This window comes from Perognathus longimembris, chromosome 14 (genome assembly GCF_023159225.1).
Source record: "Perognathus longimembris pacificus isolate PPM17 chromosome 14, ASM2315922v1, whole genome shotgun sequence".
Taxonomy (NCBI): Eukaryota; Metazoa; Chordata; class Mammalia; order Rodentia; family Heteromyidae; genus Perognathus; species Perognathus longimembris.
Genome location: NC_063174.1, coordinates 825,644 through 893,463, shown reverse-complemented (window position 1 = coordinate 893,463; position 67,820 = coordinate 825,644). Strand labels below are relative to the sequence as shown.

The 67,820-nt window shown below is 49.4% G+C and overlaps 4 protein-coding genes and 1 non-coding gene across 8 annotated transcripts in view; 4 read left to right on the top strand and 1 right to left on the bottom strand.

Annotated features, from left to right (window-relative positions):
* Ajuba (ajuba LIM protein) overlaps positions 1-1,535 on the top strand; it is a 10,625-nt gene extending 9,090 nt beyond the window's left edge. The window contains exon 8 of the mRNA XM_048362742.1: positions 300-1,535. Coding sequence (XP_048218699.1) covers positions 300-425 — 126 coding nt within the window. The 3' untranslated portion in view covers positions 426-1,535. The remainder of the gene's footprint in view (positions 1-299) is intronic.
* A 12,873-nt stretch (positions 1,536-14,408) lies between these two features.
* Positions 14,409-23,325, top strand: Haus4 (HAUS augmin like complex subunit 4). The gene is made up of 11 exons (XM_048362756.1): positions 14,409-14,567; positions 15,641-15,692; positions 16,128-16,206; positions 16,922-17,064; positions 17,151-17,282; positions 17,597-17,731; positions 19,445-19,541; positions 21,303-21,448; positions 21,543-21,673; positions 22,422-22,490; positions 22,875-23,325. Exons 3-11 carry the CDS (start codon positions 16,152-16,154, stop codon positions 23,056-23,058), a joined length of 1,092 nt encoding a protein of 363 aa, XP_048218713.1. The 5' UTR covers positions 14,409-14,567; positions 15,641-15,692; positions 16,128-16,151; the 3' UTR covers positions 23,059-23,325.
* A 10,581-nt stretch (positions 23,326-33,906) lies between these two features.
* On the bottom strand, positions 33,907-33,979 carry Trnar-acg. The gene has a single exon. It is a non-coding gene; the product is annotated as a tRNA-Arg (tRNA).
* A 326-nt stretch (positions 33,980-34,305) lies between these two features.
* Positions 34,306-44,059, top strand: Prmt5 (protein arginine methyltransferase 5). The gene is made up of 17 exons (XM_048362730.1): positions 34,306-34,438; positions 35,022-35,140; positions 35,453-35,538; positions 36,302-36,436; positions 36,952-37,064; positions 37,205-37,254; positions 38,761-38,924; positions 39,356-39,517; positions 39,687-39,764; positions 39,854-39,912; positions 40,226-40,348; positions 40,431-40,606; positions 41,470-41,579; positions 41,785-41,878; positions 41,986-42,102; positions 42,288-42,352; positions 43,512-44,059. Exons 1-17 carry the CDS (start codon positions 34,329-34,331, stop codon positions 43,662-43,664), a joined length of 1,914 nt encoding a protein of 637 aa, XP_048218687.1. The 5' UTR covers positions 34,306-34,328; the 3' UTR covers positions 43,665-44,059.
* Positions 44,060-45,293: 1,234 nt separating this feature from the next.
* Rbm23 (RNA binding motif protein 23) lies at positions 45,294-59,817 on the top strand. Of its 4 annotated transcripts, XM_048362748.1 has the most exons (14): positions 45,294-45,433; positions 50,578-50,653; positions 51,208-51,320; positions 51,786-51,833; positions 52,056-52,229; positions 53,194-53,247; positions 54,085-54,202; positions 54,291-54,443; positions 54,529-54,666; positions 56,124-56,189; positions 57,750-57,945; positions 58,024-58,146; positions 58,227-58,311; positions 58,562-59,817. In XM_048362748.1, the coding sequence occupies exons 2-14, from the start codon at positions 50,588-50,590 to the stop codon at positions 58,563-58,565; spliced, it is 1,338 nt and encodes a 445-aa protein (XP_048218705.1). In that variant the 5' UTR covers positions 45,294-45,433; positions 50,578-50,587; the 3' UTR covers positions 58,566-59,817. The 4 variants fall into 4 exon arrangements, with proteins under 4 accessions (XP_048218705.1, XP_048218707.1, XP_048218706.1 ...); XM_048362750.1 differs by lacking the exon at positions 53,194-53,247; XM_048362749.1 differs by lacking the exon at positions 58,562-59,817 and having other exon boundaries at positions 58,227-58,315.
* The last annotated feature ends 8,003 nt before the right edge of the window (positions 59,818-67,820 follow it).

Genomic DNA, 67,820 nt, shown 5'->3' with positions numbered 1-67,820 from the left:
TCCCACCCAGGCCCTAGCAACCTTTTTTATTTATTTATTTATTTATTTATTTATTTATTGGCCGGTCCTGGGCCTTGGACTCAGGGCCTGAGCACTATCCCTGGCTTCTTTGTGCTCAAGGCTAGCACTCTGCCACTCGAGCCCCAGCGCCACTTCTGGCCTTTTCTCTGTATGTGGTGCTGGGGAACCGAACCCAGGGCTTCCTGCGTGCAAGGCGAGCCCTCTAGCGCCGAGCCAGGCGCCCAGCCCCTGGCAGCCCTTTCCCGAGTGTGGGAGTCACCGGACGCCTCCTTGCCTAGGACTGCCGGATGCAGCTCAGCGGCGAGGAGGGCTGCTGCTGCTTCCCTTTGGACGGGCACTTGCTCTGCCACGCGTGTCACCTGCAGCGGCTCAGTGCGCGACAGCCGGCTGCCAACTACGTCTGAGCCGCGCTCACGGCTGCCATGCTCACCGCCGAGGACGGAGGCCCGCCCGCGGCGCGGGGCGTGCGCCCTGCCGTCCAGCGGCGTCCTTTGGGGAGGCCCGGGGGCCGAAACCCAAAGATCCTGACATTCCACAGGGACCGGAGAGACCCGGGACCGAGGCTCCGGCGCGCGCGCTGGCTCCCGCGCTTTCTAAGCGTCTGGTCTTTATCTGCAGCGGGTGCTCGTGCGTCAGTCGGGCAGTGATCTGGCTCGCGCCACAGAAGAGGACGTGGTGGAAGCGCCCACGTCCTGTTGTCCCCCACGCCCGGTGTCACGTGTGAACTCAGCTAGGCGTTCACCAGTGTCCTGTTTCTATCTGAAAACCCTCGACTTGAGAAACGAGTCGTCCCTTAGCCTTGTAAGAGCGGCCCGGCCCTGGCGAGGCCTGTGTCTCAGGGAGGCCTCCTGCTGCTCTGCTCAGCGCTGGGGGTCACGGGGGGGGGGGGTGTCTCGGGGCGTAGAGCTCGGTGCCTGGGATGTCTAGGGAGCTGCAAGCTAGCCTTATTCCCTGCTGTAGGTGCGCTGAGCCCTACGGCCCGATACAGGTGTCCGTGGTACATCCGTGTGCGTGTGCACACTCACGCCTGCCTTCTCAGGTCAGTCTTGCACTCGGCTCCCTGCTTCCGGGGCGCGCAGCGTTGCCCCCGCCACGGCCCCAGGACACCGGCTGAACCGGCCCCACGCGGGACGCCTCGCACGCAGCAGCTCCCGGAAACCTGTGTGCTTACGAGGTTTAGCGCTCTAAATGACCAATTTGCCAAAAGCTTCCTTCTCTTTGGGGGGTATTTTTATATCCACTTGGGCATTCTGTTCTCTGTTTTAAGGATTTTTATCTACATATCCAAGAGTACCTCCAAGTGAGTTTCTGGCACCATAAATTTATCAAATTTGCAGCACTTTGTAAATGAGATTGTTTCCTTCCTTCATGGGTGTCTTTCTTATGTCATCTACTTTTAAAACACTTTTTTAAAGGAGTTTTAAGTTTCTAGCAATAAATATCGTTGGTACAAACGTTTTGTGTGTCTTATGTTTTGGGCTTTGTGGGCATCTTTTGGTGGCACTGGGGTTTGATTCAAGGTGCCTCGCCTGCTAGGCGGGGGCTCCTATCATCTGAGCCCCTTGCAGTGCTACGTTTTTCGTATGTTGAGAGAGGGCCTTGTTTTTCTGTAGGCTAGCTTGGGCTACGGCCCTTCCTCACTGGGGCTCCTCACATGGCTGGGGTAACGGATGCCCACCATCATGCCCAGCTTGTTTCTGTTGATCAGATCTAACTTCGCTGGGGTTGGCCTGCAATCGCTAGGACTAAAGACATGAGCTACCACATCTGGACGGTTTTTCTCTTTTGCGTATGTGTGCATGCTCACGCATGCTGTTCCTGGGGCTTGAACTTGGGACCTAGTGCTATTCCTAAGTTTGTGTGCTCACGGCTAACACAAATATTTTGAGCCATACTCTGGCTTTTTGCTAGGTAACAGGAGAGAAGAGTCTCGAGAGTTGTCCTGCTGGGGCTGCTGTGGACTATGATCAGATCTCAGCCTCCTGAGTAGCTCGGATCACAGGCACACGCCACTGGCACTTAGCATGCTTTGTAATGGAGTAATGACCTTGATGCTTTAGTCTGGTATATAATACATTCATATTGTAAAGATAACCACTGTATCATAAACAAGTGCACAGGCACGAGGGTGTACTCAGTTGACTAGCAACAAAAAGCTACACATATAACAGCAACAATAAGTAAGGGTGAATCTGCTAAACCTTTTGAAATGCTGGAGGTGTTTAAGAAAACTGGCTCTAGGGCTGGGGATATGGCCTCGTGGCAAGAGTGCTTGCCTCCTATACTTGAAGCCCTGGGTTCAATTCCTCAGCACCACATAGATAGAAAATGGCCAGAAGTGGCGCTGTGGCTCAAGTTGGCAGAGTGCTAGCCTTGAGCAAGAAGAAGCCAGGGACAGTGCTCAGGCCCTGAGTCCAAGGCCCAGGACTGGCAAAAGAAAAAGAAAACTGGCTCTAAGCTGGGCAGCAGTAGCTCAAGCCTGTAATCCTAGCTACTGAGGAGGCTGAGATCTGAGGACCAAGGTTTGAAGCCAGTCTGGGAAGGAAAGTCTTTCCAACTTTTATCTCCAATTAAGCACCAAAAAAGCCACAAGTGGAGCCGTGGCTCGAATGGTAGAGCACTAGATTTGAACAAATAAAGCTCATGGGCAGTACCCAGGCCCTAAGTTTCAATCTCCAGGACTGGCACAAACAAAAACCAATAAGCAGAAAACCGGCTCTCAGTGAATTTAGTCTGGTAAATTTTTGATCCTTAAGTCTAGTTCACTATCACTTAGTTTCATTCTGGAAATAACTTCTGAGGACACAGATTACGCCTTTGGGGGTATTCTAAGGTGACCACACCAGCCAACTATAGTATTCTGTAGAAGAGGCTTCTGAGAGGAAGAATTTAGATTCATAAATTGACTGTCAGAGGGAGAAATGTACTTTTTTTTTTTTTGAAAGGTAAATGTCCTGAAACTGAATTACTTGTACTAAACATAAGATTGCTTCTTCAGGGGTGGGAATATGGCCTAGTGGTAGAATGCTTGCCTAGCAGGCATGAAGCCCTGGGTTTGATTCCCCAGCACCACATATATAGAAAAAGCCAGAGGTGGCACTGTGGCTCAAGTGGCAGAGTGCTAGCCTTGAGCACAAAGAAGCCAGGGACAGTGCTCAGGCCCTGAGTTCAAGCCCCAGGACTGGCAGGAAAAAAAAAGATTTGCTTCTTTTGAACTGTTATTAAATTAATGAATACAAAGACCAGGAAAGCTTGTCACCAGGCTGCTGCAGGTCTGTGAAAACCAGACAAACGCGTAGCTTTACATCCATGCCCTGAGTCCTTTTACTCTGGGGATATTGATCTACCTGTGTGTGCATGTGTGTGTGTGTGTGTGCGCGTGCGCGCACCCTAGTACTAGGGCTTGAACTGAGGGCCTAGATTCTGTCTCTTAGCCTTTTTTCTCAAGGCTGGTGCTCTACACTTGAGCCACACCTCCACTTCTGGCTTTTTAGTGGTTAGCTGGAGATGAGAGTCTCTTGGACTTCCCTGCCCTGAAATGACTTCAAACTGTGAACCTTGGACCTCAGCCTCTTGGGTAATAGCTAGGATTGCAGGCAGGAGCCACCAGCGCCCGCCCTGCCTTTTGTTTCTTTCTCTGATTTTGGCCTGCCCCTGTTCCTAATATTGGGTCATTCTTTTTTCCATCTGTGCTGATCTGTCCAGCCCTGTGGTTCCTCAAGACTTCCTGCAAATGTTCTCTTCTACTTCTTTTTTTTTTTGGCCAGTCCTGGGCCTTGGACTCAGGGCCTGAGCACTGTCCCTGGCTTCTTCCCGCTCAAGGCTAGCACTCTGCCACTTGAGCCACAGCGCCACTTCTGGCTGTTTTCTATATATGTGGTGCCGGGGAATTGAACCCAGGGCTTCATGTATATGAGGCAAGCACTCTTGCCACTAGGCCATATCTCCAGCCCCCTCTTCTACTTCTTTTAAGGGGAAAATAGTGAAAATGACTTAGAAGAACAGCTTGTGGCTAAGAGCAGTCCCAGCCACCAGCCCCATATCAGTGGCTGGCCCCAAGTACACGCTGCATCAGAACATGCGCACACACGCACACACACACACGCACGCACACACACACACACACACACACACACACACACACACTTGGCCAATCCTGGGGCTTGAACTCAGGGCCTGAGCACTGTCCCTGGCTTCTTTTTACTCAAGGCTAGCACTCTGCCACTTGAGCCACAGCGCCACTTCTGGCTTTTCCTGTGTATGTGGTGCTGAGGAATCGAACCCAGGGCTTCATGCATGCTAGGCAAGCGCTCTACCCCTAAGCCACATTCCTAGCCCCACGAATAAGGGTTTCTCTGCCGTTTTCCTTAATAGTCTTGATCATCTGTCCTCCAGTATCTGAAGTCCTTGAAGTCAGAAATGGTAAGGTTCCATTTCTAATCAGGCTGGAGATGGCTCTCCTTTACCATGAGGTGAAGAGCCAGTTGCACAAAGTACTTCAGAGTGTACCTACAAAAAATAAAAGTAAAGCAATAGGAGTCAAATAAATGGATTGGAAAACAAGTGAGCTAATGCATTTTTATTTAGTTTAATGTTCTGGAAGCACCCAAACGCTAGCGCTGGCCTGAGCCCTTCAGAGCCTTACAGTGGAGCGTCCAGGTCTAATCAATCTCAGTACGTTCTGTCCTTGTCAGTCCCGCTCTCTGCGGGACCAGCCGTGGGCCCCGGGAAAAGCTGTCCTCAGCTTCACTTGTAAAGGACGAACGGCTGACCCTTTTGCTCTGAGTGTGCGTGTCAGTCGTAGGGCTTGCATTGAGGGCCTAGTGCTGTCTCTGAGCTTTTCTGCTCCAGGCTAGAGTTCTACCACTTTAATATCACAGCTCCACTTCTGGTTTTTTTGTTTTGTTTTTTTGCCAGTCCTGGGCCTTGGACTCAGGGCCTGAGCACTGTCCCTGGCTTCTTTTTGCTCAAGGCTAGCACTACTACTTGAGCCACAGCGCCACTTCTGGCCATTTTCTGTATATGTGGTGCTGGGGAATCGAACCGAGGTCTTCATGTATACGAGGCAAGCGCTCTTGCCACCAGGCCATATCCCCGGCCCCCCAGTTCTGGTTTTTGATAGTTAATTGGAGATAAAGAGTCTAATGGACTGTCCTGCCAGGTCTGGCTTTCAGTTGGTATCCTCAGATCTCAGCCTCCTGGGTCGCTTGGATTGCAGGCGGGAGCCACCAGTGCCCAGCTTCCTGGTTATTTTGAAGATGGAATCTACTTTTATATCTGGGCTGTCCTCAAACTGATCTTCCAGACCTCAGGCACCTGAGTAGCTAGGATTACTGGCATGAGCCAGACACTCATTTATTTTTTGGCCAGTCCTGGGCCTTGAACTCAGGGCCTGGGCACTATCCATGAGCTTCAAGGCTAGCACTCTACCCCTTGGGTCAGAGTGTCACTTCTGGATTTTTCTGTGTATGTGGTGCTGAGGAAGGAACCCACGGTTTCATGTATGCTAGGCAAGCACTCTACCACTAGGCCACATTCCCAGCCCTCAGGTATTTTTGTGGTTGGTGATGGTTGTGGTCATGGGGCTTGAACTCATCCTGGGCACTGTCCCTGAGCTCTTCAGCTCAAGGCTAGTGCTCTTCCACTTGAGCCACAGCGCCACTTCCAGCTTTTCCAGTAGTTAATTAGAGATAAGAGTCTCGTGGACTTTCCTACTCCCACTGGCTTTGAACCTTGATCCTCAGATCTCAGCCTCCTGAGTAGCTAGGATTATAGGTGTGAGCACCAGCACCCAGCTTCAGGTATTTTTTTAAATGCTTGCTTTGTTGTTAAGTAGCACTAATTGTAGCCAAAGTACTTGTAGAACTGGTCATCCTATGTATTGGACTATAACTTTGAGGCCAGTGTATGCAACTCCAGTGAGACTCTGTCTCAAAGTAAAAGAGGGGTAGGGATATAGCTCAGTAGTAGAGCACTTGCCTAACACAAAGCACCTGGGTCCAATCCCCAGCTGCATGTACATGCACACACACACACACACACACACACTATTGAAGCACACAGTGAGACGCAAAGGCAATGCACTGCAAGAGTCCCTGCCCTTGAAGAGGTCACAGTCTGTCCAGGGAGCCAAACTTGACACATCAAATGACTTGAGAAGAGTGTAAGCAACATGTTAACAAGTGCAAAGTAATTGATGGTTACACACAGAAGAGCTCATGCAGCGGGGTGCGGAGTGCTGATGAGGGAGGGAGCCGAGGCTTGATTTCCACCCAGAGGGTCAGGGAGCACTGCGGCCCGCGCCCACAGGCACGGACGGAGAGCTCGAGCACCGCTGGGTGCTGGGGATAAACCCAAGGGCTTGTGCACACCATGTGCACACTTTACCACTGAGCTGCACCCTCAGCGTCCTCACACACACGCGTGTGCACACACACATGCAGAGCCCTAGTTGAGAAGGAAAAGATGCCAGCTGATAAACGTGAAAAGAATGATCAGAATTGACTCTAATAGGTTCTGGCAAACATTATTAGTTGGTATTAAAAACAACCAGGAATGTGTCTAGTGCTAGAGTGCTTGCCCAGCACACATGAAGCCCTTGGTTCGATTCCTCAGCACCACATAAACTGAAAAAGCCAGAAGTGGCGCTGTGACTCAGGTGGCAGAGTGCTAGCCTTGAGCAAAAAGAAGCCAGGGAGAGTGCTCAGGCCCTGAGTTCAAGCCCCAGGACTAGAAAAACACAAAACAAAGCAAACCAAAAACCACAACTCTTCAAGTTATCTGCCTAGGCTGGCTTTGAACTGAGAATTTCAGATTTCAGCCTCTTGAGTAGCTAGAATTACAGAAGTGAGCCACCAGTGGCAGGCTTTAATTTGTTGATAATTATAAAGGGGATTCTGGGGCTTGTAGGGCGTAAAGTCAGGGCCTAGGTACCATCCTTGAGGTCTTTTGCTCAAGGCCTAGCGCTGCTCTGTCACTTTGAGCGGTAGCTCTACTTCCCATTTTCTGGCGGTTAACTGGAGGTAAGAGTCTCAGACTTTCCTGCCCTGACTGGCTTTGAACTATGATCCTCTGATTTCAGCCTCCTGAGTAGCTAGGATTACACACCTGTGCCACAGGTGCCTGGCTCTTACATAATTTTTTTTTTGGCAGTCCTGGGCTTGAACCCAGGGCCTGAGCACTGTCTCTGGCTTCCTTTTGCTCAAGACTAGCACTCTGCCACTAGAGCCACAGCGCCACTTCTGGCCGTTTTCTGTATATGTGGTGCTGGGGAATCGAACCCAGGGCCTCATGTATACAAGGCAAGCACTCTACCACTAGGCCATATCCCCAGCCCCACGTTTGTTTGTTTGTTTGTTTTTAACCCAGGTCCTGGGCGCTGTCCCTGAGCCTCTCTGTGCTCAAGGCTAGCATTCTACCACTTGAGCTACAGGGCCAATGTGGTGCTGAAAAATCAAACCCAAGGCTTCATGAATACTAGGCAAGCACTCTACCGCTAGGCCACATTCCCTGCCCTCTTGGGCAACTTTTTAAAGGAGAAAAATCTCTTTCAGATGTAGTGGCTAGGATCACAATCAGTAGAAGGCTGTCACTGTCCGTTTAAAATCCAAGGAAATACTTTTTTTTTTATCAGCTTGCATGTGCTTTCCAGTTATAGCAACACAACTCAATCGTTCTAAAAAGGACTGTACACTTTGTGCTCCGTGTCTATCTAGCTTTCCAAAACGATCTTAGCCTTTCTCCTCTGAATCAGTTTCCTTTACAGTCTCATATTCCTTTGGTAAAAATTGTTTCAATCTGTCTCATTTTTTTGGAGCCAAATTTCTCAGCTTTTCTTTGAGGTCTAAAATTTCCTACCAGATCTAGTTTATATACTCATTCTCAATCAGGTCTCCAAGTAAAAACAGGCTCATTCCAGTTTGTGTAACAAGTTTGTGTGGCAGACAGACAACCCTTGAAGTGGTAAGGGGCAGGATTTGAAACCCCTTTGGAAGTGCTAAGCAATTGCAAAAATGGCACATTATGAACATTTGTTCTGAAATTTCCATCTGATGTCATAGGTTGATTACATATTTTCTTTATCTTCTTATTTTCTTCTCAAATCATGTACTTACAATGGGCACAAAATTTTCTACCTTAATCATCAATCGTCCTCTGAATACCTTCATTTTCTGGTGAACAGCCTTGAGAATAATTCTAAAATATCTAACTACAGGCAAAACTTTTTAGCCCTGGAACAACTTTCTCAGTCTATAATATCATAAAATATACAAATACTTTCAAAGTGGTATGATTTCCTTTTTAAGATTTTCTAAATGATTGGTCAGTGACGTGTGATTCTAAATTCCAAACGCTGTTTGAATGTCCCAGCTTTGCAACTAGTTATTTAAAGCCCCCTTTCTTTAGTGTGAGAACAAATTCTATCAAAAGTTCCCATTGGTTTCATAAATAGAATACTACAGACTCACCCGGCGTCTCTCTTTGGGGCACCATTTTGTTGCCTGACTTGAGCGTGTGGGAGGCAAAGTCCCTGCAAATTCTTGTAAATTTCCATTCACTATCTAATAACACAACTGCAGGAAAACATTGTCCAAGCCTGAAAGGTTACAATTCCTCTTCCCCTCAAACTCCATTTCATAATTATCAACAAATTAAAGCCTGGCACTGGTGGCTCACTTCTGTAATTCTAGCAATGCAAGAGGCTGAGATCTGAAGATCTCAGTTCAAAGCCAGCCTAGGCAGATACATTGAAGAGCTGGTTTTTGTTGTTATGGCTGGTGTTTTGGTCGATCAGGGGCTTGAAAGTGGGGCCTGGGCACTTTCTCTGAGCTTCTTTTTAGCTCAAGACTAGCGCTGTACCACTTGGAGCCACAGTGCCACTTCCAATTTCCAGGTGGTTAATTGGAGATAAGAGTCTCTGGGATGGGGCTGGGAACATGGCCTAGTGGCAAGAGTGCTTGCCTTGTATACATGAAGCCTTGGGTTCGATTCCCTAGCACCACATATATTGAAAATGGCCAGAAGTGGCACTGTGGCTCAAGTGGCAGAGTGCTAGCCTTGAGCACAAAGAAGCCAGGGACAGTGCTCAGGCCCTGAGTCCAAGGCCCAGGACTGGAAAAAAAAAAAAAAAAAAAAGAGTCTTTGGGATGCTGGGGCTTGTGGCTCACGCCTCTATTCTCCAATTAATCACCAGAAAACCTGAAGTGGCTCAAGTGGTAGAGTGCTGGACTTGAGCTGAAGAGCCTAGGGACAGTGTCCAGGTCCAGAGTTCAAGCCCCATGACCTACAAAAAAAAAGAAAAAAAAAGACTCTCCCTAGGCTGGCTTTGAACTGTGATCCTCGAACTCAGCCTCTTGAGTAGCTAGGATTACCAATGACAAGAGCCACTCATACCCTGCTTCCAAAAGATTGCTATCTCCAATTAACTAGCAAAATACCACAAGTGGAGGTGTGGCTCAAGTGGTAGATCCAACCTTTGGGCAGAAAAAGCTAAGTGAAATTGTGAGGCCCTGAGTTCAAGCCCTCCTCCACCCCCCAAAAAAGCAGGAGCCAGCCAAGCAAGTAAACCCAGCAGGGTGGGGTCTTGGATTTCAACTGTGTATTGAAACAACAACAAAAACCAACCACCAATTTAGGATATTAGGTTGTGTCTGCGTTGGGGATGTGGTTGGTTAAAAACTCGTTCAACACATAGTGCTCTGGTAGCTCACGCACTGGGAGGGGAGCCTTGGGTTATGGAGGGACACTTCCTTGAGTAAGAGTGAGCATTAGCTGACTAAAGGTGGTAGGAGCTACAGGAATTAACAAAGGAGCCCCCAAAATATCCATCTGCTATCTATCTATTAATCATCTATCTATCATTGGTATACTACCTCTCAACTCTTAATTTTTATTAGTTTACATAAATAGTACAAAGAGCCTCCTGTTGACAATTCTATATACACTGTATATTTTGAACAAGTTCACCCCTCTGATATTCCTTTAGTCTTCTCTTTTTTGGACTCAGGGCCTGAGCACTATCCCTGGCTTCTTTTTGCTCAAGGCTAGCACTCTACCACTTGAACCACAGCACCACTTCTGGCCTTTTCTCTACATGTGAGGCTGGGGAATCGAACCCAGGGTTTCATGTGAGGCAAGCACTCTACCACTAGGCCATATTCCCAGCCCCTTTAATTTCTTTTCAAAGCAGTATTTGGTTTCACTAGTGCTATTGTCATACATGTGTAATGAGCTTCCACCCTCTGCCCCTCCCCACCAGCTGCCTGCTCCTCTTTCCCCTCCCCACCCTGGTGGTTTCCCTCTCTCTACCCCTGCACTAAGTTTGCCTTTCATACATATGTCTCATTAATATCATTGTGCGTATGAGCAAAAATGGGTAACATTTGGGGTTTTGAACATTTGGGGTTTATCTTGCCCAACTCGATGATCTCTATAGTTTTACCCATTTTCCTGCAGATGACAGTTTCATTTCATTTGTAGCTGAACATCTATCACAGTTTCCCCATCTATTCGCCCACTGAGGGATGCCTGGGCCACTGTGAACAGTGCCATGATCCACATCCATGTGCATATGTGTACTGACGTGTGCATTTCCAGATATATGCCCAAGAGTTGGATAGCAGCATCAGAACATAGGTCTACGTTTAGTTGAGCTTTTCCTTTCCTTTTATGTGTGTGTACTGGTCCCGGGGCTTCAAGTCAGGTACTGTAAGTTCTTCCTGAGCTTTCTTTGCTCAAGGCTGGTGCTCTACTTGAGCCACAGCCCCACTTCCAGCTTTTTTGATGCTTAATTGAAGATAAGAATCTCATGAACTCTTGCCTGAGCTGGCTTTGAACTGTGATCTTCTCATCTCAGCTTCCCGAGTAGCTAGGATTACAGGTGAGAGCCACTAGCAACTGGCAAAGCCACGCTTTTAGTTTTTGTTTTTTAACCTCCCTATACAGGTTGTATTAGTTTACATTTGTACCAACAGTGTATGAATGTTCTTTTCCTTCTTTTATCATCTCAATTCTCACCAGCATTTGTTGCTGGTTTTCTTGATCATAGCCATTTTGACAGGTGAGATGGAATCCTGGTGTGGTTTTCCTTTATGGAAGATTGTTGAACATCTGCTTATGTATATATCAGCCATTTGAACTTCTTCTTGTGAGAGGTGTCCAATTTATTAATCCATTTATTGATTGGGTTATTTCTTCATTTGGTATTTAATTTTTGAGCTATGTGTACATTAATCCCTTTTTTAAAAATTGATTAATTTGGCTGGGAATGTGGCTTAGCGGTATAGTGCTTGCCTAGCATGCATGAAGCCCTGGATTCGATTCCTCAGCACCACATACATAGAAAAAGCTGGAAGTGGCTCTGTAGAGTGCTAGCCTTGAGCAAAAGAAGCTCAGGGACAGTGCTCAGGCCCTGAGTTCAAGCCCCATGACCAACAAAAAATAAAAAAGTGAGGTGCCGGGAGAGGGAGAAAATTCTTGGACCTCTTTTGTGACTTTTTGTTTTTGCTTGCTCAAGAATGCCAGATGGGGGCTGGGGATATGGCCTAGTGGCAAGAGAGCTTGCCTCATATACATGAGGCCCTGGGTTCGATTCCCCAGCACCACATATACAGAAAATGGCCAGAAGTGGCGCTGTGGCTCAAGTGGCAGAGTGCTAGCCTTGAGTGGGAAGAAGCCAGGGACAGTGCTCAGGCCCTGAGTCCAAGGCCCAGGACTGGCCCCCCTCCCCCCCCAAAAAAAAAGAATGCCAGATGGGGCTGGGATGTAGCTCAGTGGCAAAGCGCTTGCCTAGCAAGTGCAACGTCCTGGGTTCGATCTCCAGTACCAAAACAAAACAAAAACAAAAACAAGAATGCCAGATGGTATCTGATTTTAATACTTTTCTCAGTACTCAGATGCCTTTTTTTTTTGGCCAGTCCTGGGCCTTGAACTCAGGGCCTGAGCACTGTCCCTGGCTTCCTTTGCTGTTTATGTGTCGCCAAGGAGTTGAACCCAGGGCTTCAACCATGCAAGGCAAGCACTCTACTGCTAAACCACATTCCCAGCTCCCTCAGATGTATTTTTAACTATAAGCTCAGCTTTGTGGCCTAACAGAAATATGATACAAAATCTCTTCATTCAGATGGGTCCTATTTCCTCTTAGACCTAGAATGCAGCTGATTCCCCCATCTCTGCCTCCCTTGCTAGGATGTTTCTTCTATTCTAAATGATTCAAAGTTTCTATCTCCTTCCAGGCCCAGTGAAAAGTAAGATTTATTTCACAGTCTTTCCTTTCTATTTCTGCAGAAAAAGCTCTGTATCCTCTCCAAGCTCCTCTAGTATATTTATAATCTAAGTTGCTCTTTTGACAGTTATGTGCTGTCTTGTATCACTGGCTTTTCATGTGCATAGGACAAGGACTAGGTCATATTTATTTATGTGTCTCTCCCAAGTCACTTAATAAATGCTTAATAAGTGTCAATTTAAGAGATCTCGCTTTTACAGTCTTCCAATGCACTCTCTCAGCCATTATCTCATTTGCGCATTACATCAACACTTACTATGAGATTGGAGGAGCTAGAAATACGTTATTACCTCCTTTTGACAGATGAGGAAACTTGAAGTCCAAGGTCATAGGACTTGTTCGAGAGACAAACAGCAAACAGGTAATTGCATATGAAGGCCTAGTTTAATATAGGGCTTCCCACCACTACCTCCTCCATCCTGTCTCCTGAAAACAGGCCTCTGAACCCTTCACCTCCTCAGTCCATAGTTACTTTGGAGCCCTTTGGCAAAGCTTTTTTTTTTCTTGGCTTGGGGCTTGAACTCTGAGCCTGGCACTGTCCCTGAGCTCTTCAGCTCAAGGCTAGCGCTCTACCACTTGAGCCACCCACCACTTCCAGTTTTCCGGTGGTTAATTGGAGATAGGAGTCTCGCGCACTTTCCTGTCCCTGATGGCTTTGAATGTGATCCTGAGATCTCAGCCTCCTGAGTAGCTAGGACTACAGGCCTCAGCCACCAGCGGGGCGCTTAGCCAAAGCTTTGTAGTCCCATATTTGAGAACCTGACAAGTCTGGTTGATGGAATTTCAGTAGATGTCTGATTAGCTCTGAATCACCAAAGCATGCTTGCCTTTTTGTTCTAAGGGCTATTTGTTAGGGACATTATGCCTGAAGAAGCATAAATGATTTTTAAAAGCATAAATGCTTTTTAAAAGCCTCTGGAAAAAGGACAGCACTCTAGTATTAAACATGAAAGGTGGCAGTTGAAGAGCTGACCAGGGATCTGAACTTGTGTGCTGGACCATGCCATTCCTCCATGTGTGCTTACATAGCATTCTCCGGTGGGTTCTAAGAGTCGTGAAAATCCAAATCCAAGCGCGTCTTGCCCACCTCAAGCTACCCAATTTTTCTCTGATGCATGAAATTTCATAACCTTGGTTCCTCCAGAGCAGCTTACAGTACAGGCGCATGCTGCCACATGCATGCTTTGGTTTTGCTTCTGCCAGTCCACGGTCCCAGAGCCTCTCTGTGCTCAAGGCTGGCACTCTGCCACTTGAGCCACAGCACCACTTCTGGCCTTTTCTGTGTCTGTGGTGCCGAGGAACCGAACCCAGGGCTTCGTGCGCGCCAGGCAAGCCCTCTGCCACTAAGCCACCTTCCCAGCCCACTTTTGTTTTTGTTTGAGGAGTAGTTCACCTAGTCCAGGCGCTGGAGGCTCACCTCTGTAATCCCAGCTATTTAGGAGTCGGAGACAGGAGGGCTGTGGTTTGAATCCAGCCCGGGAAGAGGAGTCCGCGAGACTCCGGTCTCCAATGGGCTCCCGAGGTGGGGCTCAGGGGCTGGAGCCAAAGGCTGAGGGCAGCACCGGGCCTGAGTTCAGGCCTCGGCGGGGCGCAGGCCCAGGGGCTGGGTTGGAGATGAAGAGGGGTGACTGGGGCGGTGGGGCAGGAGCCTGGGGTGGGAAACTCACACCTCCGCCGCGGGGAGCCGCGGGGGGCCGCGGGGGCCCGCGGGGCCTCGACCTTGAGCTTAACCTTAGCTTGGAGGAGTTCCGCCTAAGACTCCTTCAGAACGAAGCGGGGTCCGGCCCGGGACGCCGGCGTCCTCAGGAGGGGGTGGCCCGAGTGGCCCGCGGGGAAGCGCGTCCGCAAGCGCCGGCCATCCCCACGGGGTCCGGAGCCGAGGCGAGGCCCACGAGGGTTCGCGACGCCGTGGGGGGGGCGGGGGCGGGGGACGCCGCCCAGCGGGCCGTTAGGGGGCGGGGCCGGGCGAAGGGGCGTGGCTCTGGCGACGCGGGGCGGGGCCCGGGCGAGGGGCGGGGCCCTGGCGACGCGGGGCGGGACTCCGGGCGGGGCGGGGCGCCCGGCGAGGGGCGGAGCCAGGTTGAGGCGGGAACGGCAGGCCCCGCGCCGGCCGCCCGCTCTCCCGGGCACGGCCGGTGCGTTTTCCGCCCGGCGTCGGGCCTTGCCGCGCGGTGCTCCCGGGCCTGGTCCCCCAGGCTCCGCGCCAGGCCCGCGTGAGCGGCTCCGGAGCCGGGGCGCGGCGGGGGCGGCCCCAGGAGTGCAGGTTGGCTTCGGCGAGGCGGGGGGCGCGGGGCGCGGGGCGCGGGGCGCGGGGCGGAGGGCGGCGGCCGAACCCTGGCACCCCGGAGGGAGCCGCGGCTGGCCGAGCCCGGCTCCGTGCGCGTGCGAGGGGGCTGTCGGCAGAACTTTTCCCCGGCGGTCCGGGCCTGGGACTCAGGGCCTGAGCACTGTCCCTGGCTTCTTCCCGCTCAAGGCTAGCACTCTGCCACTGAGCCACAGCGCCACTTCTGGCCGTTTTCTGTATATGTGGTGCTGGGGAATCGAACCCAGGGCCTCATGTATATGAGGCGAGCGCTCTTGCCACTAGGCCACATTCCCAGCCCCCCCTTGAGACCCTTATCCCCTATGGGCCACCAAAAAGCTGAAAGTGGAGCTGTGGCTCCAGGGGTAGAGCGCCCGCCTTGAGCAGAAAGCTAAAGAAAAGCGCCCTGAGTTCAAGCCCCCGTGCAAACACAGAAAATTAAAAAACAACAACACATATTTCAGGGCTGGGAGTGTGGCCTGGTGGCAGAGTGCTAGCCTTGACCAACAAGAAGCCAGGGACAGTGCTCAGGCCCTGAGTTCAAGCTCCAGGACTGGCAAAAAAAAAAAAAACCCCACAAAACCCAAAAAACAAATACATAGTTCAGATGTAGAAAAAAATTCTCACTACCTAAGTATGATGACTAGAGTTAATGATCATAAAATTTAGTGGGGGAGAAACTGGGAGAGGATGAGGGAGGGGCTGACACTGCTGACTGCAACCCCTCTGTACACAACCTTCTCAATAAAATTAAATAAAAGTAAAGGAGCAACAAGGATGCTTAAACAAACAAAAAAAAAAAGCTACCAGTAGACTAATAAAAGACAAAAAAAATAGCACCAAGAAAATCTCCAAATAAGACCTAGTGGAATTTGATGTCTGAGCTCTTTGAATAGGAGAAAAAGCAAGACCTTGATGTCCGCATCCTTTCTTCAGTTTATCTTATCATGAAACTAATAGCTTAGCCTTAATAGTTCGGTGGTAGGGGGAATCCTGATGAGCCCCTAGTAAGATGACGTTTTTTTTCTTTTTAGAAAGAGACTGCTTTTGGACATCTTGGAACAAGTGGAAACCTTTAGGTGCTTGGTATGCAAAATATTTTGGTACTGGCAAGGGGCTGGTGGCTCATGTCTATAATCCTAGCTACTCAGGAAGCCAAGATTGGAGATTCTTGGTTGAGAGCCAGCCAGAGTAGGCAAATCTGAAAGATTCTTATCTCCAGTTGACTAGCCACAAGTGTGGAGGTCCTCCAAAGTGGAGATGTGGCCCACGTGGAATAGCATCCGCCTGAATGAAAAAGCCCAGTGAGAGCACTAGGCTCTGGGTTTGAGCCCAAATACATTGAAAAACAAAACAAAAACAACCCCTTGTCTAACAGCTTTAGAGGCCAAGGTGTGTGATACTCTTCTCTGAAAGAGTTATCCCTGAGGTCCCCTCCTAGACGGTGGACAACAGAAACCCCAACCCAAGATAGTTTCATCTGTTATTTTATCGTTCATGTTCTTCCATTTGGTTCCGCAGAGATAAGATTCCCAAGGAAATAAAATGGCATCCGGAGATTTCTGCTCCCCTGGAGAGGGGATGGAAATATTACAACAAGGTATGGGTAGAATTTGCAAAAGGGTTGATGACTTGGTTAGTTTTTGTTGGTCATGGGGCTTGCTTGAACTCTCTAGGTCTGGGCTCTGTTCCTGAGCTCTTCAGCTCAAGGCTACCACTGGAGCCACAGTACTACTTCTGGTTTTCTGGTGGTTAATTGGAGATAGGAGTCTCACAGACTTTCTTTCTTTTTTTTTTTTCCAGTCCTGGGGCTTGGACTCAGGGCCTGAGCACTGTCCCTGGCTTCCTTTGCCACTTGAGCCATAGCGCCACTTCTGGCCGTTTTCTATATATGTGGTGCTGGGGAATCGAACCCAGGGCTTCATGTATACGAGGCAAGCTATCTTGCCACTAGGCCATATTCCCAGCCCCTCACAGACTTTCTTGACCGAGCTGGCTTTGAACCAGGATCCTCAGATGTCAGCCTCCTGAGTAGCTAGGATTACAGGTGTGAGCCAGGGCTGATGACTTATTTAGAGAGGTCTTATTTGTTCTTGCCTTCTGTAATAAAAAGGATCAATAATATCCACTAGAATAGTTTTTTCTCATAGAAGCCTATGTTTCATGGGGCTTCTTGAACACTCTTTTATTGGGAAACAGATTATATGGATTCCTGTTAGTGTTGATTCAAAATCTACTTGTGCTGTAGACTGAAAACAGGTGTGAGCCACCAGGGCCCCGCACCTTTTTGCTTTTTTTGTCCCTATGCTCTGAAGTATGCGGCAAACAGTTTCCTCCTTGTAACCTGAGTGAAGAAGACCTGTTACAGCACCCCTACTTCAGCAAGCTCCTGCTGAGTCTCTCCCAGCATGTGGATGAGAGCGGTTTAAGCCTCACCCTGGCAACGGAACAGGCTCAGGTAAGGGCCTTGCCAATAGGGAGCCAGGAGGAACAGAAAATCCTTCTGAGGGAAAGGTTCCTAGCTAGAAACTCTTGGTTTTCTAGGCATGGAAGGAAGTTCGACTCCATAAGACAGCATGGTTGAGGTCTGAGATTTTACAGCGAGTCATTCAAGAGCTGCTTGTGGACTACTATGTGAAGACACAGGGCACAAATTTAACTTCGGAGGACAAAAAGGTGAGGCTAAAGAGATGGGGTCAGTGTCGGTTACCAACCACGAGTGTGACCAGGCCAGCCAAGGTGTGGCAGTACACATCCGAAGTCTCAGCCCTGAGGCAGGAGGACCAAGCTGCAGCAATTTGAAAGTGAGACTTCACTTGGGAAGGAGGGAGAGAAGGAAGAAGGAAAAGGAAAGGAGGGGGAGGGGAGACAAGGGCCATGCATGTGAAGTTATCTGAAGGAGGGGACAGGTTTGATGACCTGTGCGGGTGGCCGGCGCAGAGTGGGAAGAGTTCTATTGTCACTGTGTCTGTTGTTAATGTCTCCCTCAGTTTCATGAGACCCTTGAACAACGGCTGCTTGTGACTGAATTGACCCAGCTTTTGGGTCCCAGCCAGGAGAGAGAGACGCCTTCGCTGCTCGGGTTGGAGAAGGCAGATCTGCTCGAGCTCATGCCACCCTCCGAGGTAGGGATGGGGTCAAGAGGGAAATGGCTTCATTTTCTTGTTAATAATTACTGTTTGGGGGCTAGGAATACAGCCTAGTGGCAGAGTGCTCGCCGCGCATACATGAAGCCCTGGGTTCGATTCCCCAGCACCACATATACAGAAAATGGCCAGAAGCGGCGCTGTGGCTCAAGTGGCAGAGTGCTAGCCTTGAGCAAAAAGAAGCCAGGGACAGTGCTCAGGCCCTGAGTCCAAGGCCCAGGACTGGCAAAAACAAAACAACAACAAAAAATTACTGTTTTGGGCAGAGAGTGTGGCCTAGTGGTAGAGTGCTTGCCTAGCATGCACAAAACCCCAGGTTCAATTCCTCAGTACCATATACACAGAAAAGTGGTGCTGTAGCTCAAATGGTAGAGCACTAGCCTTGAGCAAGACAAACAAACAAAAAACAAAGCTCAAGGACAGTTACCAGACCCTGAATTCAAGCCCCCGGGACTGGCAAAAAAAAGAATATATATATGTAATTGTTATTATTATTGTTTTGTAAAAATGGTATACATCTATTGTGATTAAGCTCATATAAGGAAAACATTTCATAGAAAGAAAGCTGGAATACTCCTCTAGGAATACAGTATTACGTAGCTGGGTGCTGGGGGCTCACGCCTGTAATCCTTGCACCGGCGAGCATCAGTACTGGAGCTTCAACTCAGTTTCATGCTCTAATTTGCTTTTGTACTCAAGGCTAGCACTGTCACTTGAGCTCCACTTCCGGCTTTCTGGTGGTTAATTGGAGATAAGAGTCGCATAGACTTTGCTGCCTGTGCTGGCTTTGAACCTTGATCTTCAGGATTAGAGATATAAGAGTGCCTGGCTTGTTATGTTTTGTTTTGTTTTTTTGCCAGTCCTGGGGCTTGGACTCAGGGCCTGGGCACTGTCCCTGGCTTCTTCTTGCTCGAGGCTAGCACTCTGCCACGTGAGCCACAGCGCCACTTCGGCTTTTTCTATGTATGTGGTGTTGAAGAATCGAACCCAGGGCTTCATGTACACGAGGCGAGCACTCTACCTCTAAGCCATGTTCCCAGCCCAGCATAGTCTGTTTTGATGTAATGTGTTTTTAATAGACTTTTCCAACTCCACACATAGATGTAAGTAAGATGACACCCCCGGTGTCAGTGCCTAGGCACCTGATCACCAGCGTCCTTATATATCCTGCGTTTAAATCACCGCTAGGACTCCGTTGAGTGGATATCACGTAATTTGCTTAACCTCATCAATGGATATTAAAGTTACTCTCACGTTTCTCTATGAGAAACCACACGGAGATGACCATGGTGGTCCACCGTGCCTTTGCCTTTGTACAATTACTTCCCTCGTGCTGGTGCCCAGAGTGGGCTTTCTGGGTGGCACGTACCCCACGGGGCACCTGGGTCAGACTGCCCTACTGCCCTCCAGAAAGGGGCTGCCAGTGCTCCTGTGGCCCTGCCTTTCTACCATCGTGGGATCTTGCCAGGTGTTTTACTTTTTGCTGATTTTCTTCTTTTATCGTGGTGCTGGGGATCCGATTCAGGGCACAAGGTAGGCAAGCGCTCTGCTGCCGAGCTGAGCCCGCACTCCCTCATTTGCTAATTGTGTAGGCTGCGCGCACGCCTCCTCCTGGTGATCAGTGAGGCTCTGGGCACGTGTTCGCTGGCAAGTCTTCTAGCTGACACAGTCTGTTTGCTGTTGTGGCTGCAGGACTTTGCGTGGATGAGAGCTCGGCTCCAGCTGGAAGTGGAAGAGCAGCTCAAGAGGAAATGCTTCACTCTGCTGTGCTACCATGATCCCAGCTCAGGTGCGTGGGCCTCTTCTGCTCGCCCACAGGTCACTTCCAGGTTCCCAGGCTTTTTTTTTTTTTTTTTTTGGTCATGGGGCTTGAATTCCCTGGGCCTGGGCGCTGTCCCTGAGCTCTTTTGTTCAAGGCTAGCGCTCTACCACGTTGAACCACAGCGCCACTTCCGATTTTCAGAGTGTTAATTGGAGGTAAGAGTCTCGTGGACTTTCCTTCCTTGGCCTGGCTTCAAACTATGACCCCAGATCTCATCCTCCTGAGTTCCTAGGATTACAGGTGTGAGCCACCGATACCCAGTTGCTCTCTTGACAATAAAATATTTGAACTTTGGAGTCAGAAATGCTTGGACTAGGGCTGGGGATATGGCCTAGTGACAAGAGTTGCTTGCCTCATATACATGAAGCCCTGGGTTCGATTCCCCAGCACCACACATATAGAAAATGGCCAGAAGTCGCACTGTGGCTCAAGTGGCAGAGTGCTAGCCTTGAGCAAAAAGAAGCCAGGGACAGTGCTCAGGCCCTGAGTCCAAGGCCCCGGACTGACCAAAAACAAAAACAAACAAACAAAAAAAGAAATGCTTGGACTAGGAACATAATGATAGAGTGTGAGGCCTTGAATTCAAACTCTACGACTGTTGAAAAAAGAAAAAAGGGGAGGGGAGGGGAAGGAAAAACAAGCAGTGCTTATTTGTTTATATCCTTGGTGGTAAAATAAATTATCTTTTGCAAGGGCTCCTTTTATTTGGCACGGTGCTGAGCAGAGAGTCCCCAGGAGGGTCAAAATGGCAGAGGGAAGAAAGTTTACTTGTAAGTCAGTCATGGGGCTTGAACTCTGGGCCTGGGTGCTGTCCCTGAGCTCTTTTGCTCAGTGTTCCTGCTCTACCGCTTTGAGCTACCACTTCTGATTTTCTAGTGGTTAACTGGAGATAAGAGTCTTACAGACTTTCCTGTTCAGGATGGCTTTGAACCACAATCCTCAGATCTCAGTCTCCTGAGGATTACAGGTGTGGGCCATCAGTGCTAGGCTCTTAGAGACTTTTTTTTCTTTGTCCATTGTGGGGCTTGAACTCTGGGCCTGGGCCCTGTCCCTGAGCTCTTTCTACTCAAGGCTAGCACTCTACCACTTGAGCCACGACACCACTTCTGGCTTTTTCTATTTATGTGATGCTAAAGAATCGAACCTAGGGCTTCATGCATGCGAGGCAAGCACTCTACCACTGGACCATATTCCCAGCCTCTCTGAGAGATTGTCCTGGGGCTTCGACTCAGGGCCTGAGCACTGTCCCTGGCTTCTTCTTGCTCAAGGCTAGCACTCTGCCACTTGAGCCACAGCCCACTTCTGGCCATTTTCTGTATATGTGGTGCTGGGGAATTGAACCCAGGGCCTCATGTATACGAGGCAAGCACTCTTGCCACTAGGCCATATCCCCAGCCCCTCTGAGAGACTTTTATATCCAGTTAACTAGCAAAACAAGCTAGAGTAGAGGTTTGATTCAAGTGGTATATAGCACCAGCCTTGAGCATAAGAAGCTAAGTGAGCGTGGGGCCTTGAGTTTAAGCCTCAGTACTGGCACAAAAACAAAAAAAGAAAATTCAGGGCCAAATCAGAAATCAAACATGAGACTGAACCTAATTATGAGAGGCAGACATCAGAAAAACCTAGAAGGCAGACGTTGGAGGCCTGGCTGTAGGAGTGAGGTACAGAGATCGTTCCAGGGCCGTAGCCGTTGGGGTTTTCCTGTCAGGCCCCCGTGTCGTTGCCCAGATGCTGACAGTGAAAACCTGAAGGCCGCAAAGGTGTGGAAACTGGCAGAGGCCCTGGCGGATGAGAAGCAGCAGTGCCAGGACGCCAAGACCCAGCAGGAGGAGCAGCTGGTGCTGCTGGAGAAGAAGAGCGCCACCTACTCCCAGGTTCCGCCCCCTTCCTCGGCCCCCAGGGCCTCCTGAGGGAAGCCGAGGGGTCTGATGGGCTCTCCTTCCTCCCGTGTCTGCCTCTGGGGATCAGGTCCTTCTGCGCTGCCTGGCCTTGCTGCAGCGGCTTCTGCAGGAGCACCGGCTGAAGACGCAGTCCGAGCTCCACCGCACCAATGCCCAGTACTTGGAAGTCAAGTGCAGCGCCATGATCCTCAAGATGAGGTGAGCCGCGAGCCCCGTGCAGCAGACAGATGGCCTCACCCTTCCCACCATGATACTCAGTGAATGTCACACAGTGTTAGCCTTTACATTACCCGGAAGCTTTCAGCATTCTTTTTTTTTCAGCATTCTTGAGTCTTTTCGATTCTGCTTTCTGTTTTGTTTTTGTTTTTGGCCAGTCCTGGGCCTTGCACTCGGGGCCTGAGCACTGTCCCTGGCTTCTTTTTGCTCAAGGCTAGCACTCTGCCACTTGAGCCACAGCGCCACTTCCGGCTTTTTCTCTATATGTGGTGCTGAGGAATCGAACCCAGGGCTTCGTGTATACGAGGCGAACACTCTACCACTAGGTCGTATTCCCAGCCCAAGTTTCTGCTTTCTGAAATAGTATTTATTTGGTGTTTTTGTGCGTGTGCCGATCCGGGGTTTGAACTCAGTGCCAGGGCGCTGTCCCTGAGCTTTTGTGCTCAGGCTAGAGCTCTACCACCTGGACCACAGTACCACTTCCAGCTTTCTGTAGTTAATTGGAGATAAGAGTTTCACGTGTGAGCTGGCTTGGAATCCCCATCCTCAGATTCCGCCTCCAGGCTGTGGGTGTGGGCACAGTCCTGAAGCGGGTGGTTTCCTGGAGATCCATGGCTCCGGGATTCGGCGTGACCTTGACTGTCTGATCCCTAAAGAGTCCACACCTTTGCCCACTGACGGGTACTGAGTGTGTTCCGTTCACGTGGCCCTTGTTTCTTCCCTCTGCCAGGATGGAGGAGCTAAAGATTCTGTCTGATACTTACACTGCTGAGAAGGTGGAAGCTCACCGTCTCATCAGGTGAGCCCCCCCAGAGCCGGTGCAGCTGTCCTGGCTGGCTCCCACTCCCTCCAGACTTGGTCATCTTACTGCGTTCCCATTCTGCTTATTTCCTCAGGGCCTTTATTTATTTGTTTGCTTATTTAATGTGCCAGGACTGGGGCTTGAACTCAGGGCCTCGATGCTGTCCTTTAGTATTGTTGTTTTTTCTCAAGACTGGTTCTCTTAAGCCACAGTTTCACGTCTGGCTTTTTAGTGATTAATTGAAAATAAGAGTCTCGTGGACTCCTCTTGCTTGGACAGGCTTCAGACCTCCATCCTCAGATCTCACCTTCCCGAGTAGCTGGGAATACAGGCATGCTTACCTAGTATCTTACCTTGAGCCTTCTTTTCCTGGGCTTCTAGAGACCGTTTAGAGGGAGCCATTCGCTTACAAGAACAGGACATGGAGAAGTCACAACAGGTCCTGAACACCTATGAGGTCCTTGGGGAGGAATTTGACAGGCTGGTAAAAGAGTACACCCAGCTCAAACAGGCAACGGAGAACAAGCGCTGGGCCCTCCAAGAATTCAGCAGAGCCTACCGCTGAGCAGAGCGGAGCCGGGATGCGTGGCTCCTGCAGTCACTGCTGCCTTCTCCGTGCGACGACCACCACACCGAGGCTGCCTCCACTACAACTCGGGGGAGAGCGCCTGCCTACAACACTGCTCTCACTTAGACGCCCGCTTGGTTTCTCTCCCTGGTTACAGTGACTGGATCTCCTGGAAATGTAGTTATCAGCATACTATAGCTGTTTATCCATGTCAGTCCTGTATTGTATTTGATTATCTCCTAAATAAAGTGATGATATTATGTCTTAGGATTTGAGTCATTTTCTTGGGCAATGATGGAAATAGAACATCAAAGTCTTTGTGACTGATGGTTGAGGAGGGAGAACTCGGAAATAAAGACCGAGCGGAGTGCTGGCGGCTCACACCCGCAATCCCAGCTCCTCAGGAGACTGAGCCCTGAGATCGTGGTTCAAAGCCAGCCCGGACAGGAAAGTCTGTGAGACACTTATCTCCAGTTAACCACCGGAAAACAGCTGGAAGTGGTGCTGTGGCTCAAGTGGTAGAGCGCTAGCCTTGAAGTGAAGCGCTCAGGGACAGCGCCTAGTCCCAGAGTTCAAGCCTCATGACTGACAAAAAGAAAATTGGTATATTTTTTTTGTGCCAGTCCTGGGCCTTGAACTCCGGGCCTGAGCACTGTCCCTGGCATCTTCTTGCTCAAGGCTAGCACTCTGCCACTTGAGCCACAGCGCCACTTCTGGCCATTTTCTGTATATGTGGTGCTGGGGAATCGAACCCAGGGCCTCATGTATACGAGGCAAGCGCTCTCACCACTAGGCCATATCCCCAGCCCTGAAAATTGGTATCTTTATAGGATTCATTTTTTTTTCTAAGACTATATACCTTGTGTCTCCAATTTTCAAGACTTCTATTACATGTTTCAGCAACATTTTGCAATTCATTTTATATAGCCTCTTACATTTTTCTTTTCTTTTTTTTTTTTTTGGCCAGTCCTGGGCCTTGAACTCTGGGCCTGAGCACTGTCCCTGGCATCTTCTTGCTCAAGGCTAGCACTCTGCCACTTGAGCCACAGCTCCACTTCTGGCCATTTTCTGTATATGTGGTGCTGGGGAATCGAACCTAGGGCCTCGTGTATACGAGGCAAGCACTCTAGCCACTAGGCCATATCCCCAGCCAATACTGGGGCTTGAACTAGAATATTTCTGTTTTTTTTTTTCTGGTTCCTGCCTCCTTCCCTCCATCTCTCCCTCCCTCTCTCTATTTTTTTTTTTGCCAGTCCTGGGGCGTGAACTCAGGGCCTGAGCACTGTCCCTGGATTCTTTTTGCTCAAGGCTAACACTCTACCACTTGAGCCACAGCACCACTTCCGGCCGTTTTCTATATATGTGTTGCTGAGGAATTGAACCCAGGGCTTCACGTGTACAAGGCGAGCACTGTTGCCACTAGGCCATATTCCCAGCCCTCTTTCTTTTTTTTTCACCTCAGAGATGCTTTGAACTTTATTGGCTGTGCTCTTCTGATGATATTTAATCTGCACATTTACTTTAGTCTTTCAGTTGTGTGATTTAGGAGTTTATGCTCCGCGTTCTATATGTACATATTTAAGCGACATCATAAAAATAAGTTAAACCCTGGTGGCCTGTGAGCTTTCTTCCCCTAGGCAGATGCGACCACACTTATGTTTTCATTCTCTCCCCTTCCTCCTCCTTTCTTCCTCTTCCTTGTCTGCTCCACCTCTCTCCTTCCATCCTCCCACTCCCCTTCATCTCCTTCCCTCTTCCTCTCTCCCTTTGTCCCCTCCCATCTTCTCCCCTCTGCCCTTTCCCCTCCTCTCCTCTCCTCCCCCCCTCCTGGCCAGCCTCCTGCCCACCTGCCCCACTCCCTCAAGTTGGCTGGAGTGAGAGGCTGATGGAGACCAGAGTGTGTCCAGTCAGAAAGCACCCATGGGCCTCCAGGCCCGCCCAGCATGTCTGGCTGCTGTGCACTACCCCACACCCTCCTTCCACTACGGCTTTGGTCACTGTCCAATGAGTGCATTAATAGGGAGCCGGGCGAAGTGGCCTCAGCCGGCAGCTCTTTTTTAATATTAGTTTTTGTTATTATAGAGGTGATGTACCAACAGCTAACAGTTACATAAGACAGGTAATGAGTACATTTCGTTTCTTTGTTCCGGTTTGTTTTTTTTTTCCGGTCAGTCGTCGGGCTTGAGCTCTGGGCCTGGGCGCTGTTCCTGAGCTCTGCAGCTCAAGGCTGGCGTTCTACCACTTGAGCCAAGCGCCCCTTCCGGTTTCCTGGTGGTTAATTGAAGGTAAGAGTCTCACGGACTTTCCTGCGCTCCTCAGACCTCAGCCTCGTTTGTGGCTAGGACGACAGCGAGGATTACCAGCGCCCGGCTTGTGAGTGCATTTCTTTTCGTCCAGTGTCACACCTTGCCCTTGCTCTCTCCCAGTTTTTCCCTCCCATCTCACAAGCTGTCTAATTCATTTTCAGCATAGTGTCTAGTGAGCACTACTGCATGTGCCCCTTTGTCCCTCTATTTCTGTGCCCCTTCTTTCTTTTTCCAGTACTAGGAACTCAGGGCCTTGACCATGGTTGACACTGTACCACTTGAGCCACACTTCCAGACTGTCGGCTTTTTTTTTTTTTTTTTTTTTTTTTTGCTGGCAATTAGAGGTAAAATTTGAGATGTTTGAAAGACTTTTCAATCTGGAGTGGCTTCAAATTGACATCTTCCAGGCCCCAGCCTCCTGAGTAGCTAGGATTATACGTGTGAGCCCTCAGTGCCTGACTTTATTTTCTCACAATACTGGGGATCGACCCCAGGACCTTGTCTATACTAGCCAATCACTGCACCCACTGAGCTACATCCCCAAACGGGGCATTAAAAAACATTATGTTTTGTAATTGCTTCTTACTATATAAGAAAGCTTATAGATTTGTATTTGTCTTCTATCTCTGCATTCTGTTATTGTCATCATTTTAAAATCAATTCTCTTGGGTTTACTATGTATTTAATCATGTCATCTACAAACTATGATAAATTTGCCTCTCCAAAAAAGTTATAATCTCTTTTTTCTATTGTCTCATATTGGGTTTTTCAGAGTCATATTAAATCACTCAGTGATGAGACTACACATTCTTTTTCTCTTTCTTCCCTTCTTCCTTTCTTTTCCTCCCTCCCTCCCTCCCTTTCTTCTTTCTTTCTTAGTATTAAGGACTGAACCCAGGGCCTTGGGCATGCCCAACAAGTGCTCTGGTCTACAGCTCTAATCTCTTATATTAACATTTGAGATTGGATTTCTGTAAGTTTCCCAGGCTGGCCTGGAACTAAAGATCTTGCCTTGGCTTCCTAAGTAGCTGGGATTCCAGGTAGGCACCACTACTTCTGACCTTATTCCATGTCTTTACGTTGTTGATTTCATGCATATATATATATACATATATATGAATTTATATATGAATATATATTATATATGAATATATATACATACATATATATGAATTTATATATGAATACTTTTAAGACATTTAAGAAAGCTTAAGGGCTGGGGATGTGGCCTAGTGGTAGAGTGCTTGCCTCATATACATGAACCCTTGAGTTCGATTCCTCAGCACCACATATATAGAAAAGGCCAGAAGTGGCGCTGTGGCTCAAGTGGTAGAGTGCTAGCCTTGAGCAAAAAGAAGCCAGAAAGTTTAAAAAATAAAATTGACTTAACATGTCTTCTTCTCTTTTTCCTTCTCCTCTCCTTCTGTCCTGGGGCTTGATCTCAGGGCTTGAGCACTGTTTCTTTTGCTCAAGGCTAGCACTCTACCCTTTGAGCCACAGTGCCACTTCTGGCTTTTTCTGTGTATGTGGTGCTGAGGCATGGAATCCAGGGCTTCATGCACGGTAGGCAAGCACTCTACCACCAAGCCACGTTCCCCCCCTTTTTGTTTTTTAGCCCATGTCTCACTATAAAGCCCAGGCTAGCCTTGAACTTTTGATTCTTCTGCCTCAGTATCTTAAATGCTGGGATTGTGATCATGTGCCACCATATCTGGCCATATTAGATTCTTCGTTAAAAGTGTGTGTGTGTGCGTGCACACGCGCACATGTATCTATGTATGTTTTTCTGAGTCAGGGTGCTACTATGTCCCGGCTGTCCTAGAACTTGCTATGTAGCCTGTGCTGCCCTCAAACTCATGATCCTCCTGCCCCAGTCTCTTGAGAACTAGAATTAAGAGTACGTATTCGGCTGGGAATGGGACTCAGTGGTGGAATGCTTGCCTAGTATGCACGAAGCCCTGAGTTCTATTCCTCAGAACCACATATGCAGAAAAAGCCGGAAGTGGTGCTGTGGCTCAAGTGGTAGAGTGCTAACCTTGAGCAAAAAGAAGCCAGGGACAGTGCTCAGGCCCTGAGTTCAAGCCCTAGGACTGGCGAAAAAAAAAAAAAAGTATTGTACTACTCAACTGGGTGCTGGTGGCTCACACCTGTAATCTTAGCTACTCTAGAGGCTGGGATCTGAGGATCATAGATCAAAGCCAGCCCAGGCAAGAAAACCTGTGAGAATCTTATCTCCAAATAACCACCCAAAAGCTGGAAGGAGAGCTGTGGCTCAAGTGACAAAGTGTTAGCCTTGAGCAAAAAAGTTCAGGGATAGCACCCAGGCTCTGAGTTCAAGCCCCAGGCCTGGCACAAAAAAAGTTTGCAGCTAGGCACTAGTGACACATGTCTGTAATCCTAGCTGTTCAGGAAGTTAAGATCACAGTTTGAAACCAGCCTGGAGAGACAAATCCACGAGACCTCTATGTCCAATTAACCAGCAAAGATCTAGAGGTGGAGTTGTCACTCAAGTGGTAGAGCACTAGCCTTCAGAAAAAAGCCAAGGGGAGTTCAAACCCTGGACAGCAGGGGGAAAAAATACAAACAAAACTGTGCCAGTATGCCTAGCCCTGTTTGGTTTATTTTTAATTCATGACAGGAATATGTTACTTTTTAAAAAGGTTTACGTAACTCTACCCTTTTTGCACAACACCTTGTCAAAAATTTTTTGTGTAATTAATAAATTACAAAAAAATAAATAAAGGTTTATTAGTATTGGTGGTGGTGGATGTGAGGCTTGAACTCAGGGCCTGGGCACTGTTCCTGAGCTCTTTTGCTCTACCACTTTAAGCCACAGCTCCACTTCTAGTTTTTAAGTGGTTAATTGAAGATAAAAGTCTCATGGACTTCCTGCCTCAGCTGTCTTTGAACCGCGATCTCAGATCTCAGCTGAGTAGCTAGAATCATAGGCATAAGCCACTGCACCTGGCTAAAATTATTATTAAGCCACAGCGCCACTTCTGGCCATTTTCTACCTATGTGGTGCTGGGGAATTGAACCCAGGCCTTCATGTATACGAGGCAAGCGCGCTCTTGCCACGAGGCCATATCCCCAGCCCCCTGGCTAACATTTTTTATTCTAAATACAGAAGGATTTTTAAAATATTTCTATCCAAAAAAGATGTCTGCTGTCTAACTTGTTTGGGGTGCTGTTTCTGACACGTTTTCATTTTGGATATGTTTTGGCTTCATAAGTAAGTCGGGTAGTTTTCCAGCTTTTTCATTCTTCAGAACAGTTCCTGCTTTCAATTCATTTTGACGGATGAATACCATATAATAGAGATGACAAGGCAGAAAATGCAAATCGGCACAGATTATTTTGCCTGGGTAACTCTGCCTCTTTCCTGGCTGAGGGCAGCTTGGACTGGGAAGCAGCACTGGGAGCGGTGGGCGGGCCAAGCGCCATTGTTTTGGTGTTGAAGAGCGGCTGGCCTGCACGCCAGGTGAGGGAAGGTGAAAGTGGGGCCTGGGGAGGGGGGCCGGGTGGAAGGAGAGGACAAGAACAAGAAAGGAGAGAGAAGTTATCACGGAGTGGAGCTGTTTAAATACCGACAGACTAGACACTGTTGACACTTGCAAGGAAAGGGTGACATTGTCCAAAAGGAAATGTGCTCTTCACCTGGCTTACAGTCACACCTCTGTATATCACCTTCATAATAACAATAAAGTGTGTTCTGAAAGACCAGGATCAGAGGGGTACTATTGTGAGAGTGAGATTCCAGGCTTAAGATGCCTGGAGTCCGGCCTGGGAAAGCGGCTTAGCATTAGAATGCTTGCCTAGCGTGCACGAAGCCCTGGGTTCAATTCCTCAGTGCCACATACACAGAAAAAGCCGGAAGTGGTGCTGTGGCTCAGGTGGCAGAGTGCTGGCCTTGAGCAAAAGCAGCTCAGGGACAGTGCTCAGGCCCTGAGTCCAAGGCCCAGGACTGCTCCCCCCCCAAAAAAAGGATGATACACAGAAATGAAATTCAGTCCATGTAAACTTCCACTAAGGTTCAGCAGAAATTCTGGGTTCTTTTTAGCCAAATCCTTTGGAAAATTATTTTGTTTTGGCCAGTCCTGTGCTTTGAACTCAGGGCCTGAGCACTGTCCCTGGCTTCTTTTTGCTCAAGGCTAGCACTCTACCATTGAGCCACAGGGCCACTTCTGGCCATTTTCTACATATGTGGTACTGAGGAATCGAACCCAGGGCTTCACGTATACAAGGCAAGTGCTCTTGCCACTAGGCCATATTCCCAGCCCCTGCTGTTGGTATTTCATAGATCCTTTTCCCCTCTTTTTCTCTCCCCTATGGATGAGTTAGTTAACAACCAACACAGCAGATACCAGCTTGACATTAGGAGTGACATGCCAGGAGCACAGTTGGCCCGCACCCCAGAAAATTAACTTCTGAAGAAGAAACAACATCTAATACATCATCTCTGGGTGTAGGGTTTAGTTGGGCATAGCTGGGGCAGAGAATAAGCAAGTCTCTTTTTTTTCTTTCTTTCTTTCTTTTTTTTTTTTTGCCAATCCTGGGGTTGAACTCAGGGCCTAGGCACTGTTCCTGAGCTTTTTTTGCGTAAGGCTAGCACTCTACCACTTGAGCCTCAATGCCACTTCTGGCTCTTTCTGCGTATGGGGTGCTGAGAAATGGAACCCAGGGCTTCATGCATGCTAGGCAAGCACTCTACCGCTAAGCCACATTCCCAGCCCAGGAGAGAATTTCTGTGTGTGTGTGTGTGTGTCTTACAATGCTATACAGGCTGGTCTCAGACTCTTAGGCTGAAGCTATCCTGACCCCATATTTCAAGTGTGCACCAGAGAATCTGGCGAGAGGCGCCTATGGAGGAGAACCCTCATTACTCCTGGTAGCTGATAGAAGTTACAAATCATGGTGACAGCATGTATCCTTGACATGACATCATGAAAATGGCACTTTTCTGATCTTTCCAAAAACACAGAACCTGTCTAATCATGAGAAAAACCTGAGACAAATCCTAACAATATATTTGACCAGTACTCATTGAAACTATCCATCTTCAAAAGCAAGGGAAGTGGCTGCGTTTGATCATCAGCACTGCCAGAAGAGAAAGCTGGGCAGATGAAAACGTCCTTTAAAGCCAGGTGTGGGCAGCTCCTGCCTGTAATCCTTGCTACTGAGGAGGTTGAGGTCCCCGGCTCTTGATTTCAAGCCAGCTGGAGCAGGAGACGTACAACTGTGGCCCAATTGGTACAGCACCAGCCTTGGGCAAAAAATCTAAGGGATGGCATCCAGGGTCGGAGTTCAAGCCCTAGTACACACACACACATTTGGGAAGTTGAGGACTGAAAGAGTTCTAGTCCCGCCGCCCCCCCAGTAGCCAAAGGAAATAGGCACAAATAAAACCAAGCAGACAAAAACAACAACAACAAAACACCCTCAAGGAACACGTGAGAAATTGCCTCAGGCAAATGTAACACGAAAATCTGGGGAGGCGAAGAGAAGCAGAGTGCTCACTTGGGGAGCTTGGAACCACATCTGGCCCCGTGCGGCGTCCGCAAATGTCTGCTAGTCACGGCGATAAAGGGACTGGGGATGGAGAATGACGAGGGCTGCGATGGTGCAGGGCCATCTCGCGCCCTGTGGTCCTAGCTGCTGGGGGGCTGAGGCCAGCCACCATTAAAAAGAAAAGGGCAGGGGCTCCTCTCAACGCGCACTTTCGTGGTTCCTTCATTTTGGGGGGGGGGCCCGTTCATGACCTCCAGGCTCCCTATGAAACGGAGCGACCCCCGAAAAGCAACCAGGCCAGGCCGGAGGGAGGTTTGTTGAGCAGAATGGCGGCCTAGCTCACCCAGCTGGGGGCTGAGCGGCCCCGACCTGGGGGGGGCGGGGCGGGCGCGGGCAGGTGCAGCCAGGCCGGGGCAGGCCGGAGCAGGCCGGGGCAGGTGCAGCCAGGCCGGGGCAGGTGCAGCCAGGCCGGGGCAGGTGCAGCCAGGCCGGGGCAGGCCGGGGCAGGTGCAGCCAGGCCGGGGCAGGCCGGGGCAGGCCGGGGCAGGTGCAGCCAGGCCGGGGCAGGTGCAGCCAGGCCGGGGCAGGCCGGAGCAGGCCGGGGCAGGCCGGGGCAGGCCGGGGCAGGTGCAGCCAGGCCGGGGCAGGTGCAGCCAGGCCGGGGCAGGCCGGGGAAGGCCGGGGCAGGTGCAGCCAGGCCGGGGCAGGTGCAGCCAGGCCGGGGCAGGTGCAGCCAGGCCGGGGCAGGCCGGGGCAGGCCGGGGCAGGTGCGGGCGGGCCGGGGCAGGCCGGTTCACCGAGCCGGGAGGGCGCCCGAGCCCGGTCCTCACGCCGCACGGCGCTGCAGTCCGCCCTGACCTGGGGAGGGGGTTCCGGGAAGGCGACCTGGCCGCCCGCCCCCTAACTTCAAATTTCCCGAAAGCCAGGCCTGCACGGGGCGGGCGCGGCGGTTCCGAGGGGCCGCGAGGCAGAGGCCCAGCCCGGACCGCCAGGGCGGCTCGGGACTCGAGCTCGCCTCGCTCCGCCCGGGGCGCGTCCCGTCCCTGCCGCCGGTCCTGCCCACGCCCGTCCTGTCCACGCGCGTCCTGCCCACGCCCGTCCTGCCCACGCGCGTCCTGCCCACGCCCGTCCTGCCCACGCGCGTCCTGCCCACGCGCGTCCCGTCCCTGCCGCCCGTCCTGCCCACGCGCGTCCTGCCCACGCGCGTCCCGTCCCTGCCGCCCGTCCTGCCCACGCGCGTCCTGCCCACGCCCGTCCTGCCCACGCGCGTCCTGCCCACGCCCGTCCTGCCCACGCGCGTCCTGCCCACGCGCGTCCCGTCCCTGCCGCCCGTCCTGCCCACGCGCGTCCTGCCCACGCGCGTCCCGTCCCTGCCGCCCGTCCTGCCCACGCGCGTCCTGCCCACGCGCGTCCCGTCCCTGCCGCCCGTCCTGCCCACGCGCGTCCTGCCCACGCGCGTCCCGTCCCTGCCGCCCGTCCTGCCCACGCGCGTCCTGCCCACGCCCGTCCTGCCCACGCGCGTCCCGTCCCTGCCGCCCGTCCTGCCCACGGCCCCGTGAGGCTCAGGCCCTGTGGGGGCCACGGCGACTTCGCCCACTCTCGGGCCTCAGCCTCCACTTCTCTTCGGGAGACTTGGTTCAAGCAGCCTGTCCAGGACGCCGCGCCCCCGGACGCCCAGGTCCCCGTCCCCTCCACTCTCCGGGGCCTCGCGCCCGGGCCCCCCAGCCCGCCGCCTGCTCCCGCCCCGGGTCCCCCCCCCCTAGCCCTCCGCCTGCTCCCGCCCCGGGTCCCCCCCAGCCCGCCGCCTGCTCCCGCCCCGGGTCCCCCCAGCCCGCCGCCTGCTCCCGCCCCGAGTCCCTCCAGCCCTCCGCCTGCTCCCGCCCCGGGTCCCCCCCAGCCCGCCGCCTGCCGGGCCTCCCGCCCCGGGTCCCCCCCAGCCCTCCGCCTGCTCCCGCCCCGAGTCCCTCCAGCCCTCCGCCTGCTCCCGCCCCGGGTCCCCCCCAGCCCGCCGCCTGCCGGGCCTCCCGCCCCGGGTCCCCCCCAGCCCGCCGCCTGCCGGGCCTCCCGCCCCGGGTCCCCCCCAGCCCGCCGCCTGCTCCCGCCCCGGGTCCCCCCCAGCCCGCCGCCTGCTCCCGCCCCGGGTCCCCCCTGCTCCCGCCCCGGGTCCCCCCTGCTCCCGCCCCGGGTCCCCCCCAGCCCGCCGCCTGCTCCCGCCCCGGGTCCCCCCCAGCCCGCCGCCTGCTCCCGCCCCGGGTCCCCCCAGCCCGCCGCCTGCTCCCGCCCCGGGTCCCCCCCAGCCCGCCGCCTGCTCCCGCCCCGGGTCCCCCCAGCCCGCCGCCTGCTCCCGCCCCGGGTCCCCCCTGCTCCCGCCCCGGGTCCCCCCCCAGCCCGCCGCCTGCTCCCGCCCCGGGTCCCCCCCCAGCCCTCCGCCTGCTCCCGCCCCGGGTCCCCCCCAGCCCGCCGCCTGCTCCCGCCCCGGGTCCCCCCCAGCCCGCCGCCTGCTCCCGCCCCGGGTCCCCCCCAGCCCGCCGCCCGCGGGGGTCCCCTTCCCCGGCTCCGTCCCGTCCGTTCCTCTCCGTCTCCCGAGGCGTCGACCTGGGAGGAGGTGGACGCTCGGCTCCGCCAGGCCGGCCGCCATCCCGGGGCAGCGGAAGCCCCGCGGCCGGCCTCCCCCGGAGTGTGGGTGAGCGTGAGTGGGCGTTCGTTACATCTGTGCTTCACACCGAGCCACCACGACACTGCAAACCAATCCTGAAGGCCACAAACCCCGTTGCTGGAGACGCAGCCATTCTCCCAGTTGTCTGCGCCCAGAGGGACCAGTAAAACACGCGTGACGGGAGAGACGCGCAAAGGTGACCAGCGCCGGCTGCCTGGTCCAGTGCGTGCGGGACCTGAGCACACAACGCGGGCCGAAACGTGGAAACGACGAGGGGACGCCACATGCGGAAGGGAAAGGAATGGAAAAAGGAAAAGAGAGGAGGTTTGCATCGCCTGTGAGCTGTGCGACGCAATAAAGGAGTACCAGTCCCAACGAGCCAGCCAGGAGTCGAACCTGGAATCTTCTGATCCGTAGTCAGACGCGTTATCCATTGCGCCACTGGCCCCGAGACAGTCGTGCTGGGCCCAGCCATAGTACTTCAAGCTCACGCAGCGGGGCTTCCTGGGACCTGTAGTCTTTCACTAGAGTGCTACCTGCCCCGATGCATTCTGGGAGAATGAAGTTCGTCACGAACGGTGCCCAGCGATTGGCTGGCCCGAGGGGGACGCCGCACGTCACTGTGCCGCCCGCGGATTGGCAGGGGGAGACACGCCCCACCCGCCCGCCGCCTACGCGGAGCGGTGGAGACGCTCCGGTTGTTAAGGCGACTTGTCCCGCCTCCCGAGGGCCTTTCTCAGCTCGCTTATTGGCTGCCAGTGCCAAGGAATCCCGGCGCGGACGGCGCGAGGGGAAAGATGGCGGCGATGGCGGTCGGGGGTGCCGGTGGGAGCCGCGTGTCCAGCGGGCGGGACCTGAACTGCGTCCCCGAAATCGCGGACACCCTGGGCGCGGTGGCCAAGCAGGGGTGAGGGCCGGACGCCGCCCGCCAAGGCGGGGCCTGCGCTCGGCGCGCGGGGCAGACCGGGCAGCGCGGGCGTCCCCGCCGGGGACGGGGGCAGAACGTGGGGGCCGTGTGGTCGCGGAGCCAGGAGTCGGGGCAGTTGCGGCGAGGCGGCGGCGGCGTGCTTAGGGAAGGGACCTTCGGCCGGCCGAGCCGTGGGCACCGGGGCCGTCGTGCGGCGAGGGAGGCAGTCCTGGGAGGCCCGGGGCGGTCGTCGGCCCTCGGGGGGAGGCGTGCACCGCGCTGGCCCCCATCCGCGAGTGACAGTCCCGGAGAGCCAGGGACACCGGAAAGGAAGGGTGCTACCTGGCGTGGGCCTCCATCTTTTCTCCGTGCTCACCTCTCCCATGGCTGTGTGCTGAGGGGACATTGAGGCGCCGTGCGTGCAGCAGAGAAGCTAGTGTCCCAGGACGGGCTGAGTTAGGCAGGCCCCTGGGGTGATGGATGGCAGCTAAAAGGGCTGTGCCAAATCACAGTGGCCTGTACCCAACTGCTTGGGCATTGCCGCGCACTGTACATGATGACTCTGGGTCTGTCACGGTTGTAGGTTTGATTTCCTCTGCATGCCTGTCTTCCACCCGCGTTTCAAGAGGGAGTTCACTCAGGAACCTGCTAAGAATCGGCCTGGTCCCCAGACACGGTCAGACCTCCTGCTGTCAGGAAGGGGTAGGGACCATCCCATGTGCCCCTTAATTATTAGAGGCAGAAACAACTAATGCTTTCATTAAGGCCTTCATCTCCTCCTTTTCTAACTTGGATATTGGTTAGTATCTGGGATATAGATGACTCTTCTTTTGCTCCCTGCTGCTTACTTGCTAAAAACCTAAGTTCCCCACTCTACATCAGGCTATCCCCATATCTGTAATAGAAAAAGTCTGTCTTTCATCTCTACTCTATCCCCTGCTAAGAACTAGAAAATGAACAAGTAAAGTGCTGAATCTCATTCAATCTTTATCTTTCTTGTGTGGGGGAATGCAGATTGGAATACACTAATTGTGGGGAAGCTTTCCCCATGGATTCATCCAGACTCAAAAGTGGAGAAGATTCGAAGGAACTCTGAGGCGGTAAGCCTGTTGATCTTTTCATGGGGTGGGGGGGGGGTCTCTTCCTAAAGGTTAGATCTAAGCCCAGTGTGGTAATCCAATCCCGGAGGTTGAAGCTCTATCAGGTTGAAGGCCAGTCTAGGCTCTACATAGTGGGAAAAGGGTTAGCTGAGTGCCAGTGTCTCACACCTACTTGTAATATTACCTAGGTACTCCCGAGGTTGAGATCTGAGGATCTCAGTTAGAAACCAGCCCCAGCGGGGCTGGGGATATGGCCTAGTGGTAAGAGCGCTCGCCTCGTATACATGAAGCCCTGGGTTCGAAAATGGCCAGAAGTGGTGCTGTGACTCAAGTGGCAGAGTGCTAGCCTTGAGCAATAAGAAGCCAGGGACAGTGCTCAGGCCCTGAGTCCAAGGCCCAGGAATGGCAAAAAAAAGAAAGAAACCAGCCCCAGCAAGAAAGTCCATGAGACTCTTATCTCTAATTAGCCACCAGGAAACAAAGTAGAGCTGTGGCTCAAAGTGGTAGAGCACTAGACTTGAGCGAAAAGCCCTGAGTTCAAGCCCCGCTATTGACAAAACAAAGGATTAGATGGTTTACTGTATACAAGTGTGGAAATTAACAATGAAACCCTGTACGACTAGGTAGTATATATTAATAAAGATTAGGTATTGCCACTGAACTGGTGGGGAGAGCAGTAATCCCTTCCAATAACTTCATATATTAACAGATATGCAATTAAAACTACTTGATCTTATCCTTTTCCTTTTGATCTCTATTACAGGCCATGTTACAGGAGCTGAATTTTGGGGCCTATCTGGGTCTCCCAGCTTTTCTGCTGCCCCTTAATCAGGAAGATAACACAAATCTCGCCAGAGTTTTGACCAACCACATCCACACTGGGCATCACTCCTCCATGGTATGGCAGAGGGGCTCCTTTCCTGCTGCAGAGAGAATAGTCAGGTTTTGTTAAGTACTTGGCCATTTCATTCTGGGTTTACTTGGTAGACTTGAAGTGTCAGTGTCATATACCCCATTTAAAATAGTACGTAGAGAGTTTCAAAACAATATAAAGGGCAATAGTAGGTCACTTGTTTTGCATGAGAAGGCTTGGGTTTGACCACAAATTACACAAATACCTAGGGGCTGGGAATATGGTCTACTGGTAGAGTGCTCGCCTCGCATACATGAAGCCCTAGGTTCGATTCCTCAGCAACACATATATAGAAAATGCCCAGAAGTGGCGCTGTGGCTCAAGTGGCAGAGTGCTAGCCTCGAACAAAAAGGAAGCCAGGGACAGTGCTCAGGCCCTGACCTAGGATTGGCAAAAAGAATTAACGTGAGGTATGGAACCAGATACTCATAGTTAGGAATGGCTTTCTGGACCCAGTGAATTCAAAATGGAGTTCTAAGAAGGTATCTATTGATATTTAGTTCTGGATACGGGTACCTTTGGTGGCTCCAGAAGACCTGAGAGATGATATAATTGAGAATGTACCAACTACACACACAGAAGATTACAGTGGAGAAGAGAAGACATGGATGTGGTAAGTCTCTTTTTGCGGTTATCTTAGGGTAAAGGGGTAGGTGAAAGGAATATAGGATGGAACTAGTAAGGAGGTTTTGAGCTATGCTGATTGGTGAACCATGTGTTTAACAGTATTTTTCTGTTTTTGACTCTGGATAGGTGGCACAACTTCCGGACTTTGTGTGACTATAGCAAGAGAATTGCAGTAGGTAAGTCCATGTGGGTCCTGGGATAGGCATGACCTCCTAGGAGTACAAGTCATCTGTACGCACTGAGCATTTGACTACTTCAAATGCCCTCTTTAAAAAAATTATTATAAAAGTAACGTATAGAGGGCTTACGGCTGCTTAAATCAAGTAAAGAGCCCATTTGTTTTTGGACAGTATCACCCTTTCCTTCTCTCTCTCTCCCAGCTTTTCCTTCTCAACCCTCCCTTATATTTTTTGTGGTTGTCATGGGGCTTGAACTCTGGCTTGGGTCCCTGAGCTCTTCAGCTCATGGCTGGTGCTCTAGCACTTAAGCCACAGCACCACTTCCAGTTTTCTGGTGGTTAGTTGGAGATAGAGTGTCATGAACTTTCCTGCCCAGCGTGGCTTTGAGTGTGGATCCTCAGATCTCAGCCTCCTGAGTAGCTAGGATTACAGGTGTGAGCCACAGGTGCCTGGCCCACCCCTTGTGCTTTTTTTTGAAGGGGTGTGTACAGCCCTTTTACTTCATCGACTCTTTCTGACCATGGCTGGGACCACTTGAGCCACAAGTTCAGTAGCAGCTTTTTGCTGGTTAATTAGAGATGAGAGATTTGTCTCAGGTTGTCTGCCTGTATTGGCTTTGAATGGAGATCCTCATACCTCTGCCTCCTGAGTAGCTAGGATTATAGGCGTGAGCCATTCTGTTCCTCTTCCTCCTTTCCTCCCTCTTTCTTTTTTTGTGCCAGTATAGGAGGAACTTGAGCTCAGAGCCTGGACATTGTTTCTTAGCCTTTTCTTCTCAAGGCAGATGCTTAACTGCTTGAGCTATAGCTCCACTTCCAGCCTTTTCTTTTGGGCCAGTCCTGAGGCTTGAACTCAGGGCTTGAGATCTGTCTCTGAGCTTTCATTTTTTTTTTTTTTTTTTTTGGCCAGTCCTGGGCCTTGGACTCAGGGCCTGAGCACTGTCCCTGGCTTCTTCCCGCTCAAGGCTAGCACTCTGGCACTTGATCCACAGCACCGCTTCTGGCCGTTTTCTGTATATGTGGTGCTGGGGAATCGAACCTAGGGCCTCGTGTATCCGAGGCAGGCACTCTTGCCACTAGGCTATATCCCCAGCCCTGAGCTTTCATATTTAAGACTAGCATTCTACCACTTTGAACCACAGCTTCACTTCCAGTTTTTTGGTAGTTAATTGGAGATAAGTCTCACAGATTTTTCTGTCTGGGCTGGCTTTAAACTGTGGTCCTCAGATCTCTATCTCCTGAGTAGCTGGCATTACAGGTATGAGTCACCAGTGCCCAGCTACTTGCAGATTTTTTGGTGGTTAACTAGAGATGAGTCTCTTGGACTTTCTGCCTGGGCTGGCTTTGAAATAAAAGCCTCAGATATCAGCCTCTTGAGTAGCTAGGATTAATTACAAGCATGGCTGCCTTGTTCTTAAAAGAAGAAACAGTTCTTGCATAAAATAGCAAGGAAAAGCTTCTTGCCTATCAGAGCCTGATGAGTCTTTGTCTTTTTTCTGTATAGCTCTTGAAATTGGGGCTGACCTCCCTTCTAATCATGTTATTGATCGTTGGCTTGGGGAGCCCATTAAAGCAGCCATTCTCCCCACCAGCATTTTCCTGACCAACAAGAAAGGATTTCCTGTTCTTTCTAAGATGCATCAGAGGCTGATCTTCCGGCTCCTCAAGGTAGGTAGTAAAGGGTAGTTCAGCCATACTTGATGACATATTCACATATATGAGATGCTATTTTTCCTATAGAGGGGACTGTCTTCTTTAGTTTCTGGAGATCAACTTCAGTAGAGTTAGGAGTCTTGGGAACAAAAAGGAAATATTAGTAGAAGTTCAGAAACCTTTCAAAAGGAACCAGATATCCGAAGAACTTACAGAAGATCTCATACAGGAAGATGTTGTAAAGGGGATCATGTGGCCAGTTAAGCCAGGATGAAACCTACTAGCATAAGATCTCTTTATAGATTTAGTGAAGCCTCGTGCTGCCTTTATTGGTTGGTATTATGTAGACAACTTGAGAATTGTTGGTCTGGGCTTTCAAACACACACCATAATATTTCAGAATCTTCCTTTGAGGGCTGTGTCTAATGGCCTGATTTATCTCCCAGCTGGAAGTGCAGTTCATCATCACTGGTACCAACCACCATTCAGAGAAGGAGTTCTGCTCCTATCTCCAGTATCTGGAATACTTAAGCCAGAACCGCCCTCCACCCAATGCCTATGAACTCTTTGCCAAGGGCTATGAAGACTATCTACAGTCCCCACTCCAGGTAGGTTTGGAATACATCAGGAGGCAGGAGGCAGAGTCAGAAATGTCCCTGGAAAGTGGTTGGCCTAAAATCCAGCTAGAGCTCAGGAGGCAGTGGGAAGTTTTTGATGTGGTGCATTCCCTCTTGCCAGAAATGGGCAAACAAATTGTCCCTTTCTATCATTCCTCAGCCACTGATGGACAATTTAGAATCTCAGACATATGAAGTGTTTGAAAAGGACCCCATCAAATACTCGCAGTACCAGCAGGTACAGTGCTCAGCCCAGGTTGGGAAAGCAGAGGGCTGGGATGACCTCTAAAAAGGAGGGAGTCATGAGATGGTCTCTCCTTCTACCAGGCTATCTATAAATGTCTGCTAGACCGGGTGGCAGAAGAAGAAAAGGACACCAATGTTCAGTGAGTGCTTTCCCTACAATCTCTGGAACTTAGATACCTACTTCTCTATATACCAAATCTGTTTCACCACTCCCTCCTTATTTTTGTGCCAGTATTGGGGCTTGAACTCAGTGTCTGGGTGTTGTCCTTTAGCTTTTTCATTTAAGGCTAGTACTCTGCTACTTGAGCTACAGCTCCACTTCTTTTTGGTGGTTAACTGGAGACTTCCCTGCCTAGCGTAGCTTTGAACAGTGATCTTCAGATCTTCGTCTCCTGAGTCGCTAGGATTACAAGCATGAACCACAAGCACCTGGCAACTCTTTCCCTTTCTTAGGGTACTGATGGTGCTAGGAGCAGGCCGGGGACCCCTAGTGAATGCCTCCCTCCGAGCAGCCAAGCAAGCTGACCGGCGGATAAAACTGTACGCCGTGGAGAAAAATCCAAATGCTGTGGTGACGTGAGTAGCAGACTACTTCCTGGGGAGTTTGTTCTTGTTGCCAGTTTTCTGTAGTCTCTTACCTCTGTCATCTTTGTTTTAGGCTAGAGAACTGGCAGTTTGAAGAATGGGGAAGCCAAGTGACAGTAGTCTCATCAGACATGCGGGAATGGGTGGCTCCAGAGAAAGCAGACATCATTGTCAGCGAGCTTCTGGGCTCCTTCGCTGACAATGAGCTGTCGCCAGAGTGCCTGGATGGAGCACAGCACTTCCTGAAAGGTGCCTGCCTCTAAGTGGACAGGTGGTGGCGGGCTGGGCTTGGAGCAGTTGGAATGACTTGAGAGCTGCTGCGTATTGCAGTAGCAGATGAAGTCCACTTTCCGAACAATCTGTAGAATGAGAGGCGTGAACTAGAGATTTGTGTGTATGTGAGTGGGCATGGATGGGCACAGGGGTGGGGCGGTAGGGAGTACTGGGGCTGGAACTCAGGGCCTTGCGCTTTCACTTGTCTTTTTTCACTCAAGTCTGGTATTCTGTCACTTGAGCCACAGCTCCACTTCCAGATTTTTGTTTGTTAATTGGAGATAAGAGTCTCACAGACTTTTCTGCCCAGGCTGGCTTTGCACCGCGGTCCTCAGATCTCAGCCTCCTGAGTAGCTAGGATTACAGGCGTGAGCCACCAGCGCCTGGCGGTGACCCAGGACCATCAGAGTAGAATACAATCATGCAGTGCATAATGCTGTTTCCATCGACAGTGGACTGCATACATCAGGTAGTCTCATAAGATTATGTCACCTAATGACATCATGGCCATGTTAGTGTGGAGGACATCATACCATGTTCATGCAATAACGCAATCATTAAACAACATACATCTTGAAACGTGTTCTGTCATTAAGCAGCACATGACTGTGTCTTAGGTTCCTTCAGTCTTAATCTTTTGTGACTAAATTAGCTTAGAAGTGGACCACATGGCCAGAGTTGGAAGCAGGCCAGCCTAGGATTACACCATTGGCCTGCCTCTTCCTGCCATGCCCATGCCAACCTTGGCCTGTTTTGTTGTGGAAGGTTCAAGCCTTTGGTGATTGCAAACAGGCCAATTTCTCTCCTCCGGGAGCTAATTTGACCTTCCTGCTGTTCAGATGATGGTGTCAGTATCCCCGGAGAGTACACCTCCTTCCTGGCTCCCATTTCCTCTTCCAAGTTATACAACGAGGTCCGAGCTTGTCGGGAAAAGGACCGTGACCCTGAGGTAAAGTGACACTGCCTTCCAGAAGGAATTGATGCTCTTTACTGCTTACTGTCTCCTTCTGCTGGAGAAGGTGAAGAAGTTGGGGAAAGTGGCTGAAATGAAAGTGTTCTTATGTTTTTCTGCGTCCCTGAGGTTTGAGCTTTCCTTGGGGAAACAGATACCTCTTGCCTGTCTTCTCCAGCTCTCACTTTCTCAATCTGGACAGGCCCAGTTTGAAATGCCTTATGTGGTCCGTCTGCACAACTTCCACCAGCTGTCTGCACCCCAGCCTTGCTTTACCTTCAGCCATCCCAACAGAGGTAGGTTCCTGGCTGGAAGGGTCTGTACTTCCTGGATCTTGCTTGTGGTGTCCCAGGCTGTCTAGAGCATCTTGCCTCTCATCCCCCACGTGATTCTCCCCTGACAGATCCTGTGATCGACAACAACCGCTACTGTACCTTGGAATTTCCTGTGGAGGTGAACACAGTGCTACATGGCTTTGCAGGCTACTTTGAGACTGTGCTTTATCGGGACATCACTTTGAGTGAGTGGGGTAGCATATGGTGGTGGAGGAGAGTGCTCCCTTGACGGCCTGTCTACATGTACCATCTACATTCATGGGGAGCCCAGGATGAAGACTTTTGATGACTTGTTTCTTTGATCACAGAAGAGACCTTTCTCAACTAAGACAAAAGACCTTGATTGTTTTCATTATTTTTATCTATACAGGCATCCGTCCAGAGACTCACTCCCCTGGGATGTTTTCATGGTTTCCCATCCTCTTCCCTATTAAGGTAAGAGTTACGATCAGGACTGTAGGTTAAAGCTGGGTGCTGGTAGCTCACTCCTAGAATCCTAGCTGCTCAGGAAGCTGAGATCTGAGAGTTGGGGGTCAGAGCCAGTCTGCCGACACATCCTCATGGCTGTTATCTCAAATTAGCAGCCAAAAGCTGGAACTAGAGGCATGACTAATGGTGGCATACCAGTCACGAATGAAAAGCTGGGTGAGAGCAAAGGGCCTTGAATTCAAGCCTTAGTACTAGCACACATAAAATAACCTTTGCCATTGGTGTCTTGGCCCTTTCCCTCTCCCGGGATTGGGAGGACCTACATCTGCTGCTCTCACATGGCTTTGCATCTGGTTGTAGGTGTTGGGGTTAGCTGTAGTGGCCTTGTATCTGGCCTTCCCATATCTGTGGCTTAACCCCTATGTCCGTTCTCTTCCAAGAGCAAAAGCTGTCTTTTAGAAACTAAATTGAACACAGCGCTTTACTGTTTAAACCTCTTCAATGAGTGCCTTTTCCTATCAGAATCCAGAACATTGCTTATTAGAGATGGTGTGATCTAATTCCCCTGCTTTTTTAGCTGCTGTTCCCTGGCTTCCGTTGCCTCAGGCCTGTGAGGTTTTTTTTGATTCCTCTAGTACCCCGTCTTCTTCTTGCCTCAGTCTTTCATACTTCTCTCCTTTGCCTGTAAAGTTCTTTTGGGTGTATGATCAGGACCGGGGAACTAGGACTTAATTAAACTCAGGGCTTCACGGCTGTCACTTGTCTTTTTTGCTCAAGGCTAGCACAGTGGCTTAGGCCTGTCATCCTATACTTGGGAGGGAGGCAGAGACAAGGAAGATCACTGGAGGCCAAGCCAGGAAAAATGTTCAAGAGACCCCCATCTCAACCAGTAAAAAGCTAGGCACTCTGATGCTGTCATCCAACTACAGAGAAAGGGAAAATAGGAGGAGCACTGTCCAGACTAGCCCCAGCAAAAAACAAAACCTTTTTGAAAAATAAGCAAAAAGGGGCAGAGGCATGCACTAAGTGATAAAGTGCCTGCCTACCACATTGAAGGCCATAATCTCAAACCACAGCACTGCAAAAACAACTCTACACCTACCCTAATATAGTGATACACTATTCATTAGCTTTCTTCTGAACCTACCTGTCCTTCTTTCTTTAGCAGCCCATTACCGTGCGGGAAGGCCAGACCATCTGTGTACGTTTCTGGCGATGCAGCAACTCCAAGAAGGTCTGGTATGAGTGGGCAGTAACCGCACCAGTCTGTTCTGCTATTCACAACCCCACAGGCCGCTCTTACACCATTGGCCTCTAGTACTTTCTACAGTGAATGTCTAGAGTCTTGGAAGCAGCCTCAGATTCTGGCCCTATAGCACAGGAAGTGCCATGTGTCTCTTGGTGCAGTACTTATGAATTCTTCATTCTTCAGAGAGGAACGTGCCAGTCTGAATTCCTACTTTACATCGAGATATTCAAGGGATAAGAATTGCAGGGTTCAGCTCATTAGTCTATGTAGTCCTCAGGCCCACAGGACAAGGAATTAGTGTTGGATCTGAATCTACAGCAACGGAAATTCAGCCTCAAGAGCTCTGTGGAATAGCCCTGAGAACATGTGATTGAACAAACTTTTGGCCCTTTCCTTCTCCTCTGTGCTTGTTTTGATGGTTTTGTGTAAGAAGGAAACAAATAAAATGAAGTTGTAGCCCTTTCCTGCTCTCTCTCTGTTCCTTGCCTGTTTGCCTATACCTCACTTAGATTTAGGTACATTCAGGGCTGTGCCCTTACCCTATCCAAGATTAAAAAGGGCTGAGCTCTTAATTCCTCAGTGAATGCTGGGCACTAGTGGGTTACACCTATAATCCTTGCTACTTTGGAAGCTGAGATCTGTGTATCACAGCAAATCCAATCTGAGCAGACAAATCTAAGCATCATCTTCAGTTAACCAGCAAATGGCCAGAGTGGAGATGTAACTCAAGTGTCAGAGTGCCATCCTTGAGCAGAAAAGGCTGGGAATGCTGAGTGAGAGCAATAGACAAGGAGTTCAAGCCCTAGTACTGGAGAAAAAAAAAAAACAACCCAAGCCATCTGAAAGTTTTAAGTTCAGTGGTAGAGCACAAGCCCACCATCTATACATGAATCCCTGGCTTCTATCCGCAGCACCACACACACATAAAAGTTGAATAGTAACTCTTGAACCCCAGGAGATGGGGCTTTCTGACCAGCCCACTACCACCTGTGATTAGACTTCTCTGGAAAAAGCTTAGGGATTTTCACTGTAAGATCCTGCACTGCACTGTGACGTATTTCCTCACAGTAGAGATCTCCAGTAAGACGCTACCTGTAGGCTCTGCCAGGTGCTCAGGCCTGTCCTCGCAGCCACTCAGGGCCCAGACCTAAGGATCTCAGTTGGGAGCCAGCCAGGTAGAAACACCCGAGACCAAGGGCAGGGCACCAGCCTTGAATGGAGGAGGGGCGAGGCGCAGAGTTCAGCCCCGGCGCACTCAGGGGCAGGCCCTGAGCTGAGTCACTTTCCGTCTTACAGTGTCCGCTGCGTCCGAGGTGGCGGCCTCGGCCACGAGGGTGGAGGGCAAATCACCTGAGGACGACGCGTCTCCACTTGGTCCTGGGGTGGAAGACGCGGATTTGGACGCACGCCGCTGGGCCGGGCAGCAGACGCCGGCGCACGACCGCGCCCCGGGGGAGCCGGAGCCCGCCGCTCCCGCCTGCTGCCGGAACACGCGGCCGCTTTCCGGGGGGCTCGGAGAAGCGAACCCGTCGCCGGCCCGCTGATGGTTGCTAGGAAACGCGAGGCTCCGCCCACACCGGGCATTGGGGCCAATGAGAACGTGCATTTGGGCTGCTGCCGCGAAAGCCGAGAGAGCCAGCGTTTAAGTGTTCTGACGCGTGCGCAGATAGAGGGAGGCGCTGGAAGCTAGCGGAGTGGCCGCCATCTTGTGGGAAGAGGAGGCGCTCCGGCTGCGAGGCTGCTTTTGCTGCCGAGATTACAGGAAATAGCCCAGCTTCGCGTCCGCAAACACTCGAGGGAACGGAGAGAACCGGGACCCCCTGGGGGCCCCGCGGCTGGTAAGAGGCCCCGAAACTCGGTCCCCCCGGTGCGTCCCCTAGGTGACGTCGCCGCGCGGCGCCTCCCCCTGACGTCAGAGGCCGGCCTGGGCGTCCGAGCGGCGGCGGGCCAGCTTGTACAATCGAACCGACCGGAGCCGGTCGGTTCAGCCCTGGCAGTGCTCGCCCCTCAGTGTGCCCCGGGGCTGCAGGGGGGTCGGCCTCGCTCCCTCCCTCGCTCGGCTCCCGGCGGGGCGGGTTCGGTGTGGGCCGGTCCCCTTCCCGGGCGCCGTCCGTCCCTCACGCTTTCTGTTGCAGGCCGGTGCTCCAGCGTTTTGCTCCCCTCCCCCCCCCGGTCATGGGGCTCGAACTCTGGGCCTGCGCTCTGCAGCTCAAGGCTGGCGCTCTACCACTTGAGCCACAGCGCCCCTTCCGCCTTTCTGGTGGTTAATTGGAGAGGAGAGTCTCGCGGACTTTCCTGCGGGGGCTGGCTTCGAACCGCGATCCTCAGATCTCAGCCTCCTGAGAAGCTAGGATGACAGGCGTGAGCCGCCGGTGTCCGGCTTTGCTTTTTGCTTCTTAATCGGAGATAAGAGCCTCCTGCCCTTTAGGGCTTGGGCTGGCTTTGAACCAGGTTCCTCAGATCTCAGCTCCTGAGTAGCTAGGATGGCAAGCTCCTTTCCCTTTCCTTACTGTTCCAGGCTTTAATAAGCTGCCTCCTGTTTGGAGGTGTTTTGCTCAGCTCAGTGGTTTCATCTGATAGGCCTACCATCACCCATAGGAATCCAGCATTTTGTGAATTCCTTCTGAACTGGCTTAACAGTAGTTTTTGAGCACAAGCGCTCCTCTGCCCCTTCAGCAATGAGATCTGTGTTCTTGTTTGTGTTGTGACTGTTCGGCATGATTTGTGGCTCAGTAGTTTTCGGAGTAGAGATGGAAGAATATACTACACTGTGTATGCTGATGGAGTTGAGTGGACCTTGACCCATAAGCTAATGCACACAGAGAACTTAAAAGTATCAACCTTCCAGGCTCACCTAGGCTGGAGGTCCTATATGAAAATTAGCTAAAGCAAGAAAGGCTGAAGGTGAGAGTGCCTACCCAGAAAGCAGGAAGCCCGGACTGGGAAGGTGGCTTAGTGGTAGAGTGCTTGCCTTGCATGCATGAGGCCCTGGGTTTGATTTCTCAGCACCCCATACACAGAAAAAGCCGGAGGTGACAGTGGGGCTCAAGTGGAAGAGTGCTAGCCTTGAGCAAAAGAAGATCAAGGACCACACCCAGGCCCCGAGTTCAAGCCCCAGGACTAACAACAACAACACCAAAAGCCCTAAGTTCAAACTTCAGGGACACACACACACACACACACACACACACACACACAACATGAAAATGCATAGTTGGGCACTACTGCTTTTTAGGACACTAGAAAGATGCAACTAAGCCCAGTGAGATTGCCAGTTACAAATTGTCACACATTGCTTAATGATCTTAGAAATGCATTTGCCACTTCCCTCAATTTTGGAACATTATAGAGTGCTTAAATAAAAATAGCTACTATGTCACTAAATGACAGTTTGGGTTTTTTAAATTGATCTTGAGGCTTGAACTCAAGGCCTGGGTGCTGTCTCTGCGTTTTTCAGCTCAAGGCTAGCCCTCTACCACTTTGAGCCACAGCTCCACTACCGGTTTTCTGGTGGTTAAATGGAGATTCATGGATTTTGCTGTTCAGGCTGGCTTTGAACTGCCATCCTCAGGGCTCAGCCTCTTGAGTAGTTAGGATCCTAGGCATGAGCCACCAGTGCTTGGCGTTATTTTTTTCCCTGAGCTGCTCTCATATCATAGTCCTCCCACCAATGCTTCATCACAGTGTTGGTTGAGATGTCATTTTTCCCTTGCCTGGCCTTCAACAGCTGTCTTCCCAGTCTTCACCTCCCAGTAGCACAGGCACGAACCACCACACTGGGCTCTCTGTTATTGGAGTTGGGGGTTAAACCAAGGGCCTCATGCCATGCTACAATAACACTAAACTGTACCCTGTAGCCTCTTATGTGAAAGTTCTCAGAGCTCTGTGTGTGTGTGTGTGCGTGTGTGTGCGTGTGCGCGCGCGTGTGTGATTTACCCTGTAGTGGGTCCACTCAGCAAGGAGAAATTCTTGAAATCAGAAGTATTTCACTTAGGAAATTTGTGTGTGTGTATGAATGAATATGTATGTATGTATGTATGTATGTATGTATGTATGTATGTATATGCACACATTGGAGATAACAGTCTCAAGGAGACTTTTGACCCCAGGCTGACTTGGAACTGTGATCTTCAGATCTCAACCTCCTGAGTAGCTAGAATTATAGGCATGTGCTACTGGCACTTAGATAATTTTTCTTTTTGTACTGATAGTGGGCCTGGGTGCTGATCTTTGCTTTTTTGCTCAAAAGTAGTCCACCACTTGCTAGTTTAACTTTGGTAGTTAACTGGCTGTAAGAGTCTCATCAACTTTCTTGCCCCAGCTGGCTTCCAATCCTATTTCTCAGATCTCAGCCTCCTGAATAGTTAGGATTATAGTTAGGAGCTACTGGCACATGGAATAAATATTTTTAATTTTTTATTTATTTATAGTTTTTGTAACTCTTATCTCCAATTAATCATAAAAATTTGCCATGAACTTATTTATGATCTTCCTGCCTCAGTCTTTCATATACTGATATTACAGATGTGCACCATTACATGCAGCCTGCTTTTTATATTTTCTAGCATCTTTGAGTTATTTGTAACTGGTATAACATAAAACTATAAGGTGCTCAATTAGAAGTGTTTTGATAGATGTCAACATCCATGAAATGATTACTTTCAAAGGTTTTTGTGCCCTCTTAAGATCCTTTCATCCTAGCTTGTGCCAGCTACTACAGACTCCGTACCTACTGGTGTAGTGTGTGTGGTTTCTTTTGTGTGTGTGTTGGTACTAGGACTTGAACTCGGCCTGTCACTCTCACTTGGCTTTTTCACTCATGGCTGATGTTTTACCACTTGAACCACGGTTCTAACCCATTGTTTGTTTGTTTGTGGGTCGTTTCTGGCCTGGACGATTTGATTCCCATATCAACCTTTTGTGTTGGCAGGATTGTAGCCAGGAGCCACCAGAACCTGGTTTGATCTGCTCTCTGTAGCAATAGATTGGTTTGTGTCTTCTACAATTTTATATTAACAGAAGCATTCATTTCTTTTTGTCCTTTTTTTTTTTCTTTAAATGGTACTGACCACTTGAACTTGGGGTTTGGGCACTTAGCTTTTTTTGCTTGAGGTTAGCATTCTACCACTTGAGCCACACCTTGATTTCTGGCTTTTTGTTGTTGGTTGTTGTTGTTATAGAGCATGGTTCTACAGAACAGCTACTGTTACATAAGTCGGATAAAGAGTACATTGCTTCTTGGACAGTGTCACCCCTTCCTTGACCCTTGACACTCTCCCAGTTTTCAACTTCTGGCTTTTTTTTTTTTTTTTTGGCTGGTCCTGGGGCTTGGACTCAGGGCCTGAGCACTGTCCCTGGCTTCTTTTTGCTCAAGGCTTCTTTTTGCTCTACCTCTTGAGCCACAATGCAACTTCCCGCTTTTTCTGTTTATGTGGTACTGAGAAATGTAACCCAGGGCTTTGTGCATGCTAGGCAAGCACTCTACCACTAAGCCACATTTTCAGCCCATACTTCTGGCTTTTTTATGATTAATTGGAGATAAGAGTTACAGACTTTCCTGCCTGGGCTGGCTTTAAACCTCAATCCTCAGATCCTAGCCTCCTGAATAGACTTATAGGTGTGAGGTACTTGTGCCCAGCGGTCTCTTTGCCTTGCCTTGCCTTGCCTTGCCTTGCCTTCCCTTCCCTTCCCTTTCTCTCTCTCTCTCTTTCCTTCCTTCATTCCTTCCTTCTTTCCTTCCTTTCTCTCTTTCTCTCTCTCTGTCTCTCTGTCTCTGTCTCTCTCTCTCTCTCTTATTTATTTTTAGACTAAGTCTCACTGTATACTCCAAATTAGCTTCAAATTCCTGTCTTTGCTTCCTGATTGCTGGGATCCTAGTTGTGTGCCATGATGCCTGCTGGTCTGGTTTAATTTAGTATAATTATTTTGGGATTCATCCATGTTGTATGGGTAATTCCACCCCAACAATTCTTTTTGTTTTGTGTTTTTGTTTTTGTAGGTCGTGGGGCTTGACCTCAAGGCCTGGCCAGTGTCTCTTAGCTCTCAGCTCAAGGCTAGTGCTCTATCATTTTAAGCCACAGTGCCACTTCTGGTTTTCTGGTGGTTAATTGGAGATAAGAGTCTCACAGCCTTTCCTGCCTGGGTTGGCTTCAGCCTTCATCCTAAGTAGTAGTAGCTAGGATTACAGGCGTGAGCCACCTGTGCCCGACTCTCCACTAATTGTTTTTTTTTTTTTTAGTATTTCTGGTTTTGTTTAGTATCTTTTGATACTCCTTTGACAGACCTGTGACTGGCAGCTTGAGGGAAGACAGTGCTAGATGCAAAGACTGGAAGCAGGAGAGTAGTTTTACCCTGTCTGCCAGACAGAGTGGGATTAGTGAAGCCTGTCTTAAATATACTATTTCTGGGTTACCTAAACTCTAATTGTTATTGGACAAAAAAATACTTGGTGGTAAGCATAAGGCCTTAGTGGTGATTTGCTAAATATTGGTGTATTTGGAGTATGTGAGGGAAGAATTTAAGGCAATTTGCATCATTCTGGTGTTGGCTTTATCTGACTTCTGACAGTCTTGCATCTTTACCTTTTTACTGCAAATAAGTATTTTTATTATTTAAGTGTAAGCCATTTATTCAGGATTTTGGACAGTAGAATGTAGGTGTAGTGTTCCCTTGGAAAGTGAATAGTACTGGGTTTTGAGCGCCAACATTTTCTCTTTAAAGGATAAGGGCCTGTATTTTCTCTTTTTCTAGATATTAAGTTTCATTTTAGACCTCTGACCAATTCAGTCACAAAGCAAAACTAGCTCATATCTCTAAGGTGCAAAAGTAAGGCTAGAATAAGCAACTGCTGGCAAAATCCTTTAGTTTAAGAAACAGAACCATATATCCTGACATTTGTTCCTTGGTGGGGGAAGGGAATATGGTGCTGGAAGGGGAGGAAAAATATAAATCAGGTTCTTATGTATCAATATCTTCTCCTCAGATCTGACACAATGGCATCTGATGACTTTGATATAGTGATTGAGGCCATGCTGGAAGCTCCCTATAAAAAAGAGGAGGTAATTTTCCCCACCTCACTCCTGAAATTGGGTTAATAAGAAAGCAGTTGTGGGTCATCAGTTTGAACATTTTGTCAATCCTTTTTCTCTGCTTGTTTATTTTATGTTCAGTGATTATTTGTAAAAGATTTAGTCTTAGTAAGTTTCGTTGAGGAACCTGTATTCAAGGACCATAATTTTAGCAAGGACCGGAAAACCAAGGGTGGGCACAGTATGGTGGGTAATGTGGTTTGCTGGTAACTTTCAGGGATAGTAGAAGGTTTACCTCAGACAGCCTCAACTTCTCTCTCTTGTAGAAGTAAAGTCAGTGGAAAAGGAAGATGTCAGGTAACTGATGTTTGACATCAGAGTCTGTCACCCTAATCTCTTCCTTTTGAGTAGTTTCCTTGCTTCCTCTGTTACACCCTTTGTTAGGAGATCCAGGTATTCATTCAAAAACTGACTGGCTAATTGAGAGCTTTGATTTCTTCCTTGTCCGCCTTCGTTCTTTTTTGCCCAATGGGATCTGTGTGTCTGCCTTGTGCCTTGTGACATTTTCCTGGCGAACTCCTCAGGATGAGCAGCAAAGGAAAGAGGTTAAGAAGGACAGTCCTAGCAATCCCACCAGCAGCACCGGCAACAGTGGCAGTAGTACCAGTGGGAGCACCACCACTGGGGAGACAAGCAAGTGAGTGTGGGGGTGAACAAATGGGTTGACACCTTGGGAAGGGAAACAGCTGCATCCGTTGGAGAAACAGCCAGGACAGATTGGTGGTTGCTCTTAAGACTGCTAACTTAATAACGGCTCCACTGGGTCTTGGGAATAATGCTGACGATTTAACCTAGTCTGTGCTTTCCAGTGTAGGTTTGTGGATCAGTCCTAACAGCCACAGAGTTCATTTGAATAACACAGAAAATAGATCATGATTTGGAAACATTAGCTTTTGCTTGGTTTTTGATGGGGAAATGGCCACTTCAGATGTTTGACAGCATTTGGGACTGTAAGTTGGTATAATAATGCAGTAACTGTGACCTATTGCCAGATGACCTTCTAAGTCTTTGGTCTTCTGTTTCACCCTGGCCTCCTTCGGTCCTCTTCCTTGGGAGAGAATATGAAACTTTCCCAGTAGTAAGAATTGATGCTCTTTCACAGGAAGAAGAGTCAGAGCCATACGAGTAGAAGCAAGGATAGAAAGCACAGGTCAGTAATTCTGGGGGCTGCTGTGCTCAAGGAAGAATGATGATGGAAATAGAACCATTAAAGAACATTAAAGGCCAAAAAAGGGGCTGGGGATATGGCCTAGTGGTAGAGTGATTGCCTTGCATACATGAAGCTTTGGGTTCAGGCCCTGATTCCAAGCCCCAGGACTGTCAATAAGTAAATAAATAAAATAAAGGCCAAAAAAGGTTATTTTGTTTGTAGTCGTAGTCGAGATGGCGATCGGCATAGAAGGAGAACCAGCCGAAGCCGAAGTCACGATCGGCAGCGTCGTCGCCGCAGCCGGAGCTGGGACCGACGGCGTGGTAGTGAGTCACGAAGCCGAGACTGGCGTTGTGAGGGTCGTGCACACTACAGGAGTCCTCCACTGCTCACTGGGTATCACCTTTTGCTGCTACTACCCCTGCTGACAGTCCTGGGATCAAACCCAGACAGAGCCACAGGCCTTCTAGACATCCTTAATCCTCACCCTGAATCCTCATCTAGGCCAGGACAAGTACACTGTATACCCTGACTTACCTGTGGGTGTTTATAGCCCATTGTGGCGGACAAGATGCTCAGTCACTGGAAGGCTGGTGTAAGTTGAGTATTCTTGATCTGAAAATGCTTATTTTGAAAAATCTTTGGGTTTTTTTTCAGACTTTTATATATGTCTTTTTAGTATGACTATATTTTGATTATAACTTCTAATAGAGGTTAGGTAGAGAATTTTGCATTGTGGTGTCATGTTTGCATGTTAACAAAATTTTGGATTTTGAAGTATTTCAAGTTTTACATTAGACTTGGATTAAGAGTTCACATGTGATGCTGGACACCATTTCTTCATGCCTGTAATCCTAGCTACTTGGTCGTCTGAGATCTGGAGTATTGCAGTTCGAAGTCAGCCCAGGCCCAAGAGTCTTTGAGACTTTATCTCTAAAAAAAATTCAGCCAGCAAAATACTGGGCTGCGGCTGGGAATGTGGCTTAGAAGTAGAGTGCTTGCCTAGCATGCTTGAAGCTCTGGGTTCAATTCCTCAGCACCACATAACAGAAAAAGCCAGAAGTGGCGCTGTGGCTCAAGTTGGCAAAGTGCTAGCCTTGAGCAAAAAGAAGCCAGGGACAGTGGCTCAGGCCCTGAGTTCAAGCCCCATGACTGGCAAAACAAACAAACAAACAAAAAACAAAACTAGGTTGGAGGAATGGCTTACGTGCTAGATCCAAGCAATCCCAGGGCCCCAAGTTCAAGCCCCAGTACTGGCCAAAGAGAAAGTTTACATGTGAGATTAAGTGCCAGAATCTGCTTTTCTTATGATAGCAAATCCAATGTGAATAGTTTCAATTTTGTTTTTTCTGTTCCTTAGGCGTAGGCCTGGACACAGTAAGAGTCCTCAGTTCAGAGAGAAGAGCCCAATCAGGTAAGTTGATGAGGTGTACTTTTTTAGGTTTTATGAAATATGAATACAAAGTTAGGCTGGGCATTGATGGCTCACACCTGTAATCCTAGCTACTTAAGTATGCTGATATCTGAGGGTTACAGTTCAAAGCCAACCTGGGTTGGAAAGTCTATGAGACTCTTTTCTCTATTTAACCATGAGAAGTGGTGCTGTGGCCAGAGTGGTAGAGCACTAGCCTTGAGCAAAAGGGCTCAGGCACTGCACCCAGCCCCACAGCTGGAGAAAAAAAAAAACAATTGGTAGATCCAAACTATAGGAATGTCTGTTACTTGGGCAAAGAACAATGGCCAACTATTGAGAAAAGATGGTCTCATACATTTTACTTTTTTGGTGCCAGTACTGGGGCTTGAACTCAGGGACCTAGGTACTGTGCCTTAGCTTTTCACTCAAAGCTGGTGCTATAGTACTTGAGCCACTGTTACACTTCTGGCTTTTTGGTAGTTGACTCTTTTTGGAGGGCTGGGGATATGGCCTAGTGGCAAGCAGTGCTCGCCTCGTATACATGAAGCCCTGGGTTCGATTCCTCAGCACCACATATATAGAAAAAGCCAGAAGTGGCACTGTGGCTCAAGTTGGCAAAGTGCTAGTCTTGAGCAAAAAGAAGCCAGGGACAGTGCTCAGGCCCTGAGTCCAAGCCCCAGGACTGGCAAAAAAAAAAAGTCTTTTTGGAGATAAGGGTCTCACTGACTTTCCTGTGCATGCTGGCTTCAATCTGCAATCCTCAGATCTCAGCCTCCTGAGTGGCTAGGATTACAGGCGTGAACCACTGGTGCCCAGCTCACACATTTTACTCTGTAGGGAGCCAGTTGATAATCTCAGCCCTGAGGAGCGTGATGCCCGCACTGTTTTCTGTATGCAGTTAGCTGCCCGAATCCGGCCTCGAGACCTGGAGGACTTTTTTTCTGCTGTTGGCAAGGTAACCCTCCCACCCTAATTGTCTTCTGAATAGCCTATCTTCTATCTCTTTATGCCCAACTCAGAATTTCCTTTGTGCCCCGGAATAGGTTCGTGATGTGCGCATCATCTCAGATCGGAACTCGCGGCGTTCTAAGGGCATTGCCTATGTTGAATTCTGTGAAATCCAGTCTGTACCACTGGCCATTGGACTGACAGGGCAGCGGCTACTGGGAGTGCCTATCATTGTACAGGCCTCACAGGTGAGCAGGTTGAGAAACTAACACAAGACTGTAAAGTGGAGAGGGATGTAGAACACGATCTGTCACGTATTTTCTCCTTCCACAGGCAGAGAAAAACAGACTGGCAGCCATGGCCAACAACTTGCAGAAAGGTAGTGGTGGACCAATGCGTCTCTCTGTTGGCTCCCTGCACTACAATATCACTGAGGACATGCTCCGGGGCATCTTTGAGCCCTTTGGCAAAGTGAGTAGGCGGTGAAGAAGACCTCTGAGGGGAGTGGAGAAAGGGGGCGGTAAATGTCCTCCCCTGCTCTGTCTGGCCTGTGCCCTGTAGATGTCACAGGTCCATCTCTGTTTGCGTTGCTTTTAGTAGACACAAAGCTAGATAAAATGAAACCAAATAAGAAGGTCCAGATTAAGTCAAAATGTTAAGTAAATTAAAGTAATTTAAGTAAACTAAGTTAGAAAAAGTGTTTTGAAAGTTGGTGGGAAGATAACCTTTCCTGGCTTGTTTGTTTTGTTTTGTTTTGTGCTGTGAGGGCTTGGGCTTGACGTTACACCTGCTCGGCTGTCTGCTCTATGCTCTATCACTGTGAGATGCTGCTAACCCCCCCTCCTCGTTTTTGAGATAGAGTCCCACTGTCGGCCCAAGCCAGCCTGCACCATGACCCTCCTGTATTAGGCTTCGCCTTATAGCTGGGTTGATGGGTGCATGTCATTACAGCCAGCCATTAGTTGAAAGGGGTCTCACAAACTTTTTGCCTGGGCTGGTCTTGAACAGCAGTCCTTCTGTAGTCAGCCTAGGATTCCAAGTGAGCCACTGTGCCTGGTAGTAATTTTTAAATAGGGTCTCATGGTTTTATGTAGGACTAGCTTGGACTGTGATCCTCCTCCTTAAGGCTTCTGCATAGCTGGGATGATGGGCATGTGCCAGTCACACTTGGCTTGTTTGTTAGGTAGGATCTTAGGTGCTGATGGCTCCTGTTTGTAAACCTAGCTCCTCAGAAGGCTGAGATATGCTGATTGTGATTTGAAGCTAGCCTGGGCAGAATTTGGTAGAATTCTTATCTCCAGTTAACTACCAAAAATCCAGAAGTAGAGCTGTGTTAGAGTGCCAGTCTTGGGGGGGAAGCTAAGGTACAGTGCCCATGTCTTGAATTCACACACACACACACACGTACACACATACAAACACACGGAATCTTGCCCTAGCTACCCTGAATTCTCTCTCTCTCTCTCTCTCTCTCTCTCTCTCTCTCTCTCTCTCTCTCTGTGTCTACCCCCCCCTCCCCCCAGCTAGCCTAGCCTCAATCTGTGATCTTCGAGTCTCCATATCCCTGGTAACAAGGATTGCAGATAGGAGGCCTGGCCCCTGGCTTTGTTTCTTTTCTTTATCTTTTTTGGTTTGAGACCAGGACTGGACCTCAGTACCCGATGTTTTCACTTCCTGGCTAGCACTCTACCAACTGAGCCACCCCTCCAACCCCACTTCCTTTCTTCCTAAAGGTCTGGAGGGTTAAGGGTATCACTTCCATAGTGGAGCACTTGCCTAGTATGCATGAAGTGCTCAGTCCAATTCCTAGGTCACAAAAGAGAAAAGGTTAAGGGTTGAAGAAATGTAATTTGTTGGCTAGAATGTTAGAGGTATTTAGAATAATAGAGTGGCAAAGAGATTCTTAATTTCTTCCTCTTCTACTGCAGATTGATAATATTGTCCTGATGAAGGATTCAGATACAGGCCGCTCTAAAGGTTATGGTTTCATTTCGGTGAGTCTCTATTCTTAATATTTTAATCTTACTTTGGGTTTTTCCACTTGTCTGATTTTGCAGCTCAGCTTCATCCTCCTCCTTTAGGAACTGTCTAATGACCCATAAACCCTGGTGCTGGAAGCTTGGACTAGCCTTCTGCCCCTTGAGATGAGTGCGTTACTTGAGATCTTGGCTTTGCTCCTTCATTCTGTCAGTGGCCTTGGTATGGGGGTGTCTTTGGGTAATACTAATGATTCTAGGCTGTAGCCAAAAGGTTGGGGGCATGAGGGAAGCTAGGTATGTGCTTTTAAAGACATATTTTATAAGATTGGTGTATTCTTATGGTAGAAGAGGGAATAGGAAAATATGCATTCTCCTGAAGCTACCCTATTTGAAACAGCTTCTTCTTTGAGAAGACTAATGCAGCTACTACCTGGTGGTGGACAAACTTTAACATTTTCCTGACACTCCAACAAATGTTTCCATTTTGTATAACTGGTTCTGACAGCCACCTAGTGACAGAGTCTGATACTTTGAGATTAATACAGGCAGCATTTGCCCCAGTAGTTGCCCTGGGGGGAGGGGGGCACACGTTCTGTGAAGAGAATTGCTCACCTCAGAAGTATCCATTAAAAAGAATGTTTATCCTTGCTTTTTATATCACCTGCCTAGGAACTGTCAGTTCCAAGTGCCTGGCCCTAGGGCAGGTAGTACCAGAGTAAACAAGGCCAGCTATTGTATTGTTGATTCCATAGTAGCAAGCACTTTGGACTCTCTCTGTGACTCAGATATGGAAAGGCTTCTGTTGCCTTTTAGGTCAGCAGTTTTTTTTTTTTTTTTTGGCCAGTCCTGGGCCTTGGACCCAGGGCCTGAGCACTGTCCCTGGCTTCTTCCCGCTCAAGGCTAGCACTCCGCCACTTGAGCCACAGCGCCGCTTCTGGCCGTTTTCTGTATATGTGGTGCTGGGGAATCGAACCTAGGGCCTCGTGTATCCGAGGCAGGCACTCTTGCCACTAGGCTATATCCCCAGCCCAGGTCAGCAGTTTTTGATACACAAGCAACCCACTGTAAATCTTCCTATCAGCATGCTGCTAGTGGTGCTGGTGAAAGGGTCTGAAGGACAGAATCTCCATGCCAGTCACTTAGCTCTGGTGTGCCTGTGGGGTGGAGGTTGGGTTTGCTCAACACTGGAGTGAGTGTCCCTCTTCCTAAGCCTGGGGTATGGCGTTTCAGATTGCTGGTACTTGTTTGAGAGCTAAGAGATAAACTAAATGCCCAGGAACCTTGACTCTGAGACTGTCTTCCATTTATTATATTCTTGTATCCCTGCAGATGATGTAGGCTTTTTGCCTTTTTAGGTTTTTAGTGGAGCTGGAAGATTAAAAAGTGATTACCCTGAATGAGTTAGGAAAGGTCCTTTTCAGATACTGTTTTGGGGAGATGGAGATCTTCCCTCACGTTTCCTGGGCACTATTAGACATACAGTTTTCCTAGAATAGTAGTATTAAGGAATGTTAAGTGGGGCTTTCAGAACATGTCTCCGGCCAGGAGGTAACTCACAGTCTGCATTTTTCATAGTTCTCTGACTCTGAGTGTGCCCGGCGGGCCCTTGAGCAGCTGAACGGCTTTGAGCTTGCGGGTAGACCAATGAGAGTTGGCCCTGTTACTGAGCGGCTGGAGGGTGGTACAGACATCACTTTTCCTGATGGAGATCAAGAGCTGGACCTAGGATCAGCAGGTGGACATTTGCAGCTCATGGCCAAACTGGCAGAAGGTAGAGTCTCTGCTGAGTGAAGAACATGGTGAATTGTAGATTAAGAACTGGGACCTGAACCACCTTTTTTTAATTTAGGCTCTGGAATCCAGCTGTCCACCACAGCTGCTGCTGCTGCTGCTGCTGCTGCTGCCCAGACTGCTGCCTTGCACCTGAATGGAGCAGTTCCCTTGGGGACCCTAAATCCGTCAGCTCTAACTGGTAGATTTTCCAAACTGGGGAAAGGGAAAAAAGAGCTGGGCTCTGGGCTCATTCACCTGCTCTGCCTTTCTTTGTTGTAGCTCTGAGCCCAGCCCTGAACCTCGCCTCTCAAGCAATTGCTTCCCAGTGCTTCCAGCTCTCCAGCCTCTTTACCCCACAGACCATGTGAGTTTTAGGCCCAGTGCATTTTATTTGGCTTTGTCTGTCTTTTTGTTTCTTTCTTTCTCTCTCTCAAGCACATGCATGCATGCACATGTGTTTAGTTATTGAACCCATAGCCTTCTGCTTGTTAGGCAAATGCTTTTACTGCTGACCTACACTACATCCCTAGCCCTGGTTATTGTCTCTCTCTCTTTTTGCTTTTTGGTTTGTTTGGGGTTTTTTGCTTTTCATTTACCTCTTTCTCTTGCTACAGGTAAATCAGTGGAACACACAGCCCCAGTACTATGGCCCTGTGCCTGTGGGTCCTACCAATTCTTTCTCCACATGTACTCTTCCTTGGTTCCATCTTCTAATCGTGGACCAAGCCATCCTGAGGGCATGAACATTCATTCTGGAGGAATTGGGGCCAGTTGGAGACACCAAGAAGAAAGAGTTCCTTCCGTTGTACTACTGGGAGTGAACTCTGCCCAACAAAAGCCTCTATTGAAGAGAATAGACTCTATACCTGCATTTGTCCTTGTGACATGGCTGCCAAGATGGCCATCTTGCCCTTTTCCTACCACCTCTTAGTGCTTCCTTGACTCCTCCCCCACTGGGAAGGCTGTAGGGCATTAACTACAGGAGCTAACCTCTTCTTTTCCTTTACCTTTACTCTGTAACCTATTAAGGAAAACCTGTAGGACTTCTGAATCTAGAGGACATTGTAGTGTAAGGGATGGGGGGACTTCTTAAAGGTGCCAGCTTTCAGCTGTAAGGGCTCCCCGGAAGACACCTCAGACCTGTGTGTTGTAAAGCTTGCCTTAGGTCTCTGGTAGGCTGAAGGCTGGAACTGCTACTGCAGGCTCAGCATCTTGCTAGGAGGCATGGGAGTGGCCTACCTTGACAGGCAATGGAGATGTCTAAGGGACTTTCAGGAATTTAGTAAAAGGTGGGGTACATTTCCAATATTTCCCATCTTCCTTTTTATATTTGTCCTTCTCAGGAAGATGGAGGGGAGGCTGCCATTCTCTATCACTTTTGTGTGCCTATTGTGTCCTCAACCTTGTCATTTAAAGCCACTCCTGTCCCCTACCAGGGCATATGTGAGCCTTTGTCAGTGAATTTTATACCCTTGTGTCTTGTGTACATAAATATATATATATATACATATATATATATAAACTTTGTACAGAAGGCAAGCTCCTTGTTAGATGTTTGCGGTCCATATGTCTGTGGTCTTGGTTGGAGTGTCTGATGTTAATTTCTGAGCCAAAGCCATAGTGCTTCTAAGGATATAAAACATTTGTAATGCCATTGTGTTTTCTTTATTTTGTTTTCTCTACCTTTAGGGAAAAAAAATAGTTTAAAGGCTCATACCTGGGTGGAGTTCCCCATTTGTATTTGCATTTCATACTCTCAGCCACACAGTCTTTTCCATTTATCTTTTTTTTTTTTTTTTTTTTTGCCTCTGGGGCTTGAACTCTGAGCCTGAGTGCTGTCCCTGGGCTCCCTTTACTTGAGCCACAGCCTCACTTCTGGCTTTTTCTGTGATTAATTGGAGATAAGAGAGTCTCACTGATGGGGCTGGGAATATGGCCTAGTGGTAGAGTTCTTTTCTCCCATTCATGAAGCCCTGGGTTCTATTCCTCAGCACCACATATATAGAAAAAGCCAGAAGTGGCGCTGTGGCTCAAGTGGTAGAGTGCTATCCTTGAGCAAAAAGAAGCCAGGGACAGTGCTTAGGCCCTGAGTTCAAGCCCCAGGACTGGCCAAAAACATCTTACAGACTTTCTTGCCGGGGCTGGCTTCTTACTGTGAGCCTTAGATCTCAGCCTCCTGGTGTACAAGGGAAGGAACTTTCTTCTTGGTGTCTTCAAGTGGCCCCCAACCCCTCCAGAATGAATATCCATGCCCACACCTACCTGCCCACTGGACAGACTTCTTCTTTGCCTAAAGACAAGTCCTTCCACAAGATGGCAGTGTGACAGTAGCCCATTCTGCACCTTCCTCTAGGGGTGTTCTGTGAGCTGGGGTTGCTTAAGTACCACAGAAGCCTCGTCCCCGTTGACCTTGTGTCTGCCTGTGATCTGTGTAGCAGAAATCCTAGTCCCAAATGCATAGGCATGGGCACGGCACCAACAGGACCCAGCATCTGCTGCTCTTTCTCGACTGGGTCCCTCATACATTGGTTTTCTGCTGGGGGTTACAGGCTTAGGAAGGGTGGATTTAGTAGACTTCATTGAGGAACTGGAAGAGTTGTACCTCCCCATGCCTGCTTTGTGTGACCAAGAGTGGGAAAGAGCCGGGCTCTTTCACCTAGGAACCGACCGAAGAAGGCCTGGCTTCAAGAGCTGGGCTCTGTGGGCTCCTCCATTCTTTACTGATCTCTATGGCAACAGAATGTTAAGACTTGATCATGCTAAAAATATGGATAATTGCTGTTAGGTTTTAATTTGTCAGCTCTCAGGCTTCTGAGGGAATGATGGTTTTGTGGGGCTCTTAGCCTCTGGGGTTGCTTTCTACACAAAATCACGGAGCTCCAGAGGCCTGTTTGTGACGAAGGCCACTGGGACTTCGGATGGGGTCCTAATTTTGCTTGCCAGGAGCCTCGCCTGCCACCACTCTTCACGGCCGCTCTTTCCCAGTCCTTTCCCAGTCCTGCCCTAGTTTGCTTTCTGGACCTGGGGAAAGAGAGGGTGATGCATTATTTTTAGGTAGGAACCGCTGGCTATGGCCCAGTCCCCTACAGGTTATTGATTTGGTTGCTAATGCATCTTGAGAAGCATAGGGGGCTGTTTTAGTTTTTTTTGTTAGTCATCCTGAAGTCTTGAATTGCTCTCCAGATAGCCCACTTGGCCTTCTACGGACTGTTATTATCTGCAGGCCTTCTCTCTGTGGCTGCCTCCTCACCTGTGCCCCCAGTTCTGCCTAGTTTCCTTACATTTCCATCTTTAGCTACTTTAGCTTTTCCATACATTGGTCCTTATGCCATCTCAGTCTTCCTTGCTCTCCGTTCACAGTTCCTCATGGGAGGGAGACTGTAGTGGAACGAAAGAAACATCTAGGACAACAGCTCTAGTCTTACCCCATATAAGGTGATGGCATCTAGTAGGTGACAGCTGGTGTCGTGGTGTGTGACTCAGTGCTGTCTTGTTACTCATCCCTCTATAGGAGGTGGTTAGAGTAGAAAGAAGGGGGCAGTGAGCAGCCTCTGTCAGTCTCATGGAGGAGAAACCTCCCTCCAGCTGTGACCCAGATCTTTTTCCAGCATTTGGAATTTCCCTATCAGTCCTCAATTCTAAACAGGATTTTCACCTGTCTCTGGGCTTATAGCTTAGAAGTCTCTTCTTTTAAACTTCTGGTCTTGTCATAGGGATTCTGCCTACCTCCCTTAGAGTCCAAATCCTCGTGTGTGAGCTCCCAGTGGGCTTCACAGGGGATTAACCTGTGACCTTTTAGTCTTAGCACTTACAATGAAGCAAAATAAGTTAAAAGTGAAGCTGTGGGTGGTGGTATGCACCTCCAAGATACCTGGGAGGCAGAAGCAAGAAAGATCAGAAGGTTGAAACCAGCACAGCAAGTCCATCGCTCAAAAACACTTGAGGATGGGTGCTGGTGGCTCATGCATGTAATTCTAGCTACTCAAAAGGCTCAGGTCTAAGAATTGTGGTTGGAAGCCAACCTGGGCCATAAAGTCCATGAGACTCTTAACCTCCAATTAACCATAAAAAATATGGGAGTGGAGCTGTGACTCAAATGGTAGAATGCTTGAACACAAAAGCTCAGGGACAGTGCCCAGGCCCTGAATTCAAGCCCCCCAAGACCAGCATTTCAAAAAGCAACTTGAGGGTTGAATATGGCCATATGGCCTAGTGGCAAGAGTGCTGGCCTCGTATACATGAAGCCCTGGGTTCGATTCCTCAGCACCACATATATAGAAAACGGCCAGAGGTAGCGCTGTGGCTCAAGTGGTACAGCTCTAGCCTTGAGCAAAAAGAAGCCAGGGACAGTGCTCAGGCCCTGAGTCTAAGCCCCAGGACTGGCAAAAAAACAAAGAGAAAAAGAAAAAAGGCAACTTGAAAGGAGGGGTTATAGTTCAGTATGTAGTTCAGTAGAGTATTTGTTTCACATGTGGAAGGCCCTAAATTTGACCCCAAGTACCTCCAAAAAAAAAAAAAAAAGCTTAAAACTGGCACTAATGATTCAGGCCAATTAACTATTCAGGAGGCAGAGATCTGAGGGTCAAGTTCAGGGCCAGCTGAGGAAGGCAAAGCTGCAAGAACTCTTAGTTCCAATGAACTAGCGAAATGCTGGAAGTGGAGGCATAGCTCAAGTGGTAGAGCTCTAGGTGTGAACAAAAAACTTAAGTGAGAGCAGGACACCCTGAGTTCAAGCCCCTAGTACTGTCACACAAAAAAAACTAGAGGGAAAAATTACATCAATCTCTGAAGAGTACAGAATCAGTAATACTTGGACAGTGAAAATAGACTATTAAAACATCAACACTTTGGGTTGAGAGTGTGGCTTAAGTGGTAGAGTGCTTGCCTAGCACACATGAAGTCCTCGGTTTGATTCCTCAGTACCACATAAACAGAAAAAGACAAATGGCACTGTGGCTCAAGTGGCAGAGTGCTAGCCTTGAGCAAAAGAAGCTCAGGGACAGTGCCCAGGCCCTGAGTTGAAGCCCCAGGACTGGCAAAAAACAGAAACGTGGGCCGGGCACTGGCTCGCACTTGCAATCCTAGCTACTCAGGAGGCTGAGAGCTGAGGAGTGGGGTTTGAAGCCAGCCTGGGCAGAAAAGTCCCCATGGAACTCTTTATCTCCAATAAACTACTCAAAAAGGCCAGAAGTGGTGCTGTGGCTCAAGTGGTAGAGCACTAGCTTTGAGCACAAAGAGGCTCAGGGATAGCACCCAGACCCTGAGTTCAAGCCCCAAGAACAGCAAAAAACAAACAAAAGACATGGCCAAAAAAAGGCCATAGAGCTCTGAAAACAGAATAAGAGATGGCATAATGGTAATTGTTAACATTCATACAAGATTTGTAAGAATTCTAATCACTTTACACGTGTCAAGTCCTTAAATAATATCTAGGTAAGTTCATTTGTTTTCCTTGTCTAGTTTGTAAACAAGGAAATTAATACCCAAAGAAATTAAGTAACTTGCCCCTCAATTTCAACAAGCTAAGAAGTCTTGCTTCAGATCCCCTGCCCTTGTCTACCTACCTCAGCAGTACTGCAGAAGCCAAGGCTGGCAGCAGCCAGCGAGTGGCGCTTTCCTAACGGTGCCCATTCCTCTCAGTAAGCCATGAATTCGTGTGTGCACGCGTGTGCATGCCGGGTGGGGGGTGGGCAGGGCCATGTGGGAAGAAGCTGGGGATTGAACTCAGAGCATCATACATACTAACAGGCATTCTACCATTCAGCTATACCCCAGCCCTGACCCTGAGTTGTCCCAGTTCTCTGTTTTTGTTCATCTTGTTTCTTCTTCCTTCTCCCCTTTTGATGGTTGAAATCCTGACGTGTAAAATGCTAAAACTTCCCTGGTTGGAGTTAATCTCCCTTTTCTGTCCTATTGTAGGTCTCATTCTGCACTGACAGTTCTTTGCACACCATATTAGATGGTTATATCCTGATGAGGCCACTATGTAAGTCTTTTTCATTATGCTTTGCTTCTATTAAAGTCAGAGACAAGCATTTCAAACAGTGTCCCTTCCCAGCTTGCTTTCCCAAGCACTTTCATCCCTTCCTTTCTCTCTCCTTCAAGAGAGAGGATGCATCTTTACTCTTTTTGGTGTTACCATGGTAGCCCGTGATACTTTGTGTCTAAAGTGCTGCTTGCCATCCACCAGAGACTGTTTCCATGGCAACCAGGTGAAGGCACTAGTCATGAGCTGGAGATAAGAAATGAATTTTTGGTCTAAGATGTGTCTCTAAATCTAGCCTCAGATGTCCTTCCTCCTCCCTCCCAACTTTTGTGTTCTCTATCTACATCTGGTTTGTTCCTGGTTGAGAACTCTTAAGTGTGGGGTGAAGCAGACTGAATTGTGCAGGAAAGGGAGCAAGGAAAAAGCTGATCATCGACCACTTTAAAGAGTTGGATGCGTTCTGTTAGCTGTTGCAGATGATCCGTTCTCCAGAGCCCTCAAGGAGTTGGCTGGAGTTACTGGAGAGCCATTAGGCAGTTGTTGTTTAGCGCAATGGGGAGATGGATGAGGTGCCCGAACACTGGAAAGGAGCCAGTCAGTGCTGGGTTTTAAGAAAGGGGAAACAATGACCTTGGAAATCAGAGACTCCTCAGACTTGTCAGTGTTCCAGAAAGTTGGAGAGCTTCCGTCAGTTTCTAAACATCAGGGGGCCTACTTGTTTGGAATAGGGGTGCTGAAGATTAGCCTTCTGGACACAAGAAAGCTAGTGGAGGTCCCTGTGGTGGCAGAAGGGTCACTGTGCAGTCACATGTAGCTCAGGACCCTCTTCTGTCACAGAGCTGAGTAAGCATGGGAATTGCACTTAGCTAATTGAAATTTCTCATCTGTAAAAAGGAAATGATAGCTGGGCACTGGCAGCTCATCCCTGTAATCCCAGATACATCTCCAATTAACTAGTATAATTAACCAGAAAAAGCACTGGACTGGAAGCACGGCTCCTGTGGTAGAGTGCTAGCTGTGAACAACAACAACAAAAAAGACGAGTAAGATGAAGAAAAAAGAAGCCAGGCACCAGCTAGTTAAGAGGCTGATGTCTGAGGACTGCAGTTCAAAGCCAGCCCAGGCAGGAGAGTCTGGGAGACTCTTATCTCCAATAAACTACTCAGAAAAAGCCAGAAGTGATGCTGTAGCATAAGTGGTAGAATGCTAGCCTTGAGCAAAAATCAGCTCAGGGACAGAGCTCAGGCCTTGAGTTCAAGCCCTAAGATCAGCGAAAAAGGAAAAGAAAAAACACAAGACCCTGAGTTTAAGCCCAGGTTACCAGCGCGTGTGCGCATGTACACACACACACACACACACGCATACCCATGCATACACACAAGATATGATACCTCTCTCAGGTAAGGACACATCGTGAAGAGCTTGGAACTTGATAGCTTGTTACTGCCATCATTATTCCCACTCCTCCAAATGTCTACTCTCTTGACTTCCTACCTGACATTTTTCTTTCCAAACTTTAGAAAATGCTCAAGGTTGTCAGAATTGAGGTAGGGGGCACTGTGAAATAAACCTCAGTTCTATGGGCTGGGAATATGGCCTAGTGGTAGAGTGCTTGCCTCACATAAATGAAGCCCTGTGTTCAATTCCTCCCCACCACATATACAGAAAAAGCCAGAGGTGGCACTGTGGCTCAAGTGGCAGAGTGCTAGCCTTGAGCAAAAAGAAGCCAGGGACAGTGCTCAGGCCCTCAGTGCAAGCCCCAGGACTGGCAACAACAACAACAACAACAAAAAGCAACTGGTTGTTTGTGACACAGGACACTGTGAGACTAAGAACTGAGGTTTATTTTGTTTTGTTTTGTTTTTTGCCAGTCAGGGACTTGAACTCAGGGCCTGAGCACTGTCCCTGGCTTTCTAGCACTCTGCCACTTGAGCCACAGCACCACTTCTGGCCTTTTCTATATATGTGGTGCTGGGAAATTGAACCCAGGGCTTCCTCTATGCTAGGCAAGTACTCTACCACTAGGCCACATTCCCAGCCCAATCAGTTGCTTTTTTTTTTTTTTTTGCCCAGTCTTGGGGCTTGGACTCAGGGCCTGAGCACTGTCCCTGGCTTCCTTTTGCTCAAGGCTAGCACTCTGCCACTTGAGCCACAGCGCCACTTCTGGCCGTTTTCTGTATATGTGGTGCTGGGGAATCGAACCCAGGGCCTCATGTATACGAGGCAAGCACTCTTGCCATTAAGCCATATCCCCAGCCCCAATCAGTTGCTTTTTCAGGAAAACAAATCTCACTAACACAATCTCTTTCTGAGGCAGATTAGCTATGGAGAAAGAATGCTGAAACCAATCCCTCTCCTGGTCGTACTGTAGTAAACACTCCTGTCCCCCGCCCAGTTCTTCCTCCCGCCACGCCTTACCAATAACTTCTCTCTAGGGGTAGAAAAACCTCCAGGCCAGTTCTAACCAAGTGGAGGCACCTCCACAGTAGGAATGTATGTGTCCTTAGCCCAACCTTGTACAATAAACTCTTAAGGCTTCAAATACGTGGGTTGTTTTGTGTGTGTGTGTGTGTGTGTGTGTGTGTGTGTACTTATATACTTAAAAATATGGAATGGCAAGCTCATATATGTGCAGGTCCCTTAAAAAATAATAATCTAACAAGCCAGGTGCTGGTAGCTGACACCTATAATCCTAGCTACTCAAAAGGCTGAGATCTGAGGATCATGGTTCTAAGCCAGCCCAGGCAGGAAAGTCCATTAGACTCATCTCCAATTAACCACTAGAAAACTGGAAGTAGAGCTGTGGCTCCAAGTGATAGAGTGCTAGCTCAGGGACAGAGGCCATGCCTTGAGTTCAAGCCCCATGACCAACAACAAAAACAAAGAATTTACCAGGTCTGGGAATATGGGCTAGTGGCAAGAGTGCTTACCTCGTATACATGAAGCCCTGGGTTCGATTCCCCAGCACCACATATACAGAAAATGGCCAGAAGTGGCGCTGTGGCTCAAGTGGCAGAGTGCTAGCCTTGAGCAAAAAGAAGCCAAGGACAGTGCTCAGGCCCTGAGTCCAAGGCCCAGGACTGGCAAAAAAAAAAAAAGAATTTACCAAGTTTACCAAGGACTTGGTAAATTTCCTTAAGATGGGATCACTGTTATTACTATGAACTCCTCTCCTACTCCTCAAACCCTACAAAACTGAAAATTTTAGCCACGTGCTTATCTTGAACCACCTAGCTCCAGCCTACCCTTTTCCTTAAGAGTGCACTTCTTCCCCGCCTTGGTCATGGGGCTTGATCTGGGCCTGGGCACTGTCCCTGAGCTCTTCAGCTCAAGGCTAACGCTCTACCACTTGAGCCACAGCACCACTTCCAGTTTTCTGGTGGTTAGCTAAAGATCAGAGTCTTAAGAACTTTCCTGCTCAGGCTGGCTTTGACCTGTGATCCTCAGATCTCAGCCTCCTGAGCAGCGAAGATTGCAGGTGTGAGCTACCAGTGCCTGGCAAGAATGCACTTTCTTTACTAAACTTCCTTTGCCACTGTGTTTGTGTCCATCCGTACTTCATTGGAGATGCCAAGAATCTGTGATCTTCACGCCCAGGCGCTGTCCATACAGTCAGATATAACCAGATGATTTTGAAAATTTAAGGTGAGTCCCATCTAGATACCTTGAAGGTGCTTTTGCATTGCCTAGCCATGAAGGAAGAATCTCAAAACCCTAGACTCAATATCCATCCCTGTTAACCTCCTCAAGCATTTCTATCTTTGTTGGACTCCAGAGCCTATCCCTACCGTGGCAATTTCTGAGTATTTTACTTGGGTCTCATGCCTAAAGACAAGATTTGAACAGTAAAATGGAAAATTGCAATATAATACCTAGGCATGAAACGC

What these genes read in the sequence shown, in the direction of transcription:
- Haus4 (XM_048362756.1), top strand. Translation starts at nt 16,152, where the DNA reads ATGGCATCCGGAGATTTCTGCTCCCCTGGAGAGGGGATGGAAATATTA. An exon ending in GATGGAAATATTACAACAAG is followed by an intron (nt 16,207 to 16,921) that starts GTATGGGTAGAA and finishes TATGCTCTGAAG; the next exon opens with TATGCGGCAAACAGTTTCCT. An exon ending in AGCTCATGCCACCCTCCGAG is followed by an intron (nt 17,732 to 19,444) that starts GTAGGGATGGGG and finishes TTGTGGCTGCAG; the next exon opens with GACTTTGCGTGGATGAGAGC.
- Prmt5 (XM_048362730.1), top strand. Translation starts at nt 34,329, where the DNA reads ATGGCGGCGATGGCGGTCGGGGGTGCCGGTGGGAGCCGCGTGTCCAGC. An exon ending in AATACTCGCAGTACCAGCAG is followed by an intron (nt 39,765 to 39,853) that starts GTACAGTGCTCA and finishes TCCTTCTACCAG; the next exon opens with GCTATCTATAAATGTCTGCT. An exon ending in AGCACAGCACTTCCTGAAAG is followed by an intron (nt 40,607 to 41,469) that starts GTGCCTGCCTCT and finishes CCTGCTGTTCAG; the next exon opens with ATGATGGTGTCAGTATCCCC.
- Rbm23 (XM_048362748.1), top strand. Translation starts at nt 50,588, where the DNA reads ATGGCATCTGATGACTTTGATATAGTGATTGAGGCCATGCTGGAAGCT. An exon ending in AGAGAGAAGAGCCCAATCAG is followed by an intron (nt 53,248 to 54,084) that starts GTAAGTTGATGA and finishes TTTACTCTGTAG; the next exon opens with GGAGCCAGTTGATAATCTCA. An exon ending in TCTTTGAGCCCTTTGGCAAA is followed by an intron (nt 54,667 to 56,123) that starts GTGAGTAGGCGG and finishes CTTCTACTGCAG; the next exon opens with ATTGATAATATTGTCCTGAT.